The following is a 65,705-nucleotide window of genomic DNA, read 5'->3' on the forward strand; positions in this document are numbered from 1 at the left end:
TTACACAGTGGTAAGACAAAGACTAACAGAGAGCTATGTGACTTTTCATGTTAATGTTTAAAGCAGATGCTTGAAAACTGTGTGGTCAGAAAATAAAATGTCTGTGATTTCTGCTGTAGCTGTGCTCAAAGCCTCAGGGAGTTATGATTCCCCAGTGGAAATAAGGATATTCCCTGTCTTAGCATCCTTTTCATGTTGTTCTAAAGATCAGACATGGAATCTGTGCTGCTCACACTGCTCAGTAAGTTGAGTCAGGCTGATATTTCTCTGAGACCTATTTAGAGACACTGCAGTCTATAGTGCACTGAGTACCTTCCCAAAATGCTGTGAAAACCTGAGAGTGGCAGGAAAAACATCTGCAACTTTTTGGCATTCTAGTTAGGTAACATTCTGATTGATCTTTGGATTCTTCAAGCAGTGTTTGTTCCTGTTGCATTTTCTGTAGCACTGCTCCCAGAGCAGGTTTGCCTCACATTGTTTGTAGTGGAGTCAGGTGTAAATGTTTCTGTGATGTTGCAGTTTGGGGTCCTTTCGATTTTGATGGTGAGAAAATCTTCCTGGGCTCTGCTAACTCAGCCTGTCTAGTGCTGTCTCCTGGAGAGTGCTCTGGGTGTCCATGGTGTTCCCACAGTTGGTGCAGGCAGGAATGAGCAGTGTCCCATTACAGACTAATGAGGTTTGTCCAGAAGCATTTTCTTATGGAAAAGGAGAAATGTGGTGAATGGTTTGTCCTGTCTGAGGAGCTGTCCTGTGTCCTCATTCTCCCTCCCATCTAGGCAGGGTGTTACACAGAGAGGCTTGAGCTTCTCCACAAGTTCATCAGACCAGGGGTCATAAGCTTTGTGATTGTGCAGATGAGCCAAGTGCATCATCTGTCTGCAGTCTTTGCCAGTGTTTCTTTGCTTTAAGAATTTATTATTATTTTATTTTTTAATGTTTAAAAATTAATTATTTATATTTTTCTCTGTTAAATGTACTTAATTATGGAAACAATCTCAAGTACCTCATAACAAGTAACTTTTGGATAAGAGTCATCAGTTCCTTGAATTATCTGGGGCTTTTGGAAAACATATTAGTGGCAAGGCCTAAGGGGTAATTTAATTTTTTGCTCTCTACTCTTAATTTGTTTCAGATATGTTTCATGTAACTTATTTTTTTTCCATTGAAAAAGATAACTCAAAAATTGTATTCAGCATTTTGGTTGTTCATTTCACATAATCTGCTGATAAAAACTACTATTATTTCATTATTAGTTTACCTCATTTTGTATTTGATTGCAAGGGGGTTTATGCAAATCCTTGGCTCTTATTATTGCTTATAGATGCATCCACATTTTTAGTATTAACCACTGGGCCAATAAAGCTCTTTTGGGGCTTTTTTTTTGGATATTTCTTTTCAGTTTAAAATAATGATGTTGGCTTATATGGTTGATTTGGTTTCAGCCATAATTTAAGGAGATTTTATCTAGCATGCTGAAGTACTCCTTTCTCTGTTATATTCCATTTCTCTTCTAAAAATCTAATAAAATTGATTTTGTTTCTTGAATTTTTAGTTTCTCTTTTATCCCAAATGCACTGTAAAACTTTACCTGCATATGTGTGATTTCAGATTTATAGAGCAGCATGTCTCAGCCACTTCAGCATTTTATGCTTTGGCTTCTTTTTATGTCCAGTCCTACTTGCAAATAGATTTTGCCACTAATTTTGGTTTTTATCTTCCTCATACAAACTCAGCCTGCATTGTTTCTGGCTCTCTTACTCTGTTTTAAGTAATGTAGGGTGTCAATAGAGCAGTATTTATTGTACACATCCTCTTTTTACTTGTTCTTTCACAACCTTTAAGTCATTTAATTCTTTATTACTTTACTTTTCCTGGCTTTTGGAAAGGAGTGATTCCATGTGTATTTCAAACTGATGCAGTATGGATCAGTGATATCTCAACCTCTTCTCTGCCAAGCCTTATTTTAAACAGCAAAACATCTTGATCCTTTTTCCTTCTAGTCATGATCAAAGGAGAATTTTTAGATTTCTCTGAAGCTGAATCTCCCTGTTAACATTTGATGTAATGCAGCATTTTGTCAGGCTTCCTTCTGTGGTACTTTGTACTGCTCATGGATTTCTAAAATGCAAATTAGGGGCTTGTTGCTGCTCATCTGAATTTACAATATTGTATTCCTAGGTACTTTTTAAAATGTAGATTGTCTCCTCTTGATTTCTACCCTTACCTCCTCCTTCTCAGGCCATGTTGTGTATTGGGCTCTTTTCAGATCTAGCATTTAGGGACTTCTGAGGGAAGCTCATAGAAACCTTCTTGTGACACTTAAGGTAAAGTTATATTGAGAAAACTGTCAGGATTTTAAAAACCAATACAGTAATGGGATATGGGATGGGGGGTAATTGAAGAGGGAGTTCAAGGGATTTTAGGGAGCCTCATGGGATTCAGAGCATGGGTGATATCCATGATAAAACATCACCTGGTCAGGGAGGAGTTGAACAACTTTTTGTGTTTTCCTTAGTTCAAGCTGACATGAGAAGTTGGAAACACCCAACCATCAGATGCCAGGGACACAGGGTAAGCTGGCAGTGGGCTTGAGGGGAGGGATAGGGCACCCACCAAGCTTGAAATTAAACATGGAGACCATCCAGGGCAGATGTGTTTGACAGCTGGTTACAGCCCCCTGTTCTATTCTGTGAGTCCAGGGTGCTGCAAAAACAAGGGGAGCTTTAATGTTTGAGGTATCAGTCTTGAAGGACAGATATGTTAGAGCAGATCCTCACATCTTGGTGCTGTTATTCTGTAGGTCCAGATCACTTGAAGTAGGAGATGTAAATCTTCAAGGAATTGTATTTTAGTGAAGGGGGAGTCCTGTAGCATCTGGATTTTAATGGTGTCTGAACTTCTCTGCAAGTCATAGTTTCAGGCATAGAAGAGGGTTTCTCCTTTGAGGAAAGCTTCATGGGTTTTTATCTTACACTGAACTATCTTTTAAAACTACAGCGTTTTTACTTTTCAAATCCTAAATATACTAATGATTATAGACTAAAAAATAGCACTTAAGAACCTAGTCTGTTAGGAAGCTGACATTTCTTATAAGAAATTGCTTTTCATAAGGTTTGCTTGGATTTTAGCAATTACAACTCACTTCTAGTTTTGTAAGTGGGACTGTAGAGTTCAGAACATGAATTAATGTTATTGTAGAAAATAAGGATGGACTGAGAGGTGAAAAGCATTTTGACTGACTACATTGACAAGGAGCTTTGGAAAAAATAAGGAATAGTGGTGAATGGACTATGTTTTGCTTCTTCAAATACAGTAGGGAAGTCCGTTGAATTATTTTGGAAGGAATATTTTTAACTTCTTATTGATGCCACTTAAAGGGTCATGGATTCAATAGCCACATTTTTGTAAGACTGTTTTTCTTGAATAACTGTCTATGATTTCTGTAAATGTAAAAATAGAGAAAAATATTCACAAATTTATTTGAATAATCAATGGAGAGTTCATATGATGAACAAGATAAAAGAGAATTCTCTTTGAAAGAGGTTTTCAGATTGTAATAAAATTTGCTATATGCAGTCTAAGAGGTCAATATCTAAATTGCATAATCTTGCTTGGGGAATTTAGCAAGTGGTGAGAAATGAAAAATAATGTTAGATAGGAAATACTGACAAAATGTAAAATGTATTGTTTCATTACACAATCTATGTCATCATGTGTTTAGTTTTCTCAGAGTACAATAAATGGTGCTTTTGACATGTAATTAGAAAAGACTAGTTTATATATTGTAGGGATATTGTAGACAGACTGCTGTGTCTTAGAATCTGTATATAGCTGAATAATCCGTAAGTTTAAACCAAAATAATTTGCAAATCAGTGTAAATTTCAGTAAAACCTGTTGCCATGCATTTGGATGAGTTTTGTGTCCTTCCTGAATAACTGAGCAGAAGCTGTAGCTGTTTTCGGGTTAGATACAATAGAAGGAGCTGAACAGGATGTGCTGGTGTTCCAGGCTGGGGCAGGCCTTCAGTTATCTTCTGCTCCCACTTGGTGGCTGTGGAATACGTTCAGCACTTTGACTTCAAGTTTTGTGCAGTTGAGTCACTGTTATCATGAGATGGAAATGTGGTCTGATTTTTCTGTGATAATAGGTAAGAAAGATGAGTGCTGGCAAAGGCAGCATTTAGTCTCCAGTGACGATGTCCTGTCTGGATAATAAAACAATATGGCAGTATCCATCAAGTGAATGTTCCCAGTCTTCTGATTACCATCTCCTTCTGTTTGGGGGCTCATACTGATGTTTGTGGTTTGGATTTTGAGAAGAAAAGTCCCTCAGTGGGGTCTGTGCATGTTCTTTAAACAAGTCTGCTGAAGTATGCTTGTGGTTTGAGCAGGGTTTGAGCTACATATCAAAAGAAAAAAAGGAGGATGCTCCTGTGAGTAGGAAAGTTGTTAGTGACTGAATTGAGCTGGTTGTTAGATATAGTTGTCAGATACAATTTAACTAGATCTTATTGGAAGCAATCAATCTTGCAGAATTGGTCTGTGTCCTCTGTAGAGCTGTGAGTTGTGCACAGGATGGTGTGCCCAAAGGGTGGGCTCAGCTCTGTGTAGCATGGTATGTCTGTATTAAAAAATGATTTCTTATGTTCTTAATGCTCTGTAAATACTTGATATGGCATGTTGTCAGTGGGGAGGATTTCCTCTAAACTGGAGGCTGCTTTTAGCTGCAGATCTAAAAATATTCTGTAATAACATAAAATTGTAGATTTGTTTCACTGAAGGCAAAATACTTCTCAGTTTTAAAGCTTGATATTAATGTTATAACCCAATGGATGAATTTTTTTCCTAAGTCAACCAATTAATAAAGCAAGGAGAGAGGTATTTGGATACACTGGCATACTATCAAGGGCAATTTACATTGGAGTTTAAAATGCATCTTAAAATAAATTATTAGCATATTTCATAGGTGAAAACACTTCCCAGTTTCGGTGTAGTTTAAATGAATGTTATTTGCAGTGAAGGTGAAGATGTGTATCTGAGGATTCATTTTAGGTCTGAAAGTAGGAATTGTAAGAAACACTAAACCTTCTTATGTTATAAAGATGCAAAGCTGTGTGACATATAAAGAGTAATGTTTTCAGGATCTGCAGTTGCATGTTTGTCATAAATGGGAGAAAGCTGCTATTTTTATTTCTGACCAAAATTCAGAAAATGCAAGTTGTTTTTCTTGTCTGGGTTGTGGGGTTTTTTTTTTGGTTTGGTTTGAGATTTTTTCTTAGCTTGCTTTTTATAAAAATCTTATTTAATGATATTTTCTGACTTCTAAAGCAGATTTAGAAGAAAATATCAATGAACACGAATTGGAGCCTTCACCTCCCAAAGGAAAAAGGAGGGGTCGTAAGGGAAAGCCAAGAAAAACAAATTTAAAAGGGCAATCAGAAGACACTAGATCTACGTCCTCACATGGCACAGATGAAATAGAAAGCAGTTCCTATGTAAGCAGTAAATATGCTAAACTTTTTAGAAGACAGAATTGCATATTTCTTCTCTGAAATATTACTTTTATTAAAATTTGCATTTGTCTGAGCCTCCAGCTGGTGGCCACAGGCTTTTAAAATTGCAACCTTATTTGTATCCCAGCAGTATATTTTAGTAAAATGTTTTTCTTTCAGAGAGACAGGTCTCCCCACAGAAGCAGCCCCAGTGATACAAAACCTAAATGTGGATTCTGTCATGCAGGTGAAGAAGAAAATGAAGCTAGAGGAAAGCTTCATATATTTAATGCCAAAAAGGCTGCAGCACACTATAAGTGCATGGTGAGTAACAGCACTGTTAACCAGTCTATTCTCTGAATTTTGTCTGAATTGCTATTTTGGATTTTAATACAGTACCCTCACATGTAATTATGCTGAGTATTGTCTGTATGCTGATGATCTCCTTGAGCACTGAAGTGTTGCAAAGTGAGCAATTCATTTATTTTCACTGCAGGCAATATGAATAAAAGTTGGCTTCATGCTAAGAAATGGAATTAGCTCAGGGAGACTCTTTAGCTTTTTAAAAATGCTCCCTTAGCGTCTAAATGTGTATGAAGTATTTATAAAGGAAAACAGAAAACTGTTCTAACTAAAAGAATTCTTTCCAAGATAAAACAGCTTCAGAGGCATTCAGGCACAATCTGAGAAGAATCCATGAACTTTGTGAATTTTCTGACATGCTGACTGAGGCTGTGTGACTTCACAGAGTGTGGGATATGGAAGTTCTAGAGAGCTCTTGTCTTTAGATGATCACGTTTATAGACCTGTCAGCCTGAACAGGATCTAATTGCAATGAACATGAGCAGTCAGTGCCACCTTTCATAGCACTTGTTCTGTGAGTGAGGTAGGGCTTTAGTATCAAACTTTACTGCTCATGCTGTACTCAAAATTAATAAATAGTCCAGGCAATCTGTGGAGTTACTCATTGACTTTGTGTACCCAGCCTCGCTAAGCAGAGACTTGGTCTGTGCCAGCAGCTTCAAGTCTTACTCTAGCAAAGCCCTTTGTTACTTTGTCTACCTGAACTTCAGTTTTAAGGCTGTCAAAGCTGAATATACCAGGATAATGATGGAAGGAATAGTACTTCTTTCCTTCATTTTCATCCCTCAGAACTTCACAGCTATATTGACGTCATGGTTGAACCTGAATTACATATATGTCACAGGGAAGGAAATGGAATATTCCTAAAACATTGAGTAGTGTAATTGATAACATTTCCCATTTGCTACTTTGTTTTCATCCTATCACTATTTCTTTTCTACTCTTCTGTCTTTTAAAATCTATTTCTCCAAGGCAACAACAACTCCAATTAAAGCGTCCAGATGGTAATCAGAAGGAATACTTTAATTGCTCAACATAGGGTTTTTCCTAGTTTGTTGGTGAAGCACATGCTGTCTGAGATCACAAAACAGGATGTTCAGTGCTCAGTTATTCCTGTAAAGAAAAAATTTCCAATCATGTTGGTGACCTGACATGACTTCGACTTGCTTGTTTTACAGTTGTTCTCTTCTGGCACTGTCCAGCTAACAACAACTTCAAGGGCAGAATTTGGTGATTTTGATATCAAAACTGTACTTCAAGAAATCAAGAGAGGAAAAAGAATGGTATGTACCTGCAGAATGTGGTGCATGTGTTAGTGATTCTGGTAAGGTCTGTACAGCTCTGCCTCCTTCCTTTTATGGAGCAATCTTTTCCATCTCACTCTAAACACAAAATTAAAATAGATTGTTACTTGTGGGAAGGGCAGCCAGATAGGAATATTAGTGATGTTTGGGCATGTGGTATTTGGGATTCTTTATGACAATGTACATAATTGTTATCATCATAGAATCATATGATTCATATTAGCCATGCTGTAACCATAAGAGAGTAACAGCTTTGGACCTGTGTTACTAAAAACACACTGTGTGAAACTGCACATCAAATTAGAGAATATGCAGTTCTTGCAGTGAATATATTTTCTATCCTTGGAAACAAACCAGTGTTTCCAACTCTTGATGTTTTAGTAGGAAAACATATTAAGATCTCAGAGGTGGGGATGCTGGTAAAACATCACACTGTATTTTATTAAAACTCAGGAGGTTTTTAAGTGCTAAGAAATTTATGGGCAAATCAGAAGGAGAGAAAAACTAGCAATATTGTTCCTTGAAAAAAATAATTTAAGACTCTATATATTAGCATACTAACTTTAGCAGCAATAAAATGGCCTTGGAAATGCAGTAATATGTTTTGCAATCATGCAGCAATTTTCTGTGCAACAGACAGATAAATCCCAGTGTTTGTGTTTCAGTGGGTGGGTATCTTACAGTTTCTGCTTTACCATGTCTTCGTTTAACTTGTCATTAGAAGGATGATCTGCCAGAGGAATTACTCTGTTCCAAACTGTAGCCATAAATAGAAGGAACACGAAACTGAATACTAAGAGAGAAAAGTCTGAGATGCTGAATGTTGCTGTTCTCTTCTTTCCCCTGCACAGAAATGCACACTCTGCAGCCAGCCTGGTGCTACTATTGGGTGTGAAATCAAAGCCTGCATAAAAACATACCATTACCACTGTGGAGTAGAAGACAAAGCTAAATACATTGAGAATATGTCACGAGGAATTTATAAGTAAGGACCTGTGTAATTGTTGAATCTATTATGAAAGTAAAGATATTTCATGACACTTTTTCTGCTTAACTTGGCTAGTCAATATGGTCTTAAAAAGAGGATATTATTTAACTTAGAATGGTATTTGTTACTCTGCTAATTGAAAATTTCTGTAGTGTTGTAAATAGGAGAAATGAGAAAATTATTTGACTTGTGTTATATTTTCCTTCTCTAATAATCTATAATTTAGATCAGGAAAACTGATGTCATGATTCCTCCATATTGATGTGTTTGCACTTTCCTTCTGGGGCATTTTGGACCCCACGAGTTTCATCCTCCCTGAGGAGCTGTGGCTTGGCTGCAGCAGAGCTGCACACTGTGCCCACGAGAGGGCATTCACTGAGCAGTGCAGTGGCAGTTCTGCAAAACTGGGATTGCTCACAGTTCTGTTGGCTGCTCTTGGGCCTTGTTTTCCTTCTCAGTTTAACTGATGCTTGACTGAAAGCCTTGAATGACTTAAGAGTTTGCAACTGACTTGTAGCACATCTCAAAACAATTTGAGACATAAGTCATGTTTTGATGGATATTTTCAGTGTAAATCCTCACTGTTCCTTTTATTGTGCCAGACTCTATTGTAAAAACCATAGTGGAAATGATGAAAGAGATGAAGAGGATGAAGAAAGAGAAAGCAAAAGCCGTGGCAAATCAGGCACTGACCATAATGACATTCCTCAGCAGCAGCTCAATGGAAACTAGGTATGGAAGTTACTCCTGACAGATCTGTTACCAAGACTGAAACGCAATATACCATTAATGTAGTTTACTGCAGTGAAGTATTTAAATCTAGTGTATGCAGAGTACTTTTTATTGGCATACTGTAGAAGAATGGGGAGGATTTGTTGTTTTTTAAATCTGGCTGACTTTGTAACACTGTAAGAAGGGAGGTCCTGATTTCTATTGCTAAATGTAGATGTAATGTCAGAGCTCTGAAATGCTTTTCTGTATGATTTAAAATTTACTATTGTTTTCATCATTTTTTAAACAGGTTCAAGGGACAGAGTTATAGAACTGGGAATGGCTAAGACATCATAACTACTAATTCTTTTAAATTGTTTTCTAAAAATCAGAAAAGGGTTAGTAACTTTTTACTACCCAACTCTGTTAGAAATTTCATTGAACTGCCTGAAACGTTCATGTGTGTGAGCCTTCAGTAAGTGGCAGAGTTTTACATGTCAATATTATGTAGTTTGTAGTCTGCAGTGTCTGGAAAAAAATGAAACACTATATAAATGATATGTAATATGTACAGTGTCAAAAGTTAAGGCAGACATTGAAATGAAGTAAGATCTATATTTCTGGACTGAATAAAAACTTTAAGATTTGGAATGTGTAAGTTGTTTAGTGGATTCACGCAATGAGGGAAGGTCTTAGCTAGTTTAATTAACAACATGGACAAGTCCTGGTGGCAACGAGCTGGTACTTTGTGAATTTTGCATTTTCTTCCTGCACAACTTCCGGAGGCTGTCCATGGCAAAGCCGCGCTGTTTTTGCTTGGGAAGCACCCAGTAGGAAAGGACTCGGTGTACACGAAGCACGCTTGAACATTTCAGGTTGTTCCTGTTGTGATTGCTCATTCCGCCTGGCATTGTTTGCGGGAGATTTACTTGAGCAGCTGTTGGTTCTGAGCTGTGAGCTTTAGAACTCATGCCAAAGGGCTGTAGTTCATTCTTTCCCCAAAAACCCACCTCTTTCTGTGTCCTGATTTACAAAGAACACTTCACCAAGTGTGATTAAAACCCAACCATACAAATGTTTGGACTTTGCAGCCCAATCTCTTTTACTTCAGAGAGTTACAACTCTTAACTCACTATGGAATTTAGCCACCATATCTGACGTCCATACCTCAGGTGTTCTCTGTTGTGTGGAACACTTCATGTTTTGTCAAGAATGTGCATAAAGGTCCCATATTCTGTAAGAAGAATGAGGAAACAACCTTTTTTGCTAGATTGGTATTTATTTTTTAATCATATGACCACTATATGGGAAACTTCGCCTATCATCCTTTTTGTTTTAGTGATTCTTTTTCTCCTTTCTCTGTCAAGTCAACAATCACATCATGGAATTCTACTTGCTAGAATTTGATGTTCCTTGAGGGAACGATCAGATCTAGGCTATACCAAACCTAACAGAACAGTCCTCTGACTGCTTTCCAAACACCTTGTCATTTCTAATGATTCCTGGCTTCTTCAATTGGTCTGTTAAAGCACATCCTCAGACTTACTTAAATAAAACCAAAAAGCTCAATCTAGTCCACATGTTTGTCTGTTGCTACCGCATCACCTTATTGTTTGTTTAGGGTTTTGACTTGTTTCACTCTGAACTCCCAACAAAACTTCTGGATTTGAAGGAAGGAAACAAGCAAAAGACACTGATTTGACTATAAACTGCTACAGTTCTTCTGTGATTGGTATTGCAAAAACGGTTCATTTGTAACATGAGTTTCTGTAGCATTTTTTTACTTGTATTTTTAAAAGATTTCATGTGTGTCATTTGTGTTCTTATGCATTCCCTTAATGTCTTGAGGGACTCAATTACTGTATATTGGAGTTTCTAACATTTTACCTGTTAGAATTCAAACAATTCTGTTTGCTTTCCTGGAGAATAATCCCGTTTGGAAAGAAATATTGCTGTGTACAGAAAATATTCAGTTACTGCTCTAAACATGATGCCATTGATCATTTTTATTTTGTATTTGTAACTTTCAAAATTAAAAGCGTGACTTGAATTGCAATGACAGATCGATTATTGAAATTGTCTATCAAGGTGTTTTGTTTCTCCTAGAATATGAACATTTTTCAGCCACTCAGAACAGTTTTAGAATGCAAAATAGCATCCTTCAATATTTAAATTACTTCAGTTTGTGCCTGGGACATGGCCCTCCCATGGAAAATAGGCACTTTGTTTGCAGCTACTGTATTTAACTAAGTTTGCATGGGGTAGATCTGCCAGCATACTGACTGTACTTGAGACTGAGCTCTAATTCATTGTGTCAGTGGCTTAGTATAATAATATTCAGTCCAATAACTCACCTGTTATAGATAAAAGACCCCATTCCATGCCTCAAAGAACCAGAGCAGCACTTTACCTTTGGGTAGCAGAAAAGTGAGTGGCTGGTTTCCCTGTTACCCCTGTGTGCTGAAATGGGCTGGTGAAACTGTCGTCAATTCAGAATTCATGGAAGCAAAGTCAAAAGCAAAAACCTTTTCTTACAAGCCTCAAATTTGTCATAACTGACTTCAACTCATGTATGCTGGGTAAAAGTGCCTTACAATGTAAAAATTGTATTTATATGTTCCCAAGTAGCATCACCTGCTGGGGAGTAATTCTGTTGTGGTGTTAATATTTAGAAGAAATGTACCTCAGCAGTGTATTTACTGTACATCTCTTTCATCCTTAATTGTAGTTTTAAAAAGCATGACAATGTATCATAGTATACAACATTTACATCATTTTTCTAAAAGACAAAATACTGCCATTACTGTCTTTTTATGTGTATTTTAGCTTGGAATTTCAGACAGTCTGTCTGAATTTTTGGGGTTTGTTTTGGTTTGCAGGTTTGTGGATTTTTTTGGTAAAGCAATGTAATCTTTGCAAGCATATATTGAAGATTATTCCAGAGCATCTACTGCCTTCCCAGGAATGTTAGAAGTAATGAAAGTGCTCTATAGGTGAACTAGGTATGTTTAAATTAGCTAGTTAAATTAATACAGTCAATTTGTTACTGAGATTTTTTTTTTACTAGGCACCTTCTGCTTTCATCTCACAATCAGAATTCAACATCATGAATTCAACAAAACTTGTCTTAAAAAACTGGTTTCACTTTATTTTTTTTTAATTTTATTATTGTTACTTTTTGCCTTTGGGCATTTGTTTTGCTCACAAGAGGATTGTGTGCCGTTTAAGATGCCTGGAACCCTCTGAGAAGGGAGGTTTCTCCCCAGCTCCCTGCACCTCTCCATTAAGAGATCTCCCCAACTCACTGTGTCTCTGTGGTCTCACAGATCTGTGGTTGTGCTATTCCCAGAAAGGACTGTGCCAAGGAAGGACAGGCATCATCACAAGGATCCTGTTCAAATATCTTGAGGATGCAGCTGGTGCAGTGCCAGAGTCCCAAGGTCAAACTGTGTAGCAGTGGGCTGTGCTGTCCAGGGCAGGGGGAAAAGGAAAAGGCTGGTTCAGTGTCAGTGCAGCTCCTGAGCAGGAGGAGAGCAGAGCATCTGCTCCTTCAGCAGGACTTGATCCACAGGAGCTCCTGTGAAAAGGCTCTAGTAGGAGTCACACCCACACTCCACAAAGTCTCAGCTTTAGGTACAGAGAGCTTTGCTGATTTACAATGGTTTGAGTCTGCCAAATCTGGCCCTAAAATGTCGTGTAACAGAAGAGAGTTTGCCTCTTACTCCTGCTATGGGAAAAAGAACTTCATGCTGAAATGGAGTGAGAAATGAAGAGGTGATAATCTGTTTGAAATATCAGACTTATCTGGCAGGTGATAATCAGTGCATTCCAAAAATATTAATACACTGAATCAGATTGACAAGAAAATTAATCCTCATTAGATTAAATTAATCTGAAGAGAACTGAAAGTGCATGATAGCAATTAGTAACTCTTCTTCCATGTCACCAGAGTCAGATTCCACTGTATTAGTGATGGAGGTGAAAAAACAGAACACAGCCCTTGATTTATATACTTGGTGAAGCAGTTCCTATACATGCATATGTATGCACAGCCATTAGTCAGCAGTGACATCTCAGCCCTTAACAAATTCTGGAGAGCTGTTGCTTGTCAGAAAGCACTCAGGTTAGGCCAATGTTTGCAGCTTTTACTCTAGCATATATTTACATTAGGTGTAAAGACAAGGAATGTATGGAAGAGGGTAAATGCATTCCTATCTACAATGTTATGTATATTTTGTTCCTGTTATATTGGCTTTACTTCCAAAGTTGTAGTTTGCAGTATTAGTTTCTTTTTATTGGTATCCTTGCATATATATATTCAATAAATGAGTTATGAATTTCATGTTTGCATATCTGTCCTTTTTCCAAAAGTATAACTTTTGAAACTGTCATTTTAATGCATAAATGCAGTGTTTCCTATTGAGATTACAGGCCCAGGGAAACATCAGAAAAGAGGTGAGAAGGCATCCAGTGTGGCACTTGATGGTAACTGCATGTCTGTGTTCCTAACTCTGCACTGGGTAAGCTGCTTTGGATTTACCACTGCTTAATGCAAAGTGACTGACTTGCTGGACGTTCCCTCTCTCACCTTTCAAGAACTATTTTTTTCCCTAAGAATAAATTAATTTTGACTAAGAGACCAAGGGAATGCAGAGTATGTCTTGGTTTCAGGTGGAATAGAGTTCATTTTCTTCTGGAAGCTGGCACAGTGCTGTATTTTGGATTTGGTGTTAATACAGTTGATAATGCACTGATGGCTTCATTGTTGCTAAGCAGTGTTTATACTAAGTCAAGTACTTTTCAGCTTCTTATGGCTAAAGGACACCAGAAGTTGGGAAGGCACAGAGCCAGGACAGCTGGCCCAAAGGGATATTCCCTACCATATGGTGTCATAAACTGGGGGGAAAGCTGGCTGGGGCTGCTGCTCGGAAACCGGCCAAGCATCTGTCAGCAAGTGGTGAGAGTTGGATTGTGCATCACCTGATTCATATATTCTAATTTTTTTTATCATCATCATCACCACCATTATTGTTTTCATCTTTTTCTGCACCATTAAACTGTCCTTATCTCAACCCCTTTGTTTTCTCCCTTTAACTCTTCCAGTTCTCTCCCCCATCCCACCAGGAAGAGCAGTGAGTGAGCAGCTGTGTGGGGCTGAGTTACCAGCTGGGGTTCCATGACAGTGCAAGTTAAGCACACTGCACACATGCAGCTGCATCCAGCATGCACTTTGGAACCACAGAAATGTAGCATAAGAGATTAACAAAGCAAAGATCCCTTGGAAATCACTGGATTTGTCCAAATATGTAACTGCTTAGAGTAAGACAGTGATACCTGTCAGGGATTTTAAAGTATCAAGGAAATGTGCTGAGAAAACTCCATAGGAGAAAGGGCACTATTGCCCTGTTGATGAAGATTTTATTATTATGTCATCACCTTAAAACAAGCAGTTGATTTAATGGGCATAGAAGGTAATTACTGGGACCTGAGGACAATCATATCCTGTCTGTACAGACTTAGGTGTCAGGAAAAAATTGTTGGGCATCGCGTTAAATTAAGAGTTGCCAAATGATCAGGTCTTGTTGATGAAGTCATAGAATCATATGGAAGGGACCCACAAGGATCATCAAGTGCAGCTCCTGGCCCTGCACAGGACAACCCCAGAGTGTAATTATTGATGTTGTGATCCACAGCCATCTTTGTAAAGGTTTCTTGAAAAGGCTGTTCAAGACTTCTATTACCAAAGTTGATGTTGGGAGTAGTTTCATCACATGGCTTTTGATGCCATGGAAATTATTACTGGATGCATGTTTACTTTATTTGCTAGATTTTTTTTTGTGGTTTAATCTGGTCACCTGAGATGATCTTTGAGGCAAGTGCAGAATATTGTGGAATAGCCTTCTCTGTTTCATGGATGTGATTTCTCATTGGAACAGCTGGACATTTCTAGCAGTGGAGGGGGCACCCATAGGCACAGGGAGGAAAAGACTTTCATTGTGCTTGTGCTGTGTGATGTCAGGGCAGAGCAGAGAATGCTTTGAGGACTGTCAGGTCCTCACTTAGATAAGCTCTGCTTACTCTGCCCTGTGTAAGGGATTGCAGCACAGGCACAACTGTAGTTGTCCTTGTGCCTGAGTCAGACACCCCATGTGGTAAATCACTTCCCAACATTAGAGACAAAGGGGCTGCTGTAACCTCGGAAAGCTCAGCTTGTCTCTGCTTCCTTCTGCCTGCTCAGAACTCAGGGTCAATAGTTTAAACTGGAAAGTTAATGGAAAAGGGAAACTTATCAGTGAGTGTCCAAAAGAAAGATCAAATTTTGTTAATCTGCACCAAGTTAATAAGTCTCCTCCTTGAGCAGAGGAGAAGCAGTGAGCACAGCTTCATTTTAAGTGACTCTAATGACTTTACATAAGATAGCAGAGAAATGTGGTCTGACACCAATTTAAAAGTGAGGTGGTAAAAACTGTTTGGAAAACCATGAATAATTAGTAAAAATTCATACTGCAGGGATATATTGAGGGAGATTCTCTGCGGTTCTTCTCTGATTTGAGATTACTTGGTATTTTCATTAACAACTTGGATGGCATATGCTGATTAAATTGTCGCGAGCACCAGTCTTGAGCTAACTACTGACTGAGCAGAAGACAAATACAATTGAAAGTGAACTTGACAAATTCAAAAGAGTTAGCATGTGATGCAGTAAGTCCAGCAATGGATTTGACAAATGTGTGTTTGTAGACTTCAGCAGAAGCCACAATCAGCTGAACAAATAGAGGATGGGACAGGACAGGCTGCCATGGTAGCAGTTATGCAGAAGAGTTCTCCTGGGGTTGTAGCCAGTCACCAGCTGAACATGACTCAACAGCATCCTGTTCCTGAAAAAAAAAAAAAACCAACGTTGTTATGGAATGGATAAACTGGAATGTAATCTCTAAGATACATGGTGTGGTTCCTCTTCCTCACCCAGCAGCAAAAAGCCTTTCTTGGAACATGGTATCAAGCTGTGGGCACTGCACTTCCTGGAGAATGGGGATCAGCTGGAGATGAGTGGAGAAAAGCATTGAGAGACGTGACAAGATGGATGACTGAGCTGGTTTCAAGGTGATGGAAGAGGTGTTTTCAAATCAGTTAGAGATAAGTGCAAAGAAGGAAATAAATGATTTCTCACACTGCTGTGGGTAGGACAAGGAAAAGAAATTCTATTACAGCAGGAGATTCTGAGCTGAGACATCCAAATGGGCACTTGGCCTTGATAGCAGGAACAGCAAAGCTCTGGAATACCTTTCCTGGGCAGGCTGTGGAATCTCTGGAATTTGAGATTTTAAAGGAGGAGTCTGTGGGCAGGGTACAGGGCTGGCACAGAGGAGGGTTGGAGGTGCAGGGGATAAGGGCAGTGCAGAGCTCCCAGTTCATGCACTGCCCTGTGACCCTCTCCCACCCACGCCTGCAAGGGAGCCAGAGCTGCTCTGGAGCAAACACTGCACTGGCAAAGCTCTGGAGCACAGCCCTGGGGCTCACAGCCATGTGTTTTCTTTTTCATCCCTTCTTTTAAAATAGCACTTGTAATAACATCTGTGGGCACACTGGCAGTGTGGCCCACGTCTGCAGTTACTACAAACTTCCCAACACCTCCCAATGCTTCCATTGCAAACTTTTGGGAGTACTTCAGCTTTCACAGTGAATGCATCCCACACCTTAAATGTACATTTTTGTTATGCAAAAATAAGCATAGTGACAGCAGTACTTCATATGAATGTAGGATTAGTGCACACAAACCAGTTCTTAATGGTATGTACGTGCATTGGGATGATACACAGTTTGGAGAGGCTGCTCTCTTACCCAATTACTGCAGCAGGAATCTTAAACCTTTATCTGAATTTTTCCCAGAGATGGTATCTTACTTTGTTTAAACTGGGTTCTCTGTTTTTATTTTTCCTAAAACAACATTCCAGCTGAGAAGAAAGCAACCAGGGCTGGTGCTGCCCAGCTTTTCATACCCTGGGTGGACATGCAGCTTGCTTGGCACACATGCAAGACCCAATTTTACTCTGCTGGCCAAAAGAAATTCCATATTCCTGTGCAAAGACTCCCATCAGGCTCTGCCTGCAGTGAGGAGCATTTCAGAGGCTTGGGACAGGGGGAGGAAGAAACTCCCTCCCAAGCCATACACTAAAAATAGGCTGATGCTGCGCAAACAGCTTTGCAGTGAACTTCCTTCTGGCAGGCAGCCATGCAGCTGCCTGAGAGTTTTAAGCCCAAATACCTCTCCAAAACAGAAAGTCACTGAAGTTAAGCACAGTTAGAAATGCTTTTAATCTTATGATTCCCTGCTGTGTTGTCTCAATTTCAGCTTCTTCCACTGTGCAGGTAGCTTATTCAGGATCTGAGGTCTGGAGTTTTTTTAACTTGAACCATGGTTGAGACTGGTGCTGTCAATCCCTGGAGTCTGCAAAGTTCAAAGCAGGGAGGAGGCCTCTGATCTAAAACTGAAATGCTCAGGTGACACATCCAGAAAGTGCTTTCCTGCAGAGTGAGAAGTGCAGTAGCTGGGCTGTAGAAGGTTTTAAAATTCTCCAAATTGCTGTTAACTAAACATCCTTAAATCCCACTGTGGTGATATGAAATTGGAAAGTTGGTTCCTTAAATAAGACTATTTTAAAAAGAATAAACACAAGACTCTGGGCAATTGGATTGAATGACAGCAGTGATTCATTCAGGCATTGAAGCCTATGAGCTATTTGAGTTTGCCATATTTTCCAGTGGTTTTACTGCTTATTAGTGCCAACATTTTGCTCTAAAATAAATCACATCACTTTCTTCTGTACATTTTGACTGTGAAGAATGAGGGTTCACTTTCAGTATCAATCTTCCTTCATTTCAATAGTTGCTGATTGTTTAGATATAGCAAGATTCACATTTTCCTTTGTCACGATTTTATAGGAAGAACATTTTCCAAGACTAATTAAATCTCTGTGTCATTTTCAGCTATGAAAATGATCAAGAATCACTGATAACACAGTGATTTTACATAGCTGTTTTTTTCCCTCTCAATTTTGTATTATCAAATACTCAGTTTTTATTTTAATCGTCCCTATCCAATTATCTGGTGTGCGTGGCAATTAAACAGAAGATCAGTGTCATTGTGTTTTACATTCTCTTTAAACTCTCATCAAGAGCAGGACCACACTAGTCTAAGTTTGTAATTTAAGATGCATTTGGCTAGGGTTCAAAGAGACAGGAGCTCCAGTCTGTCTCACTTCCCCTTGGAAAACCTTTCTGATGCTGCCAAACAATATTTACATCAGCAGGGAACTGAGTTTTGGAAAACTTTTCCAGGCTCTGAAGAAACCAAGCAACCTGAGACTTTGATAAGCCTTGGTAAATTTAAAAACTCTTGATGCTATCACTGTAAAACTTGTATTAGCCCATCAGATATCAGAGATTTACAATTTGAGGAATGGATTTCAGTTAAGAGATAAGAACAGAGGTTTGGCAAAAAAACTGTTATTTGGAGCAAAATTCTGCTATTGTCATCTCTGTTGAGCACTTTATGGTATCTTACATTTCTGCAGTCCCAGGTACAGGTGCTCTGTTCTGCAAGCATGTGAACATACTGTTCACTAAGTTGGGTCAGTGTCTGCAGCCAGAAAGCTTTAAAAAGCATCAGGCCTATTTCTTTTTCTGGGACCTTCAGCTTTCTAGCTGTCAGGAGGGAGAGATCAGGTGAGGTCCTGTTTTCTCTGTCCCAGAAAAAAGTGCTGTGGGGTCTGGCAGTCCTTTGAGAGCAGTTCTCCCCCTTCCCACCCCTGTTTCATGGACTTTTTGAGGATAGATTTCTGAAGGTGCTTTCCAGTGGCTCAAGCAGGTTCTGGATGGGTAATAGACATGCCTGGTCGTTTAGCTTGGGACCCTAAGAATTCATTTATTTTCCCTTTTAAATATAAACTGAATTCTAAAAGCACTCTTCCACTGAACTATTGGACTCTGTCCTTGCCAAGCACCTCATCCAGTCTTGCACCCTTAACACAAATCCAGATTCAGATCAGGTTTTACTCCTAGAACAGCATTTCATATTTGAGGATCTGAATGACAGTCTTGCCAGCTCCTAGCACACAACTCAAGACTTGCAGAGGGGAGTCCTGAAGTGCAGCTCCCTCCTGGCCTGGTGTTTGTGTCTCATCTCTGCTTCCCTTGTAATCTGCCCAGAGAAGATTTCTGAGATACTTGAACAGCTGCCAGGATCTGCATGGGAGGCAGGGGCCTTGGCATGTGAGCCCTGACACCTGATGCTTAGTGTGCATTGAGGCAGTGCCAGCTGGATCCGCCAGCCCTGGCCAGCTCAGCCCTTCTGTCTCGTCAGCGAGTTACCTGATCAGGCTGCTGGCTGTGCTCTGTGCTGCTCTTCCTCTTCCTTCTCCCCTGCTCCTCAAACAGCCTTGCCACTGCCTCCTGCCTTCTCTCGAGTTTCTGTCCTCACACCTGTTGGCCCCTGTGTCCATGCTGGTGTCAACAGGCTCCAGGTTTGTTTGTTTTAAGCAATCCTCACACCTGGCTCACCTGTGTGTGGCTGTACAGACACCTCAGACACAGGACTCACAGCAAGTGTTTTACAGCTTTTTAGAAATGCTGTGGTTTGCAGGCAGCTCCTGCACTCAGGTGCCTGGTGGGAGCAGGTTAACCTGTTCACTCCTCTGAAAACAACTGAGAAAGGGGAAGAAACCCTCAACTCTCCTCCCTCAATCGCCCTTCCCTAGTGGGAGGACCTGCCCTCACCAAGCACCTGCACTTGGAATAGTCCAGCCTCCCCTCAGGCTTCAGTGGAGGTGCAAATGGGCTTCCAGTGCAGATAGCCCAGGCCGAAGTCCTGCTGCAGGGTTCTGGCTTCATGTCTCCATCTAAGGAATGACTGAAAAAACTGAGTTGTTGGCTAAAATAAGCTGCTGGACTAAGAGCAAGAGCACTTCCCATGCACAGCCCATCTCCCAGAACTGGACAGTTTACTCCTGTGTAGCCCTGGGGGTTTGCTGCACATGCATGTTGCATTGTGGACATCTGTCCTCTCCTGTGCTCCCAGAGACCATTTAATTTTGAGAAAACCACCAGGGTAATGTGCCTGCCACCAGTCACAGTAATTTTGGTAGAGTTTGCACTGAAATGTGCCACATAGAATCTTTTGGGTCACCCAGGTATCTTGTTGAGGTATGTGCTGCTGAATGAGGGGAGCAGAAAAGGTTCCCTTGGTGAAAATGTGCCTCTCATTATTCCTTGCTGTAGAGCGAAGAAGGGAATCTGTAAGTTCCATGCCCTGCTCTTTGTTCTGCTTTGTGAGGATTCGCTGGGGACCTCAGGTGATCCTCGAGGGTGGGAGGGGCAGTGCTGCAGGCAATGGAGGTGTGGGAGGAGTGGAAGGAGGTCAGCCTGGGCTTTGCCCTGTCCTCTCACAGCACCATGTGACAGTGGCTGATAAACCTGGTGTCCCCCTCGTGTGGCAGCAGGGACGGTGCTCATACTGCAAAGGGTGAAAGGCTCTGCAGCTGCTGCTGAGCTGTGGTTGCATTTAAGAACTTTCTTATTTCTGTAGTCAGCAACTCCATCAGGACACACCATCCAGTGAGTCAAGCTGAGTTTGGAAAACAGCCATTTTCCACAAGAAAAAAGAAAAACACTTTGCTGGTAGTTTCATTGCTCAGGGTTCAGCCCTTGTGTCAGGACAGGTTCAAACAAACACAATGTCCTTTGGGCAAGTCTGTGGATTTCAGGTGTGCCTTCCTCTCCATCCAAGCCACTTCTCACAGCTCTCCTGTGCCAAGGAACAAGGTCTCTGGGGAGCAGGGAGAGGAGCAAGCCCAGCCCCAGAGCTGCTGGGGGAAGGTTCACCAGACATGTGCTGAGTCACAGCCGTGGGGCTTGGGCTGCCAAAGTCTCGGGTGCCTCTGTGGGCTCAAGGCCCCACAGCACAGGGCTGTGCTTCAGGTCTGGCAGTGCTGAGCCCATGCCCTGCTTCACTGGCAGTGGAACAGTGGTGGGAGTTTGCACCACTTATTCAGTGGTTTGTCTCAGTCTCTTCTGCCTTCACCCAGAGCCAGGATTAACAAATACACGAAGGAAATGGATTTTCTCGTGTTCAGGTTTGGTTGTTTATTAAATCTTATCAAAAAGTACAGAGTGTTCAGCAGCACTTCCAGCTACCTGCTAGAAGTGAGGAAAATGGAGCAAGATCCAGCTGCTACGAGGTCTCTTAAAGCTAAACAGTCCAACAGAGAATTAACACCTAGATTATTTATCCTTTTAACCCAATAACCAAATTCCTGTGACCCTCAGTGTGACACTGACCGACCAGAAACCACCGCCCTGAAACCCATGAAGAAGGAAAAAGATGAACACCAAAAGAGACACCACCCAAAATCCTCCCCCTTGTCCCATACCTATTACTATACTGTAAAAATCTCACATTTAAAACCATTTACCATGTGAAAGCAGACACCTCTATTTAACTACACACAGTGATTTTAACTTCATCACTCAAATTTAGAAGCCTTCTCCAAGACCTCAGGTCAAAAGCAGTGCTCTCCTGGAGGGGTCAGTGCCAGACAGCACAGAAAGCTCAAAAACCCAAAGTTCCTGGGATCCAACGTGGCAGGATCTGCCTTTGGCTGTTTGGTGCCATTTTCCATAATCCTTGTTTGAGTTTGTGCGGGCCCTCAGGCGAGCTGGCCCCGGGTCCGTGCGCCGGGCAGGGCTGCGGGAGCCGGGGGGAGCCGGTGCCAAGCGCCGGCCGCTGGCTCTGTTGTGACAGAGCTGTCGCGTGTCTGCTCCTGCTGAGCCACGGCTGGGATCTTTCTGAACGGATGTTTGCAAACCAAAGCTGAGAAATGCCATAAATACCAGCCCAAGGAGCACCGTGCTCTGCAGCAATCCAGGCTGTTTCTCAGGATTGTTCACGTATTGCGGAGTGTTTTTGTACTAACTGTGTAATTTTTGTGTCACGGTCCAGTCCTTGCACTACTGAATAAAGACTAAATGTCTGTAATCCCCCCAGCCTCCATCCTGGACTGTGAAAACCTTTTTAGTGAAAAAGGGAAGTTACCTACTGCTCCAGAGAAGTACATAGTCCAGAGGTTTTGCTTATCTTAGTTTTTGTAAGTAAATTGTCACTTATTATCTCAGCAGGGAGAGAAAACTTGATAAGCTCTCACCATCCAGGATATCCCAGTCTTGAAACCAGTAATTAGATCAGCATCACTTCCCAAAATCCATGGAGACTATCACCACTGAAAACCACTGCCATGACAAATTTTCACAGGAATCAACAAGAACACGATTTTAAAAGTATTTTGCAACAAACAACATCTATTCCCTATTTCTTAGGAAGGGTGTGTCTCTTTTTAAATGATGTTTAGGTATATCTGGCTTCCTCTCCCATTTGAAACATTTGGCTAGAAAAATAATTATATGCTATTTAAACTGCTAGTCAGAGTGAAAGGATTTCTTTGCAGCCATGAAGAAGACAGGATGCTTGTGCACCAAATTCACATTGTAGTGAATGCTCTCTATGTAATTTAATCAGATACTTCTTTTTGGTTTTCCTCTTGATTAAAATGGTGGTGCTTCTCTCAGGACTGGGTTTATATCCCTGGAATTCTCCATCTTCCCCCATTCTGTCTGCACAGACAAATTTCTGGTCACAAGGGAGTCCTGCTGGTCTAGTTAATCTGCTGAAAATTGGTTGTACTCTTTGCTTTTTTTAGGAGATTTGTTTCATGAAACAAAACCAGCAGACAAATTCTGCTGATTCTCTGTGAGTCACCCAGCAGCAATGACAAAGCTGGGAGGGAAAAATGGGAGAAGAGCAGGGGATTGGTGAATGGGCACTGACCTGAAGATGTGACTCAGCACACAACATTTCAGGTGCTACCTCCAAGTACCCCACCAGTGGGGACATGTGGTTATCAAGAAAGGTTTTCAAAAGTCTGTTAACAAAATTATTTGCAACTGGTGCTCACACAGGCCATGGTTCACTGGGCCTGAGCACTGAGACACGCCTGGCTGGAAACAGAGGACAAAAAAATTATGAAATGGAGTCTACTCAGGGACAAAACACTGCACATTTATTACATTATTTTGCCTTGTTAAAATCTGTGCATACCAGAGAAATCAAAACTTTGGCTTTCTCATGGTCCTGTCATCTAGACAGAAGATGTGCAGCTCCCAGTACCTCTGAACCCCTTCCCTCACCTTCCCCACTGGGGCCCTGCAAGCCTCAGTGGCCTTGTAACCAGCAAGAGCAGAGCTGGTCATCTACTAAATCTGGTGCTGATCTCAGCTAACTAACTTCCTGTAATATCAGCAAATACTTTTGCTTTTGTAAATCTGTTTTTCCCTCCATAATGGGGTGCCAGCAGGACCAGAAATACTTTGGATTCAGGAATGTGCTGTTTGGCAAGCGGAACAAAGAAATTGCTCATCCAGAAGGGCAAAACAAGACTAATAATGGTTTTGTTTGCTGGGGAGAAATGGCATGGAAGTCAAGCCACCAACTCCTGCATGCCACCAGAAAGGTGCTGTTGGATGCTACTTTTAATGGCAGGCATTGATTTCAGTCATTAACGAGAAATGTCTTTGGTAACTAAAATACAATTGGATCCTGCAATTCTTCTGAGGTTGCAGAGCATCTCCATAGATGCTGCCCACTGTTGTCAGGCTCTCCCTGAACTTGACAGGGCAGCTGTTCTTCCTGGCCTTCTGGAAACAGTGCAGCTATGGCACGTTCCTGATATCCCTTAGCTGCAGGGCGTGTTTCATTCTGCTGCTCCAGGCAACTCGATAAAGGCTCCTTCCACCCACTCCACTTAACCCGCCCAGACTGAAACAATACAGCACTTACAGGGATCGTGCCCATTTGCTTAGTTAAAATTGGCTTAAATTGGTCGTTTCATACAAAAGAACACTTAATTTGATTTCATTGTGTTTTCTGGGCCAACAGTAGTAATGCTAGATGTATATCTATGGGCAATTGCTACAGTTCTGCATGAGCAAACTTATTCTTAAGAATCATTATCGTTTTCTTGACACCAATATTTTATCCAGCATAGAATAAAACTTGGTTTCCACCCCTAGGGAAAGAGGGGGAAAGTCTTCCACTGCCATGTAAGAAATCTCAAATTTCCATTTGCACTGTTGTGTTGTCCCTAATTATTATCCACACCTACAGGAAAGGTTGACACTTTTTTTTTTCTATCTCTCATTTGAGACCATTGGAATTAGCGATGCTTTCTTATTATTTTACCTCTGTGGAGCCCCTCGATGGATGTGCACACCTGATGGATGTGCATCCCTGTGCCTGGTTTGGAATGACAGCAGTTACTCGCCCTGTTCCCCCTGGACACAGAAGTCACAGAAGCACAGAATCAATTAGGTTGGAAAAAAACTCTGAGATCATCGAGTCCAACCCATGACCCAACACCACCTTGTCAACAGAGTGCCACATTCAGTCTTTCCTTAAACTCCAGGGACGGTGACTCCACCACCTTCCTGGGCAGCCCCTTCCAATGTCTAATCACCCTTTCTGTGAAGAAATTTCCAACCTAAACCTGTTCTTAAGGCTGTATCCCCTTGTCCTGGCGCTGGTTCCCCGGGAGAAGAGTCCGACCGCACCTGGCTCCGGCCTCCTGTGGGGAGTTTTGCAGAGCCATAAGGGCCCCCTGACCGTCCTTTCTCCAGCCAAACACCCCCAGCTCCCTCCAGAGCTCCTCTTGTGCTCCAGATGCTTCACCCACTTCTGTTGCTCTGCTCTGGACGCGTTCCAGCACCTCAATGTCCTCCCTGAGCAGAGGGGCCCAGAACTGGACACAGCATCGTCACTTTCCGTGTCATCCTTTGGGGACGGGGAGCGCACATCGTGCTGTGGGAGGGGAGGCTCAGCTCTCGATACCAGAGTGGGGACGTGGGGACAGCCCCACCGAGGGAACAGCTCCTGTGATGTGTCCCCTCTCCCCCGTCCCTCGGGCTGCTCCCCGCGCCCGGGGCCGCAGCACGGCGGGGCTGAGGGCGGCTCCGCCGCGGCCATGTTGAGGGCGGGGAGCGCGGAGGGCGCGGAGGCGGCGCCGGGGCCGCTGCGGGCGCGGCGCCTCCTGCTCCCACCGCCCGCTGCCGCCGCCGCTCCTGTGGCTCCAGCGCCCGCTCCCGCCGCTCCGAGCCGCCCTCAGCCGCCGCCGGCGGGGCCGCGCTCCATGGCGACCCCAGCAAGCCCCTGCATCGTGGTGAGTGCGGGCGCAGCCGCCCGCGGGACGGGGGATGCTGGGCGCCGGGGCCGCTGTCCCCCGCCTGCCCCTCGGAATACGGCGATCTGTGAGGGAACGCGGGGGGTGGCATGGCACGGCGTGGCGTATCGCGTGTTGAGTCGTGCGGTGTCGCGGAGCCGCCGCCCCGCGGAGTCACCTTGAGTGCAGCCCCGGCCTCGGCGCCGGGCCCGTCCCTGCCCTGCTGCCCTCCCTGCCCCCGGCCGGGCGCGTCCCTGCCCGGAGCGGCCGCGGCTCCCTCAGGGTGCGATCCGGGGGGATCCGGAGCCCCAGGGCAGCGGGCAAAGCCGGCGTTGGCGCCTCCGGAGCGAAGGTGGAAGAACTTCCCCCAGCGCGGCACAACTTCCTATTCCTGTTGCTGTTCGCGGCGTGCGGGAGGCTCTGGTCGGGAGAGCCCCACGTGTGTGAGCTGGGTCTGCTTCTGCAGGAGCAGCATCCTTTATATTTTTGCGTAATTACCGCGTCTGCTAAGGCGCTTAATGCTCGTTTTTATTTATCGTTTTAAAGCAAGTGCCGGTGCTGATGAAGTGCGTGCGGTGTCTGATGGCCGAGAGCCGTGACGGCCGCGAGGTTGCGACAGTAAATCCCTGCAGTCCATAAAAAACCTGATAAAACCTGTAAGAAGGGCCCATTGCCTGCCAGATGCAGAACAGAAGGTTTAGTAGACACGCTGGATATAAGGATGGGTCTGACCAAAGGAAAACCCCTTGAGTTTTGGAAGGATCTACCTTGTTTCTTAAAATAATTCCCTGTGGACTGCAGGGACCATGAGCTCAGGCTGTGTGTGCGTAGCTCACATAGGGTCAGTTTTGGATGGGAGGGTGAAATGAACATGAAATTCCCCAGATAAAATACTAATTAAAGATTAATCAACAAAACCCCCATGTAAACATTTGTCTGACCACTGGCCAGGTGAGTCTGTCAGCACTAACCTTCTGTTTTCCCTCTGAAGTTTTTTTCACATAGTAGTGTTCAGCTAGATAACCAGAGAGGGAGTAATTAAAAAGCACATCATTGTCAGCAGGGTTAGGGTTCAATAAAGACTCTGTTTGATGTGACAGTGTGCCCTGAGCCTCAGCAGCGTTCACTATCATTATGTACGTATGCTAATCCCTTGTCCTAATTAATATGCACTTACCAGTGTTGCAGGCTGTTTAATACAGGGAATTTGCCCATGTGGAACAGGTTGCTGAAAGCTTTAATTTCAGATTCTGAATGATCTTGAACCTCCTCGTTTTGGAAACGGTGGTCAAAGCAGAGTTGCTTCACAGCAGCATAACTTGTCATGCTCACGTAGCTCCCTTGTCTTGTGCTGCAAACTGGCTCGTGTTTTGTTGTGCTCGAGTGTTGTGGAGATTTGGAAAGTGTCCATGTCAGAACCTCTGCTTGCTTCATTGCAGACACAGGTTTTGCATTACACTGGGAAAATCAGAGGGGTTAAAAAGCTTGGATGGAATATAATATAGAGTTTCACTGAGATGTAGTAACTTCACTTTTCTGCTCTCCACTGGAGGAGAACATTGTGGGACTTTCTTTCACACATTGCATTGCGTAACAACTCACAATATTTCAAGTAACCCTTGTGAACTATTAGATTACACTTTACTCTGTGTTCAGTGTGACTTGTTTTTAGTTTTTAGAGAGGGGAAAGTAAGGTGGTTCTGATGAGCATTGTGGGTTGATCAGTTGTACTCATGGGTTTGATAGTTTTTACTAAAGAAAGCAAAGGACTTGAAGTTTCTCAGCACGGACTTTCTATAAGGCTTTGCAGAAATCTCACCTTATTTCCTTTTCAGATTGGCGATGATGAACAAGGTTACGACCTGGATCTGTTCTGCATACCTAAACATTATGCAGATGATTTGGAAAAAGTCTACATTCCTCATGGGCTCATCATGGACAGGTTTGTTTGACTTCAGACAGTACACTGGTTGCATGAAAGTGGAATAAACATCTTCCAGTGATAATTTTGCTGCTTGGAGACTGTCTAAATAGATTACATTTGAAACTTGAATGTACATTTAATCTCTCTTTTTTTTTTTTTTTGCTTCTAAGAGTTTGTACATTTGCAGTCATGCTATTATTTAAAATTGGTCATAATTCTCAAGCGAAATTTTGTAGTATGTAGCAACTTAGGACTTTCTTTCCAGTGTGTTTTTGATGTTTTACCTTCTTAAAATCTAACTACTAGATGTTCTGTTGTGTCAGTTCAGCCTGAAAATATAGTCTCTTGAATTTCCATAAGATATTAATAAAAGTAAACTATGAATCACATAATTTTAGACTCTATCATGTTGATGTGGTAGATAAATAACATCCAACTTTCTCCTGCCTTCCAAGAAAGACATTATCCTCTGCAAATATCAATCTGTCACTTCTGTGGTTGCTGAAATCTGTGACGTGCTGTGCAAGTTTTATCTTGTGTGACCAGAAATGGGTTCATAAGCCTAGAAGATATTTTTGTTTTACTTTGTATTTAGAAGTTGCTAATTTCCTTTATGAAAATGAACAACAAATTCAGTGAATTTAAACCTATTTTGAGTGGTGCTGGATGGGTCTTCCAGGGCATCTTGTGGCTAGGAATGCGTTTTGTGTGGTTCTGTTTAACTAGATACAATGAACATCTCTATTTAAAAAGTTTCTTTTTAAATATTAAAACTTTACATTGGAAGTCCATATAGAAGAAAAAATTGGACGAAGTACACGTCATTAAGGAATTGACGTAATGTTTATAATGGTTGGCTTCCTCTGAGAAACCTGCTGTCAGCTGGCACACAATAAATGCAGACCATGCTTTCTAAAATAAATGGCTAAATAAATTTAGAAACAATTACTGCAGAAAAACGGTGCAATGTTCTCTTGCTCTGCCTTGCTGGTATTGTATTCTGCTTTCAGGACAAATTTCTGGCATTCTGATTTGGCAAATAAACTCTTCAGTTTACAATTTGAGAGTTTTCTTGCTCGTCAGCTGGTGAGGGCTACTGCCTTTGGGGTTGTGTTAGCTTCCATTGCTCTTTGCATGGAAGCTGAACCTGTCTTTGGAAGGAGAGAACACACCTTCATGTCTCATATCTGACAGTGAAACAGTTTCAGGGTGTTAAGGTTTGCTTTGGCTGCCTGTGATGTAGGAAAACAAGAGCATTTGGCAGCGCTACTGTTGGATTAACCTTGAAAAGCAAAACTTTGTTGACCAGTAACATAGAAAAGTGACCGAAGTGGTGGGCAAATATTTCCAAGCAAAATGTGTTTCCAAGTTTGCTGTGTGTGTTTGCTGCTGCTAGGAGTATCAAATGCTGCTGCTGTGATGAACAAATGAAATGTTATGAAGCTCACTCTTCTCTGGTTTTGTTTAGGACGGAGAGACTGGCACGAGAAATTATGAAGGGCATGGGAGGCCACCACATTGTGGCACTGTGTGTACTCAAGGGTGGCTATAAATTTTTTGCTGATTTATTAGACTACATCAAAGCCCTGAACAGAAACAGTGACAAATCAATCCCCATGACAGTCGACTTCATTAGGCTGAAGAGTTATTGTGTAAGTATCTATGCAGTTCTGTGCAATTTTTAGCTAAGTTGACTAGAAATTATTAACACAGGTGGTTTGATATTGTTACTACCCTAATGTGCTAATATTAAACAAATAATTAAGGGAATTAAGAGCCACAAGCCAATTTACTCTTTCTCTACCTTATTATATTATGTGTTTTCTTTTAGACTTTGATATCTCCTCACCCCAGTAAAATTGTTGTGCTGAGGAAAGAGGCTCTTTATATGTCCTTTACTTGTTCAACAATTTCCCCTCTGCTCTCTACCCTATCTCTACAACTCTGGCTCTAGAGTGGTACAGAGAATTCTCCTGCAACTATTATTACAAAAATTTAATCCTGGGAGTTTTTGTATGGCCCCGACACCATTCTTAGACAGGATGACTTGAAAGCTGCAGAAATGGTTCTCTGTTTCTCTCTTTTTTTTTTTTTTTTTTTTTTGATGAACCAAACACTGAAAAAAATGGTTGCATTTGGCCATGAGGAAACACTAGATACATAAACCTAGATTTGGGATTAATAGCCTATGTATATGGCATTACCTTTTCAATACAATGCCCTGGGTTAGATTTTTAGGGAAAGAATTTCTTTTGATTCTAAACACAAGTATTCAACTTTGTTGGGAAACAGAACATTCTGTAATATGAAGTAACTTTTAGATCTTACAGAAGGAAGCACAGGATTATGTTGTGCAGGTCAGGGGAAGAAGCAGGTGTTTGTCAGCACTGCATGATTTCCAGCTTACTGACAGCCAAGTCTCGTGTCTTTGGGATTTCAGAAATTCATGATGTTTTCCCTAAGACCATCTATAAGATGGAAATAATGATTGTTTTATTTCAGTTTAAAGTGTTTCTGAATACACTATTTCACAATGGTATGCTGTTTGTTTTGCATCAACAACTTTGCATTGAAGTCAGGGTTACTTGTCACAGCTGTAGACCAGTCCCTATTCCAGCAGAAAAACATAGATAACTCCATTGAAAAAATCACTCTCATCCTTTGTTTCATTAAGCTGTGAAACCCAAGATGGAATATTTACAGACTTAGTCTGGACTGTTGCAGAACTTGATAAATCCATTATTCTTATCAAGCTCTCCATTGACGTGTCATGACGAAGCCAAGAGCTGCACAGGGTTTGCTCCAGTCCTGTTGCAGCCCTGGCTGCCTGAGGCACACACAGCTCCAGGGGTTACCTGGAGACCACACTCAGCTCTGCAGAGCACAAGGCACTAATTTAGTTATGTGCTTTAATGAGAGTGCAAGGCTGGGCAGAAGGGCTCGTGCCAGCCTTTGGTTGTATCTCCCAAGGCACTTTGTGCTTGTGCACTGTGTTAAAATCAGTGAGGGAGAGCAGTCTGAGCCTCTCATCTTCTGTGCCTCCCAAAAGGGGAGGCTCCTGCCTCCAGTCCACTTCACCCCAAGCTCCCCACATGCCCCTATATGCTGCAGAAAACTGAGTGTCACTATTACAGAATAGTGGGTTAAAGAATAGGGAATTACAACTTCCATTTGTTTTTTCTTGGAGAGGAAATTGTGTATTTTCTGCTTTCTCCACTTAGGAGCACTTCCAATAACTTACCTTGTTTAAAAAATCAATGCAAAGACTACACCCTTCATACTCTCTGCTTTCTAACTCAGAAAAAATACTGGAGAAATAGTTTGAAACACCTGAAAAAAGTCTCTGCTAAAAAGCAAGGCTGACTTTTTACTGATGTCCCAGGTGTGTTTTGGTTCATTTCTTTACTACAGCTGGTTTTGTTTATTCTCCCTCAGAACTACAGTGCCTTGATATTAATAGGGGAGTGAGCAGCAAAGTAAGTTTTATGGAGATTACAATCCTATTTTCACTACAGAAGCAGTGGATGAGGAGAAAAGCAGAGAAATGTAGACAGAGAGCTGTTGAAGCCAAACATTTTCCTGAGGTGTTGGCTTGAGGGTTTTTGGTTTTGTCAGCCAGTTCTATGAAAGAATGTTTTCTTGTTCTGGATGATTGAGGAGCTGCTGTTATGTGATGCCTCCACTACAATATTTGTGAGCATTTCTTTTCTGTAGGTGGTTATCTCTTAGGTGATTATTAATATCCAAATTTAGGTCCTTTAGATTGCATAACTTGATAGACTGGAAAAGATTATCCTATCATGGACATGTATGTAACAGCTTGGCTGGGTCTCTGTCAGTAATAGTGTCAGAGTGCTAAATCTGCTCTGTGGTTTTGATCTGTGCTTTGCTACAGGAAGGGATCTGTGTTCAGTGGTGTGAAAATCATCGCAAACTGTAATGGGCAGTTGAAAGTGGAGCTTTCAGCTCTCTTGTTGCTGTCTCTGGATGTGATTACTGGATCAGGCTGCCTGCCTTTACAGACTGGATGAAAGATGTTAAAAATATCCCAGTCACATAAATGAAACAGATGAACTTTTGTAATGGTTCTGTAATTGATATAATTGAAGTTCTATTCTTGTTTCAAACTGATCATTTAATATTTACAAGCATATGTGGGGGTTTTTTGTGTTGAAATGCAAAGTTCATACTGTACTGCACCCAAAATAATTCTCTAAGAATGCTGACCATGATCAAGCTATGATTAAACTTTACTTGTAACTCCAGTTTTCCAAGTCCTTACAGATGAATTTTAATGATCTGGCAGGCTGTTAAGAAATGGCAAGATAGTGTTTGTGATCAGATCCAGCTCTCAGTATTCTTGACAAACAGTTTATTCTGTTTGTGTTACAATAAGAATGGCTCTTCACCAGTCTCCTTTTAAGCATGGAAATGAGCAAATGTTGCTTGTACAGTCATGAAGGGCAGCCAAAAGACAGATGTGTTGCACTGACACTAGTGAAAATAGGGAGTACATGCTAAACCCTGGTTAGGCTGGTCACAGCAGTATTCTGAAAGGTCTCTGCTAACCAAACCTTACAACAGGTACTGTAAAGAACTTAAAATGCCACTTTAAAAGGTGATCTTGGAGTCACTTGAGTCAGAAGTTACAATCTTGTAAAACATTATTGTTTTCCAGCAGTGGCGACAGGGAGGCAGTAAAAACAGATCTAAACAGTAAAACTCTTATGTGTTAAACCATGAAGCATTAAAGTCTTACCAGTACTGAACTCAGAAATAAGGCTCCTGAAGATAATTAAAACACTGCTTAATGATTAAACAAAGTTCTTGCCAGTGGAAATCTGGTTACAACCAATGTCAGAAATCTTTAACTGTTTTTCCACCCTTTCATTGCTCTGGAACTTAGCACCTGCATGTGACATCTAATATGAAGTGTGAGACACTGTCAAGGTTTAAAGTCAGTTGTGTGAGTTTAATAAACTGCAAAGATTTGTGAGGCACTCCTAGCAGCTGTTTCTAACTTTACTGTATAACAGTTCATTTACATTTTTATCACAGTTTAGATTTAGTGAAGCAAAATGCCATGTAGTGATGGTGTACCTGTGTTGCTATTCAGTTGTATAAGAACTTATTTGATTTGTTACCAATATTGGCTGTAAATTAAGCATAAGCTTTTCTGGCTATTTTTGTAGCTTATTGTTCTAAACAGCAATCAGTGCCTTGTTTGCTGTCTATTCTTGTTATGATTGCATATTCTTATTCAGAGTAAGACTTTCTAAAGCAATAAAGTTTAAAATGTAAATTACCAGCTATATAACATCCTGTAGCTTGGAAACCAGAAGTGCTTTTTGTGCTGTTTCTATATCTGTAGAGAATGCCTAGTAAGTCCTTGCTTTTTAGATACATATGTGTATATAATAGTCACAGATAAGAGATGATGCCTGTGTTGGTGCAAATCTCTTGTCAAACATCTTTAATAATCTGAAACACCATCTTTGAAGTTGTAATTTCTTTGTTCATAGAGAGATGCTATTGCTACTGTTCTTCTGAAAGCTTTAACGTTTACTAGTTGTGTACTTCAGTTTAATTCTTCTCATGCTGATGTTCACCCTCCTCTTTCTTAGAATGATCAGTCAACTGGAGATATCAAAGTCATTGGGGGAGATGACCTCTCAACCTTGACTGGCAAGGTACAGCTCTCTGTGTGTCTGTGTTGGTGTTCCACTGAAGGAGTGCTAGGAGTTCACACTGTTGAGATGTGTAAGGTGCAGCCCATGTCAAAAACACACATCCCCATGATAGGCAGTGGCAAGAGGAGGAAATAGGAGAATGTAAATTGGGAATCTGCTTTTCTGCAGTGATTCTGTGGAGGTCGTTGAGCCAGGTGTCAGGGGTTAAAGCACCACTGCTCCTGCTCTGTCAGAACACATCACTTTCCCCTTCTCCTCACACACAGGGGGTTTTTAAGACATGTATGTCAATGTAAAGGATGTGGGTATGACAGAATTGTGCATGTCTCTGCAGTAGGACATTCTTCTCTAGAAGAATAGGAATTATATAGACTCTGGTTTGATCTCTTTTGCATATGTCTAGAATTTTCAAAGTCTGAACGTTCAAAGACTACTTAACTGTTGAGGAGGATCTCAGCTAATTGTTATTAGGGCATCAGAAATGTTAAACTACAAAGCAGTTGCTGTTACACCTGTAAGCAGACATAAATGGTGATACAAATATTTAACTGCACTGAAAATGATTTATGAAGATTAGTAAGAAAGTGTATGTTGTCTAGATACTAATGGATTTGTTTTTCTTTTTCTTCCTACCAGAATGTTCTGATCGTAGAAGTAAGTACTGTATTTCACTTGGAAGTTCTAATGTGTGACAGGTAAAAGAATTCTAATAGAAACTGTTCCTAAGCCAGAAAACCTGCAGTTTCTGATTTCAAGGCTTCCAGGTTCTGAATTCAGGTCGGAATTTTGCAAGCGGTCTCTGAATTTGAGCTAAGCTGTGTTTTGAATTCTCAAATTGCATTCAATTGCTATATTTAACCAGGAAAATATCCATCTAAAATGGTTTGTATTTTCTTCCAGTTTTCTGAGGTTTTGTCAATTCTGAAATGTCTAATTTTTTCCCTTTTTTTAAATTCGAAAATGTAACCTGAAAAAAAAAGTGGTACTAAGCATGTTATTGTTCTGGGTTCATCACAGCAAGCTAGGAAACTGCACTGCAGAGGTAGAAAGAGATTCCTGGTATGAGTATTGTAAAATAAGTGAAAAACAGATCTAAGCAAGCCCAGCATACCTGTGTGTAGTTTGTTTAGATAATAGTGACATAGAGAATGCTAATCTTAATTGGCATTTTGCAATTGCTCAATTCCCATTCCTCTGTCTTGCCGTGGTTCTGTGGGAGATACCAGGTTCAGTACAGCTCAGTTTGATTGCCTGGTAGGTGCTGTTACTTAATTCTTGATTTATACCTCTGTCTTGAACACTGTTGCTAATGTGCAGCCAATGTCACTTTCCTTGAGTACAACTGACAATTTCAGGATAGGGAGGCAGCAGCAGTAGACAGGAAAAGCAGATGTGCAATCTAATAATGTGTTAAGCCTCCAAATAATGGAAATGGCATGTTTGTAAGCAAAGCAACAACTATGGCAACTGATTCATCAGCCAGAGGAAAGGATGTTTCCTTTCATAAAATGGGTTTCTATGTATTATTTTTCTAATTTGAGAAGGTTATATTATTCCACAGGAAGCACATGCAGTTCCAAAACTCCTACCAAAGTAGTATGTATACAGCAGTCATTGTGTGATCAGTGGTGTCCTTTGAAGTATATTTTGCTTCTGATAGACAGATGTGTCTAATTATGTATCTGCTCCATTTCAGATGAATGTAATCCCCAGATTAGGTTAGTTTCTTATTTGTTTAATGAATCATCTGTCCAGTGACTGGTCTTACAGTCAGATATGAACACTTTCTAATCACCATTTTAACTGTCAAATGATAAAATGCACATCTATTGTAAATTTAATGTCTTGAGCACTAGGGTTTTCTTTACTGCGTCCCTTTAATGTCCAAAAAGTTCTGTACAGAATGGAAATTCATCTCCAATAAACAGCTCATCTCACAACAGAAAATCAATAATAGGTTCTGCTTTTCTCTTAGAGCATGGAAGTAGCTGTTTATTTACCAACTTTGTTTTTATCTGTAATCTGTACATCTTCAACTTCTCTGGAGTTCAGTGGTTAAAAGCATTGAGTGTTAATGGTAATGCTGACAGGTGCTCTGTTGAGTTTGTTGTTTGATTTTTATTTTAATTGGGAGTCATGGGAAAATCAGCTGAAACCAGGATATTTCTGCTTCTTTGCTGTCTGCCTCCTTCACTTCAAACAGATTTGATTTTAGGCCAGGGCAAGGACTGTCCCTCTAAAGATAGTGTGATTGAGCCCAAATGAGGTGGTTATTTCTGGTGCTTCAGTTTCAAGCCATACATTCTCTTTTTATTTTCTGTTTATATGTGCACTGAATGGGATTAAAATGCCGTGTCAAAATATATTTAGTTCAGAACTGCATTCAGACTTCCCTGTGCAATTTCTTCAGGTATTTCTTGGCTCTGTAAAGTAAATTGTATTCCTTTTCCTTTAACTGCAGTAATGGGTTGTTCTGCCTGCTTTCCCTTCTTGCTTTTCTTCCCATTGAATACTCTGTAACTGAGTTCAACAGCGAGACTAACGTTACTCTTATCATACTGGAATTAAACATTATCTCATTGCTGCAAGGAGCACAAGCTGTAAAATATCCAGAGGAGGCCAAGAAGGTCATTGCAGTAACTGCTTGCTCAGAAACTGCTTGCAAAGTCGTGGTTATCCACAGCAATTAAGCACTCTTGTTAATGTGTGTGATAACTTCACCCAGCGTGGTTGCGTAAGCCCAGCGCTGTTTTGTGCCACCTGGATTTGGTTGGGAGCATTTTTACAGGCTGTAGTTTGCCGTGTTCTTATGCTGCTGTGGCTGAGCAATTTTGGTGGTAGAAACTTGAAAGTGCTACTCTGACATGTTTAATATCCTGTCTTACATGAGTGTTTTTATTTTCAGGATATAATTGATACTGGTAAAACAATGAAAACTCTGCTGTCTCTACTTAAACAGTACAATCCAAAGATGGTGAAAGTAGCCAGGTAAATGTTTGATGATTATTTGTGCTGGTTTTCATCTTAAGAAGCTTTAAAAAAAACCCAAACCAACAAGTAAAAACAAACATAAAACACATTTTCATGGAAGAGAAACAGGAAGGAATATTTCTGAAGGAGTCCTATGTGATGTGGTCTGTTGAAGTCGCTACTTATTTAAACTCCTAAAGTACTTTTGCATGTTATAACCACATATATATGTTAAGGATTTTGGAAACACTGTTCTTTCCAGTCTTACTGCTGGAAGAATTCTTCACAAGGGCATAACTTGTGCATGCCTGGAACACCTCTTGCCTATCATAATATTGTAAGGTGGCCTTTTACCACTGAAGTCAAAGTTCAGAAGTATCTAGGAGAATTTAAATCTTTCAGTCTTCAAAGAAATACCCTCTCAAGTTAACAGAGGTATTTACAACACAAATTCAGTTCATAAATGTAGACTTTAACTAGAAGGGGGAATAAAAAATATTAGTCACTTACCTGTGTGTAGTGTCTCTCCAAAGATGTTTATTTCTGCTGGCACTATCTGCAACTTCACTATACTGCCGTGGTGTATCTGTGCAGTGGAGATATTTTTTCCTATTTTTCCTTCTTTAATTGTGTAATTTTATTATTTTACACACTAACATCAGTCAGTGTATGGTGTGCATAGTGCAGCTGAGCTTTAGAGGTCATTCTGTGAGAGTCATCCAGCCATATGCTCTTCCAGGCTTTTCTACTTAGTTACACCTTTAATCAATTTGTTTCAAAACATTTCAAAATTAACTGACTTGCAACTAACAGGAAATGTTGAGGATGATATTGTATTATTAACCAATATCAACATTCCTCCTACTTCTTTTTAAATTACATCTGTGGCACTGCTATGCTGTAGTTGTGTATTTTTTAATAAAAGCATAATGATTGCTGGGGATTAGAGATAAAGCAGAGCTGGGTGTAATATCTAATCACTTATGTTGCCATAACAATGTCAGAGCAGTTGTTAGACTTACCAGAACAGCTCTTCTTGCTGACAGTCTGGAGGTGACCTGCTGAAGGTGAGGCCCTTGTGGATTTCTCCCTGGCCAGTTTTTAAATATGTGTCACTGAAAAGTGTTGTAACACTACAGTGTAAATCTACAGTACAGTACAACATAATATATCTGTGGAAAGACCAATTTCCTGCATTTTAAACCTGTTGCAGTAATTTGGGTTTGCCCAGGGAAAGACTTGACCAGGGAAACATCATTCTAGATAGTCTTACATTCTTCATTGCTTCACTTCTCTTTTCTATTTCTTTTCTTCTTTATTAATTTTGGTTGCTTTGTTGTTGCGATTGCTGTTCGGTTTTTGAGTTTGGTTTGGTTTGGGGTTTTTTTTAGTTTTCTATTTATTTTCCTCCAGACAATTAAGTAGTTGTAGTAGGGAGATGTGAACCAATGGTAGTACTATTCTGGGTTGGTTTTTTGTAATCAAACCCTACACCAATTCCCAAAAATTAAGTCTCCCAATTAGAAGTTTCAGAAACTAAAATCAAAACCATGATTGTAGTAAATGAAGCCACATCTTTAGGGGTGATCAGGGAGGGGAGGGGGTCTCTGCTTAGTGTGCAGAGTTAGGCTGGTCCTGTTTGCATTCAGCCATAACCACCTTTTCTTCCCCTCCCTAAGTCTCTGTTTCCCAGACAGACAAATGTCAGGCCTGTGGGATTGTCTTATAAAGTGCAAGTGAATAATGAGCAAATCAAACTAAGCTGGCAGGGCATTTCTCTGCACCACAGTACCCCCAGCTCTGTATCTCCATGCTTTTTACCCCTCTGATCATTAATTCTAGTATCCCTTGGTCATCATAGTCAATTACATTTTCTTTATGGGGGTAATTAGTACTGCCAGTGAAAGCCAGTTAAGGACAAGTTGTGCAAGTGGAATTGAGGTTACATTCAAGCAGCTGAACTTTTGCTTCATAAAACTTAGGTTTTTGTTGGGCTTTTTTCTTGGGCCACATCCCAGATTGTTGCCTCTTACCTACAAGGTAAATTGCACCTGAAGTTCCTAACATATAAAATCCCAATAAGTGAATTTTCAGAGTGGAAGTCCATCCAGATCTGTGTCTCCCAGCCTTTTCCTTGCAGATCTGTTAGTTAGCCTTTAGGCTGGGAGCCATTCATGATTCTGGGAAGTTTTGATTTTGTCATTAAGATCTTTTGTACCTGCAAGTAAAGCAGTGGTTTAAAATATGTGTAATTATGCAGTCAGTTATGCACACTAAAGCCTAGCTCATCTTCTCTGTCATCAGAACAGTGATATATTTGTACATGGTGCTTTTCCATGTTTCAGTTGTACATTAATTTTATTTTTAGTTTGTTGGTGAAAAGAACTCCCCGAAGTGTGGGATATCGGCCGGACTGTAAGTGACTTCTGAGAACCATTTTTCAGTATTAAAAGTATGTCTGTGTATTGTGTACCTTTTGCTCAAAGTCCAAGGATGTTCCAAATAGGTTTTCACTAATTATTCTTGATAAAGTTTGCTCTTATCTAAATAATTGAAATATTTGTAATATATCTTGAAACAATCAGGATTTGTAACATTTGCAATATTTTTCATTATATTTGATATTTTGGTCTAGGTTACACCTTTGTCATGTGCAAATTCTCTCAGCCTGCATGTAGTCAAATGCTTCAGTCAGTGGAATGTGTTGGATTCACCTTTTGACACTTTGGGAGTGATTTGTGTGCCTTAGCCTGGCCATGTCCTGCCATTTGGCTGTCCCCAAGAATGTGGGAGAACCACATGGGGTAGCAGGTCTGATAAAAGTTTACAGTGACAAAATGCCTGAATTGGCACTGGTTATGTCTGGGTATCTGAATTACTCCCTTCTTGTCCTGTCCTGTCTGTCCCAAGACTGTTAGTGAAGGAACAGCATCCACAGCAGGCAGTGGTAAGAGAGTGACAGCTCCCCCTGCCTTGGGCAGGGCTGTGTGTGTTACCATGGTCCAGAGGCTAAATTCCTGTTCCTTTCATTATGGAAGTGAAGTGAATTGAGCAGCAGAATCACATCCTGTTCCTCCTCCTTCCCAAGGTTATACAAAGCTCTGCAAGTGAGGCTTTTGATACCTCAAGGCTTCATTAGGGGCTCCCCTCATTCAAGGACACCCCTCATTCCTGGGATCTCATTATAGGCTTAGCTGGGCTAATGGTGCCTGTGGAGCATCTTGCAGCAGATGACTTGTTTTGCCATCTGTCCCCAGAGACAGCCTGGCCAGAGCAGGATATGTGAGCTCTGAAGGAGACAACAAGGCAGCAGTGGCTGGGCCTCTTATCCCTGTCTTGTGAGGCCCAGAAAGTGCTAAACATCACCTCAGTTTTTCCAAAAGTGCCCACAACCTTTTATTTGAATTGCACAGTTTAGCTCCCTGTTTTCCTCATTGTAGCCAGGAAGGAAAAAAAGACACAGCTTTCCTGCTCAGGAGTCTTTTATTTTAGCACAAGGGGCAAAAGCCCTTTGGAAAATTTATATTTAGGTAATTTAATTTTTTTTTGGTCATTTTATAGTGTGTGTAGACAGGGTGGAGTTACTGCCTGACAAAGTATCCTGCTAGAGCTGTTCAGACAATTTGGAATGGTGGATGCCTTTTTTTTTTTTTTAGGCAGATTTTTTGGAAGATAAAAATCGTGACCAAACACAAAAAACACCAACAAAGCAAAACCAAAAGCAAACCCAAAGAAGCCAACCCACACCTGTTTCTGAAACCTGCAGATGACCCTTCCTGCAGCCCTGTCTGGAGTGCAGGTCCAGCTCCCAGAGGTGCTGCCTCTGCAATCATTTCTGTGAGGGAAACTTGTGCTCATGTCCCCTGCTGCTGCACTGCATGTCAGGCTTCTAGGAAGTGCCAGGAAGGACTGGCACTTTTGTATGTATTTGCAAAGTCAGAGGACATTTTCAAGGGATTTTACATTCTTGTTATAATATCCTGTCAGTAAATTTAAGAGCTTCCATTCATTTCTTGTGGACTAGCACCAGGCAGCTGTGTGGGAACCAATAAATACATCTATTTAATTTCCTCTAGTTGATAATAAAGTAAGTTAAAATTGTAAAATAGCTGAAATATTAATCTGAGGGTACTTGAGTGGAAGAAATAAAATGAGTTACAATCTATATCTATAAAATTCCATATTGTTTCTGTAAAAAGGTCTAGTGAACTCTAGGAAGTTCTTTTTCTAACACACTGGTGACTTATGTTCTTTTTCAGTTGTTGGATTTGAAGTGCCAGACAAATTTGTTGTGGGATACGCCCTAGATTACAATGAATACTTTAGAGATTTGAACGTAAGTAATTTTTCCCGTATGTTTTTCTCCATTTAAAACTGGGGAGGAGGAAGGAAGGGAAATCTCCTTACATCATTCTCCCTGCTCTGTAAATCATGCCTCATGTTCCAGTGATGTGAACAAGCCTGAGAGCAGCAGGGCAGTGTTTGGAGCTCTAATGAAACTAAAAAATTTTATTTTGCTGCATGCAGAGTGGAGGCTGCACAACTGTCAACTTTGAAATAATGTGAAGTTTGTGTGAAGTTTCTTGTCTCACCAGATGTCTGCAACAAATAAGTGCATTTGCTTCGTTATGTCAAAGAAGAGAGACCTGGGAAGAAGTTAAGAAGGGCTCACACTTTATTATTTTTATCATTAACTCTTCATCTGGGTCTCACCAGACTCAGCAGACACTGGGTGGAACAATTAGGAGAGGAGAAAAGAAGGCAATGTGGAGGTTTTTGGATCAAAACAAGGCCTAAGTTTTTCTGCATAAACAGTGTTTGACGATTCTTCCTCCTGAAGTGTGTGCAGCACACTTGTGTTGCTTTCAGAAGCTTGTTTTTGATGTCAAACCTTGGTCTCTTAGGTTACTCTCCTAACAGGAGCTTTTTATTTTATTTTGTTTCAGCATATCTGTGTGATCAGCGAGACGGGGAAGCAGAAGTACAAAGCATGAAAGCAGAGTTCAAGTGACAACAGAGCTTTGAAATGTTTTGTTTACTGAGTCCAACCTTTCACAGGCTTCAGCTCTGGTACACCAGCTTCACTTGTAGAATGCCCCAGCCCCATTGCCATATGCTTACTGTAATTTATTGCATGTACAATATAAGAGCTCGTCTTGTTCATTTATATTTTAGAAATGTAAACAATTAGTGCAGTTCTGCACTCCTTATTTTGATTTGCACTATGACTCTACCAACTATTGCTGCCCCTGGTTGGGTTGTGCTGTTTGTGAGCTCCAGAGTCTAACTCTTGCAGTGGTAAATTGCTTAAACCTCATCAACCCAGAACTGAAATAGTTCAAGTACTGTAAATGTAAAACATTTTATGATAGGGAAGTCTATTAGTAATATTTTTAAAATCTGTAATTTAAGTTTTATATTTTAATGCACAGATGTGATTGTGATTAATGGATAGTTGCACCTTTGGGTGTTATAAAGCATGAGGAGCAGCCAGTTACAGTATCTGTAATCTCCAAGGGGCTTATCCAAATCTCCTGGAGTTGCCTTATTGCTGTAAAGGAAGTCTGGGTGAAAAGTGTGTTTTTTCTTTTTTCTTTTTTTTTAAAGATGGAATGACAAAACAGAATGTTTAAGATCTAGTTTTAGTTGAGCTGCCTATTTCTGTTAGGTATTTTTCTTTAAAAAAATCCATCAGTCTGTGGAATTGCCTTTTAAATTTAAACAATTTTAATATATTTGTGGGAAAAAGAAGTATTGTAATGTTTACTTTATAAGATCTACAAAGCAAAGTACTTTAAATAAAGGCTGTCTCTTTAAAATAAGCACCACACATCTATCCCACTCATTCTGTATTTTAAAGTGCTCTTGAAATTTTCTTCTCAATTATATTTTTCATAAGTGCTTGTGACAGTGAAGGCAGACTCTACATTTGTTACCTTTGTAGAGCTTTAGGTTAATGTAATCCTGTCTGAGAGAGATGGTAAAAGTGCTGTGGGAAGATATTGAAACAATTGCATATTCTCCAACCAAACCAGATTCCAGAGAGAACAGTTGAAGCAACAGTCCTTTGTTCTGTCTTGGCAGAAATGAAGAGTGGAGGTTCTATGTCCATTAAACATATCTGTGTGGTAAAAAAACACAAAAAACCACAGCTATTTTGTAAATAATCATTTTGGTTTGTTTCATTAGCACTTGTGTTCAGCTCTGAACATGGCAGCCCAGCTCACACCTGTGTTTGTGCTGTGCTTTTTGGTTCTTGTACTTCTGCATGTGCATTCTCCCACCACATCCTTGGATTTAATGCTGCTCAGTGCCTAATGCACAATGGAGTTTTGGAAAGATTCTGTTTTGAAAGATTTTTCCATGGTTTTTAAGTCTCAGTCTGTACTTTCCCAAGAACTGCACACTACTGCCCATCCATGGCTGCTCAGTTACAGCTGACCTAACATCAATGATATTAACAGCAGACCTAAAATGTGGATTCACACAATGTAATTCACATCAAATCACCACATTTCTGGAAGATCTATTTGTAAATAGGAATTCTCTTCAACAAATATTAGAACACTGATCATAATTACACTGTAGGTTATTCTTTCAAAGAGCTTTTCTTCCAATGCACTACAAAGTCTGATTGCATTTCTGGATTTGTGCTTTATCACCTTTGTGTATCTGCCTGTTCAAAAACGTGCAGTCCACCTCCAAGAAGAGAAAACACTCCATCTCCTGAAAGGTTTTCCAGTCATGGTGAACACAGTTACTCACATGATGTGATTTGGGAAAGAGAGGAGTTGAGTTAGTCATAACAAGAGGTTTATCTTTCAAACTGTATCTGGAGCAGGGAATTCCTGCTCTGTTGGGGGCAGGGGTTGGAATTGCAGGGACTGTGTGGCCACAGGAGGGTTTGGGATGATGCTGGTGAGGAGTGATGCTGCAGCAGAGCTGGTCTGACTCCTACCACACCACCTGTGTCTGATGGAAAAGGTCTGTACTTAAAATCTTACTGAATCTTCCACATTTCAGGTGCTGTGGAACAGACACGAGGGCTTTTTCACTTCACATAGGTGCTTATCAGATCACACAGAGAGATTCCCTATTCAAAAGCTTTTGTTGGTCTGAAAATTGTTTAGATAAAAAGTTACCCCCTCCCTTGCCCTTGCTAGAATAGTTCTATCTACTGCAGCCTTTCACAGCTGAGTGTGCACAACAGGAAGATAAACCCTCACTTGAAAAACATCAAAACTGCAATTGTTACTTTTTATTTGGTAATTTAGGTTAAAAGACTGAGGGTTTAGTCACACCTTTGCAAGTCAAACAGCAGCTTTATGTGACCCAGACATAAATTGTTAAAGCATTATGAAAGCACAGAGGAATAGCTTGTATTGGAACATTTATGTGGCATTTGAAGTTCATTAAAGTTCCACATTTTATGAATCACAAATGTATGCTGGAAAAATAATTTCGAATATTTATAGGCTTTGCTACACTGTCTCTCCCTGTGACATCTGGCATTTCTGTACATTTTGGTAGCCGAGACAGAAATGTGATGAAAAGTCTCTCTGTGAACTGAGCTGGCACTTCACTTGGGGCTTTTTTTTTTTCAATCCTGCTTTGAAAATTGAGGCAAATAAGGATCTTTGAGCTGGTTTGTAACTGTACACCCTGACTGATTAAATGGTGGTGTTTCATTGTCTATTATGCTGTGACAATCCTGTCTAGCACGCACTAATCCAGCAGCGAGGAGCTGACAGTGCTTCCAGGGAGCTGGTTACAAGTGAGTCATTAAAGGACTGCCCTGCCCAACTGCCTTTAATTCCTGTGCAGGCTGCACCTTGCAAGATCAGATCTCCACTCTTGGCAAGCACCTTTATAAGCTGGGACTGTGGTCTGGTTTTGGTGGGTTTTTTTGTTGTTTTGTTTTTGTTTGTTTGTTTTTTTGGTTTTTGGTGGGTTTTTTGGGGGTGATTTTTTGCTTTTTTGTTTAGTTTTTTGTTTGTTGTTTCTTTTTTTTTTTTTTTTAATTGTTAGAGTATTTAATTACCCAAGCAGATGTAGTTTGATGAATATTCTGATGGGGAAAACACTTCCCAGCTCTGTAAAGATGAAGAGGGTCGGGCTAGAAAAGCACAAAGACTCAGCACAGTGTAAGAACTGGCTGCGAGGATTTTCATCCCTGGAGCAGCTGAGAGGGATCGTGCTGGTGGTGAGAGGCTGGTGCAGGGTGTCTATTGGGGACACATTTGAGTGGCTGCAAATGTTTGTGTGCTCTGCTGCAGTAAAACACCAGGTGATGATTTGAAACTTCATCTTGGAAGGTGGAAATCCTTGTTGAACCAGGTAGGAGAGACAGGCCAGTGATGGTGAATAAATCAAGGTGCAGGTGGATTAACCTGCTCCAGGAAGGGGCTGGTGTTTATCTAACCATCATTATTAGTGGCATCTTTATTTTGTCCCCACTGTAACCAGAAAAGGAACCAACCCTCGTGTGTCTCCTGCGTATTTCCAGGTGAACTGCAGCAAATCGCGGAACCTGCAAGGTGCAGCTTTGGGCATTAGGGGGGTGTGGGATTCCCAGACACTCTGTGCCTCTCACAGATTGATTCCCCACCCCAGCCCGTCACAATCAGGAAAGTACCCCAGTAGATACTGTCTGTATAAATAAGGAATCAGCTGTTTCCAGCCCCAGCTCTCTGAGGTGGCTTCTTGGGACGCTCGTCCTGCCCCATTTACAGTCCTGAAATCTCGGCACCGGGAATGCCAGGGGATTATTTTTCGGCAAAACGTACTTCTCCCACGATATTCTGCTCCTCGTGGTAGTGAAATAACCCTGATTAGTTCCCCTGTTCCAGCCCTGCCACGGAAAGCTCCTGTCTCCATGGATCCTTCCCGAGGGGAAGGGGTGTGGATGCGTGGGGCTGGGTTTGCCCCCGGAGCCCCCTGCAATTCCCGCAGGGAATTCCGCCTGAATTCGGCCAGAAGCACAAGGGGCTGGCTTGGCTGTCCCGCAGGTTGGAGCGGGATAAAATCCTTCTCCCGGAACGGAACGGAACGGAACGCGCTGCCTTTCCTGCGCAGCCGGGAAGCGCCGGAGCAGCGATGCTGATGCTTCACTTGCGTTTCCCATCCGAGGAACTGGGACGTGACTCGGGCAGCCCAAGGCGGGGAGGAGCAGGGTAATGGGATGTGTGTGTGTGTGTGTGCGAGCTTCTCAGTGTTCATTGATGTGCCTTCATCAGATCTTTCCTCCCGTTTCTTTTCATGACAAATCTTTTCTCCAGATTTTTTCTCCTCCATTCACAAAATGCAAAATACCCGTGGCAATCAGAGAATACAAAATACGGGGTGGAAATATCTTCTGTGCTGTTTTAACTTGAAATTAGAAAAGCACCCTGTGCTTTCTAGTACAGCATTATCACAACTCCCTTCTTGCATCTTCCACACCTCCAGTCCCCTCCCCGCCATCACACCCTACCTGGCAGTCAAGCACACTCAAATAATTTCTTTTCAGTATGAGAGGGAAGTTATTTTCTCTCACGGACTATATGGTATGAGAACTCACCCCGGACAGTTTATAAATGAATATATGCTCTGCTTGAATCACAGTTTGAGTAACCTGTTATCCTGTTATTGAACAGCCACAAGGATGGGTTTACATGAGAATTTCAGAGAACAACGTCTTACACTTTGCTTCAGAAAATAAAATACTTGAATTTGTGGTTTTCTTCCATTTGGTGAGTTTGTTGCCAGGATCCACTGTGTCACCAGGGTGTCAGAGCCATCATTTGCACTGGTCATCACTGTCACTTCAGCAAACCCCCACGGGAGACGTGAGCTGGCTCCTGCTTTGCCATGTGGCTGATACCTGCCACACCTCATCTAACCCAAGATTTTTTTCTTTATTCAGCTTTATGCTGGGGCAGCTGCACAGCTGGGTACCCAGCCAGGGTCTCCTACCCCGCAGAGAGACACACACATGAAAGCTCTCTGCAGTGCAAAGAGCAAGACCCGAAGTCATTAACATCAGGCACAGGGAGCTGCTGTTGTGCCAGGCACTGCACAAACACCTGCCAGAGCCAGTCCTGGCTCCCAACACGCTGGATGGGAGCTCAGGAAAAGCAGATGAGGTGGGTGGGCAAGACGTGCAAGAAAAGCAAGATAGTGCTGGATACCACAATGAGCTGCCAACCTTTGCCAAAATTCCTTCTGCATCAAAGGAGGTGAACAGAAAAACGCTGAAGGTAGATAAGGTGGCGTTTTGGGTTGCTTTTCCAGCGTTTACAGGAATCTGCAACACCTCGTTTGACTCCCACACCACCTCTAATGGAGGTACCTGGTACTGTGAGCAGAGCAACATAACCTCAGTTTCAGTACGTGGGAGAATTTTTTTAAAAATTAAGAATGGTGTAGAAACGTGTGAATTAGAGACTTAATGACAATCTTCCAAGCCCAGCAGCCACGCAGTGGTGTGATGATGTGCTGCACGTATTTACCTACCACAGGGAACTTCTGCCTTCCAGCTTGTTTATAAAACCACAGCAAAAACTTCTGAGGGAACTGAAAGACCTTTCCTCTACAGTAGTCACACGCATTCCTGATGCAGCAAATTTCACATTTAAACAAAAAATACCCCACATCTTTTTATCCTACACAAACAGAGTTTATCCAGGCTGCTGCCCCTCTGCAGGTGCCTCAAAGAGCTGCAATGTGGGTCTGGGTTAGCCCAGGGATGCTCTGCAAAGGCATTTAGTGCTTTATTTTTTTCAAGTGATTTGTGCTCAAATGCAGAAGGGAAGTCAACTTGCACTTGTGTCAAAGGGAAACTTCTACATGTCAGAAAAAAAATGACAGGAGCTTCCCTACCTTCTCAGAGAGAAAAGCACAGCTGGATGTCAGCGCCCTGGACTTTCTGTATTAAAAATTGGAAATATCCTGAAGTAGCTGGAGCAGTGTGGGGACACCCAAGGTGCTGGGAGCCCCATCCTGCAGCTTATGGCACATCTAGCACTGCCAGAGCCTGTGCTGCTGCCACCCTGCACAGCCACCTCCAGGGTGGTATTTCTCTGTCCCCTGTGACCCCAGGGCCTTGATTTAGCCTCTATATTTTATATATTATTAAATATATTATATTTTATAAGCTCTGCAAACTCTGCAGTGCTTTTACTCTCCCATTACTCCCATTTTGATCGTGCAGGAGACTGACAGCTGAAAGTTTTAGCAGGAATCTTCAGTTTGTGAACATGGTGAAAATGTTTTTTCTAGCTGAGTAAAATCAAAACACACCAGAAACGGCACAAAAAAGCCAAAGAAATTTTAAACCTTACACTCCACCTATAAATACCAGTAGAAACCTTTCTAAAAAAAAAAAGAAAAAAATTAATATAAATGTACAATTACCAACATTATTGACCAATTTCCGTTAACCAAGTCACTTACCAAGTTATTTTCCTGAGGGAAAGCAGTATGGCACGAGGCAATTAACGGCTTGAGTGAGAATGAACCATTTTACAGACACAAGCAGAATACCAGTGTCTGGTTCAGAATGCATCAGTTGTGTGCCCAAACACTGAGTTTGCCCCTTTGAGGGCAGAGCTGTTCATAAACTGCTCCTCCCCACTCACAGCCCCCTTTCACCTTTCCATGCCAGAGCCATTTGTGCTCCAGGGGTGCCTCATGCCCTCACTCCCTGCACAGAGCTGGAGCAGGGATTGAAGCTGTAAATCAGCAAGAGGATTCCCCCTGCCCAAAACTCTTGGTTGTCATTTAGTAATTCCTGAAAATAGCTGAAAAACAAATGTTCTGGAATTCACAACCACGAGGAGGCTGCTGGATTGAGGCTGTTAACAATGCATCACTGGCAGGACTGACAAGCTCATTCACCTTGACCAGGGAGGCACCACCCAGCCCTGCCCAGGAGCATCCCTGACTCTGTGGTGCCCTTGTGCCTATTCCAGCTGGGTTTGGAAGCTTCAAGAGGTGCAATGCTAAGGAAAACCCTTCCACCATGGGGCTCTGGAGGACCTCACTGCTGTAGTGCTGGGTCTGCAGGCAATTCCTCAGGTGGTCCAAGCTGTGTCCAAGTGGTGCTAGATGCTGCTGGCCACGAGCAGCCCCTGCCAGCTGTACCTGAGCTGGGGTACCCTGCAGCAATTTGGGGAAAGATGCCTCCTGCAGCAGGGCTGCCCCAGGAGCACCCCAGGCACAATGAGTGTGCCTCCCCCTCAGCCAGCTGAAGTTCTGGTCCCCACCAGCCCTTGCAGCCCCCCAGTATCCCCCAGTAGGGTGCACCCAGCACTGGCCCCATGCAGCCCCAGGTCCTCCCTCCCCCCAGAGCCCAGGGAGGGCTCAGCACCAGCTCCTGGCCAGTGCTCCCTGTCCCCTCTCCTCCTGGGCTTGGGCTGCAGCCCCCACCCCTTCCCCAATGACGACACCAAGCCCTGGTTGGTTGCTGCCTCCGCAGTGGTTTATTGGGGTGGGAGCCAGGAGCCCCCAGCAGTGGGGGAAGCACCGTGGGGGTGCCACGGAGGGACCCCAAGAGTCAGAGCCCCGGCTCCTGCGGCAGGGACCGATTTCCAGCCTCACTAAAGCAGCAATGCAATACTGGAGAGCAACAGGCAATCCCAAACTCCAGTATTTACGTGCTGCTAGAGCACTGCTGACAGCTCTGCACGGCCTCCAGCCCCCCCTCCCCACCCCAAACACAGGCAAGGGTCCCTTGGCCCATCCTTTGGCAGGAAGAGGCCCGAGGAGCAATAGCTGAGGGGTAGATATAGAATAGGATGTGGTCATGGCCATGTTGGAGAACAAAAAGGAGCTACAAGTCCTTCCTGCCTGCAGGGCCAGGCACACGAGCTCACAGGGGATGTATCTGTAGCTGCAAAGGATGTGCACAGTACAAGCACCAAGAGAACGTGTCTACACATACCTGAACTAACGAGATACATGGGAATGTGTTAGCTTCCACATCTATGATAACCAGAAGCTCACTTTCTTGTCTTATCCTTGAGGTAATGAGGCAGCCCAGAATGGTCTGTATCTCCTTGTCCCTACAAACCATGATGTGCTGCTACATCTCCTCAAAGCCCACTGAATGTTGACATTCCAAATGGTATTTTGAATATATATATGTAATTTTTTTTAAACTATGATATAAAGAGCTGAAGAACACTTTTAACATGCATGCATTACCACCACAGGACAGGGTTTTTTTTCTTCACAGGTGCTATCAGACAGTCTGTAACTATAAGAGAACAAGCAGTTATACAGTGCAAACAAACCAGTTTCAGAAACAAGGTCAGAAATTAACTGCTCCCCCCAGCCCCAAACCACACTTAGTATTGGGTCCCAGCAAATAACACATTTTGGGTCCAGCAGATCTGTTGCTTTTGCTACTGTAAAGAGACTGAAGAACTTCCCATTCCTTCCAACTGGTCTATGAGGAAATACTACCTTGTACTTTTCTTTTAGGGGATGCTGAACATCAAGGATTTTCCAGAAGTCATAATGTTAAACTTTCAGATAAATAAATCCAGATTCCAATAGTTGAAAACTGTTAATTTTCCTTAAAATACTTTTATTCAGCTCAATTTGACTTCTCAGATATGAAAAAAATTTCCTTTTTTAAAAAAAGAACATTAAATTATACTTACTTACCATGTGAATGGACAAACCTTATACGACCAGAAATTAAAGACCTTTGGAACTTCACCACATTCCCTGGCTGTACCAGTGCAGAAAGCACCAGAGCAGGGCAGGGAGGGGCTGCAGCCCTGCAGAAGGCAGCTGCCAGTGGCTCTTACACACCAGCCTGCCTGGGCTGCACAGGAGCTGTGCAAACAGACTGATATTTTTTGTATTTCCTTTCAACCAACCCTCCCCCCCCCAGTTATGTGACAACTTCCTTCAATTCATTTTCTTAAAAAGCAGCATCACAAAAAAACCTGAACAATGTCAGAAATGACGCCTTGGGTTTGAATTCTTGTGCCATCCCCTTGTACCCAACACACCACCGAGTCCCTGCCTCTTTAGCAAACTTAAAAATAGGAATTTCAAAAGCTCTTGTGACTCTTGTGACCCATGCCAAGTGATTTCAAATTTGAAATCAAATATTTGCCAACAAAAAAGCAGTATATTTTCACCACTTCAGTGTCCTCAACACTGACAGCACCAGGGCCAACTCCCTAATGAGCAGCTGCTACTTGCTGCAAAGCAAACACGTAGCCAGTGCTGAAACTGTACGAGCTAAATCACAACCCCACATAATATTACCATTAATTACTTCTGAAACAATGTTTTACTTGACTCTACCTGTGCAATCTTATTTCTTTCATCTCTTCAAATGAATAAAAAGCAAACAGGTTCAGCTTTAGAATCCATTTTGATGGTGTTTGAGGTTCACATTTTAATTAATGTTTTTATATTTATATAAACCAGACTTTTGCTTAGTTCAACAACAAGGGCAAGAGCTCTCTTCAGTAAGGAGGACTTTTCAAAGCAAGGGTTCAATACACCCCCACCAGCCTCTAGCACAGAGGGGAAAATCAACAGTCACACCAAGTATTGGGCAACTGGAAATTTGGGCTAGGCAGTGGAATACGTATCTCAGAAAATATGCACGTTCATGACAGCATCAATATTTTACACAATAAAAAGTTCCATGTTTGAATTATCCATCTGCCACTTCAGCTTCTTTCAAACTTAGTTTGTGCTTTGGAAATAATATTTAAATCAGAAATTGGCAGGTGAACAGGGTGATTTGAGCTCACCTGAATGTCCCCAGGGTATTACCTGCAGTACTCAGGGAGGGATATGCTTGTCAGAGGGACCTGCATTTACCCAGAGGGATGCAGAGGTGCAGGTATTTTGGAGCAGGTGGGACATGAGCTTACCTTCCCAACTCACCTCTGAACACAGGCACAGCAGCTCCTGCATGGACTCTCTGGACTCAATCAGATCACTGCTTCAGAGGGAGCTGCAAGCAACAACAGAAAGGGATTGAGAGGTGCTGGCAGAGAGGGGTAACTCCAGGAAGGGGGACCAGAGGACTTGGGCAGGTCCCCTTCCAAGGCACACAGAGAGGTGCAAGTATTTTTAAAATTAGAGAAGAAAAAAAAATTAAAAATCAAGTTTTCAGCTCCAGACAGGGCAGACTATGCAGCAGAGTAACTACATCTCTCCTCTCTCCATCCTCCCCACGCCTGCAGCTGGGGCCATGGGCAGCACTGGCTCAGTGTGACTCTGGGCAGTGGCACCCAAGGCACACTGGTAACCCCTAATCATAACCCAGGTGCTGTACAGCAAGGAGGGATGAGCCAGAAAAACCAGGGGCAGCTCTGGGCACGTGGAAAAGCCACTGAGCACAACCATGGCCAGCACCTTCCTCCTTGAAACAGTAGAAGGAAAAACTCCACTGGTCCTGGCAAACTAGAAGCAAATGAAACATCTTAATTATGCTGGTTTAGATATAAACCAGCCCTAGGACAGGAGGTAAGATGCAGAGAGGCTGTTTGGGGGTTGATGCTTTTGTGGTGGCACAATTGCCTTCTCTGTCAGGTAGAGGCAGCACCCCAGGAGCACCTTCAACTTCCAAGCAGCACCCCACCAGAGCCAGGAACAGGAGTGTCCTGCTTAGTGGTAACCCCAAACACGAGCAGAACTGTCCCAAAAGCTCCACCTCGATGCAAAAGCACTGCAACAGCCATTGTGCTGCCAAGAGCTCCACGCCCAGTGTGTGCACCAGCTCTTTCTAGAAATAGAAACTTCTACCTGTCATCTACGTAAGCCAGCCACCTACAGAGGTTTAATTAAATCCCCCAAATAACTGGGGAATATGAACATGCAGAAAACCATTAATGCAATTCACAAAACAATGCAACTTCAGCTTGCCAAAGTATATCGGGCAATTAAGTAAAAAACAAGCCCCCTCTCCACTCCAATCCCTAACACACACACAAAACCAAAACAAATTCTCTCTGAAATACTGGATTCCCTTAAAATACAACATCATCCCTCCTCACTGATACTAAGCAGAAAAACAAAAAGAAGAGGGAAAAAATGTGAGAAGGAGCACCATGGGAGAGGAAAGGAAATAAATACAGGAGCCCATGACAGGACAGATTTGCATACAGAGCCTTCACTGACCCACACACTCAGGGCTAGGTGAACTCAAAGACAAGTAAATATTAAGCATTTCCTATACATATAGAAAAGAAAGGAACAAAAACCCCAGCTCTGCTATCCAACAGTTTTCTAGGAGACATGCACAAACAAATCCTGAAGTCATTGTTCTCATTTGAAACAACTGCGGGAAAAAAGGGCATTTCTTATTTTACAAAAAGACTAAATAAAGTAAATCATCTCATTAGAGCTGAAGGTCCCAGGCACTCATTAGGGTGACAAAACGAAAATAAGGGTGTGAGTAACACCACCAGAACACCTCATATCTGCCCGGCTCTGAAAAAATCCCAACACTTTCGTTGCTGCCTCCTTTTGAACAATGAGGTTTAAACAAAAGTCACGTCGGAATATTTACAGATGTGGCCAATGGCTGGGATCAGAGCCGGTGCTTGATCGACAGCCACCACATGGCTCCACTGTGCCGCTCCCGGCAGGAATCGCCTCGCAGGGCTGCGGGAGGAGAAGTGGCTGCGAAGGAGCCCGAGCAGTGGGAACTTTCATTAGCACAGCACCCACAGTGCATCTCCCATCACCCAAAACCGCCGCTCTGCCCAGCCAGGACTCACTCCTCAGGGACACAAAATAAACGCAGAAAATATTTCCTCCCTGTTCCTGGCGAAGCCGTGTGAGAGCGGGTCGTTCCTCACGCGATTCATCAAAAATAATTTTTTTTTTCCTCACTGATTTGCCCATAAAAGGGTCAGGGAGGCAGCACACAGCTCATATAAACCCCAGCACGTTTTCCTTCCAGCACGGCGCACCTTCCCCGCGCTAAACCTCAACCACACGGCATCGACACGCTCTTAGGTGGGGCCGAACACCCGAAACCAAGCTGCAGCTACAAAGGGCACATTCAAATAACGCAAAAAATGAATTCGTTAACTTGGCTCGGTGTGAAACTCGAGCCCAACATTGTTACCAGCAGGATCAGCTGTGTTTACCGAGGCAGGGGTGTTAGTGGGACCGGGAGCTACCGGTGCTCGAAAAGGCCTGCGGGACAAGACTTCAACTTACAGCACTGCAGAAAACCAGTAAAATCCACAGTAAAATTCCAGGATCCACAGTTTTTTCTCAACACTGCTGAGAAGAAGAAAAGTATGATGCTTTTTGTTACTTCCAAGTTTTAGCATTGTCATCTCATCCACTTTTAAACAACAAGGGTCAGATCTGGATGCCCGATTCTTATAAAGTTTATTTGTTAAGAACAGGAAAAAAATCAAACAAAAAAACTATTTCTTTTTTTGGTCAGATAAACAATAATTCAAAATATTACAAGCACAGTTTTTTTTTCCCCCCTTTCTTATATTTGGGTCAGTTTGCCTGAAGCATTACTTAAAGCTTCCCCCTTATACTTAATAAACGTTTACTGCATTAGCAGCTCAGTTTTACTCTATTTCCCACCAAAGTCGATTAACCAAATTCAGACTTTTGCAGTTGCCGGTGAGTTCTTTGGATTTCTTCAGAACAGAAGATGATGAAACTTGGCAGATGGTCCCTCACCTACACTTAACACGCATACGACACACAAGCAGAATTTCTGGTTTTGGGGGGAGCAATTAATGATTTAACCTTGGAAAACTCACTCTCTAAACGCAAAAAAATTGTCTTCATATACCTGATGCACATACGTGAAAAACATTGCATGTAGGATCAATTAGAGGGAAAAGTCCCTGCGCTGTGCCTGTTGCTCCATCACTGCCGCTCCCAAAGCGCTGCGAGGCTGCCCTGGGAAGCTTGGCCCTTGCCAGGATATTCAAATTTCCTGTACAAAGCGAGCAACCAGCGAGGGGAAAAGGGAAAAAAAAAAAAAAAAAAAAGCTGGCTGCCAGTTGGACTTTAATATTTTAAAATATTTCGGCGAATTATTCTTTGGCTACACTAGCATTTTTTTTTTTTACTTTAAATATATCAAACTATTTTCTACGTGCGGGGGCGCGCAGACTCCGCGCCGAGCCGGCACAGCCCGCGGGTTCCCCGCGTTCGCTTTAAAAAAAGAGGGAAACGGGGAGAAAAAAAAAATTAAAAAAAACCCATCAACCCCGAGCCCCACCTGCGGGGGGCGGGCGCGGCTCAAAAGAAAAAAAAAAAATTAAAAAAATTATTAATAGTGGAAAAAAAAAAACCAAAAGAGCGGTGAGGAGAAGGCAGCCGGGGTTCGGCGGGGCGCCCCGCACCCACGTGGGAACCGGCCCCGCGCTGCGCTCCCGCTCCGCCGGCCCGGGGGGGCCCCGCCCGCCGCCCCCCGGTCCCCGCCGCTGTCACCGCCCGCTGCGTCACGGCCCCGAGCCCCGGGGCCGCTTTGTGCGCCGCGGGGCGGCTCCCGCGGGGGGGCTGCCGGTGCCGCCGCGCTCCCCACCCCCCCGCCCCGAAAAAGTTTTTTTAATAGTTTTAAGGGGGGGGATTGTTTGGGAAGGTTTTTTTTTTTTTTTTAAAGTTCTTTGCTCTCCTCCCCCACCCCGGAAAGTTTCGGCCGGGCCCGTGTCCGGCCGTGCCCCGCGGGGAGCGGCGCGACCCCGCCCACGGGGCAGCGGCGGAGGGGGTCCCGCCGAGCCCCCCCAGCGCCCCGCGCCGCCCGAGCCCCCCGCGGGGCCGGGCCGGGCCGGGCCGTGCCGCCCGCAGCGGCCGCGGGGCACAGGGGGTGCCGGCCGCCCCCCGCCGCGCCCCGGCCCCGCCGCCCTGCCCGCCCTCCCTCCTCACCTCCGAGTCCACTCGAAAATGGCGCCGAAACCGAAAAAACTTCGCAAATTTCATTGTAGGCGGCTGCAAAGGCTGCTGGGAGCGGGGGCGGCCGCAGCGCCGCCCGGCGGGGCGGGCCGGGCCGGGCTGGGCGCGGCGCGGGGCGGGGCGGGCGAGCGGGGCTGCGGGAGCGCGGCCCGGGGCGCGGCACGGAGCGGCACGGCGCGGAACGGCCCGGGCTGGGCTGCGGAGGGAGCCGGGGAGCATTCACCTGTCCCCGCTCCGGCGCCGTGAGCCGGGACCGCCGCGCCCCCGCAGCCGCCGAAAGCCGCGTAGTAGAAACCTCAATGAGGCGAGAAGTAAACAGATGTACGTAAAACATGAGAGCTGCACGGGAGCGGTGGGGACGCTTCGTGCGAACCGGTTCGTTCCGCTGCCTCTTCCGTCGGGCGTATATGGCCTCGTATAACCCAGACGGAAAAGGGATGATGCTTTCCCAGCCCTGCTCGGGTAAAAGTTGATGTCTTGTTGCTCAATATGTGGCTCTGTCCATGCACTCACACGACATCAGAGTGAGACTTTAAACCATTCTCTTTTTTCCCCATTCTGTGATACTAAGTTTTCCATAAACACTAATTCTCAGTCTGCGTTTCTCCGACCTGCAGACTTTCCCAAGGCCTGCCCGGAGTCACAGCGGAGCAATGGGAGCAGGATTTCGGAGCTGGCAGTGCCCATCCTGGGTGTGCGATAGCACTGCGACTCGCTGGCAGGGAGGATGGGCTGTTCGGAGACACGGGTTTCCAGAAACTTTAAAATGTGAAGAGTCAGAACTTGAGGGAATGGTGATTCATGCCGGTGGGGAGCCTGGTGAACTTAGGCCTGGGAAAAGTGATGCTGAGGCAAAATGTTCTCTTCCAAAAGGAGAACCCAGATCTGGTGGTTAGAAACTTGCAGGTTTGTCACATTCATCATTGGAAGTGGTTGAAGATGCCAAGTCTCCTGTTGGCCTGGTGGGTTTGAGTTCTTCCTGCAGTTTTTATTTCTACCCTCACCCCAAACAGCAAAAAACCCCCCAAACCCTCTTGCTAAATAATTGCTCTGTTCTCACAGGTGAGCAGCGAAGCTCAATTAATTCTGCTTTGTGAAGTGCTTCTGATCCTCTGATGGAAACATGTAGGGGCAAAACACTTTTATTTTGCAACTTGCAAAGGCTGATAAGAGCGATGAAAACGGAAAAGCCTCACCACTGAGGGGGATTACAGCCCCACGCTTTTTCCACTCAAGATCTTAGAGATGAGCTGATGGCTGCTGCTTTTCATTTAGAAGGGTTTTTCCCCCTCTTTTGAAAGAAATGCAATCACTACCAAGTATTCTAGAGGGACTTCATCTTTAAACAAATAATGTTTTTCTTGTTGGGTGTGCACTATTATTTTCTTAATTATTCCTGGATTTCTGCCTGTTCCACCAAGAGTTTTCTCAGATGGCAGAAACAATTGGTCCTTTTTTTATTACGCTAATAGCAAAATGTATCCCTAATAAAAAGACTCTGTACATCCCATAAACTCAAATGGGACACTTTTTGCCAACAATCACACCTCTTCATTGAAGCATCTTATATGCTGCTTTTTTTTTTTTTTAAACTTTCTTTCCACATTACTATTGTTTACTACTCAGACTCACTGGCTGGCTAAGTCTTGGTGCCAAAACGAAACGAATCAAGTCATTTATTTAGCACCAGAGTCCTCCCACTCACCCTTAGCATGAATGTTGAGATTTCAGCAGATGTGGTAGGGAATGAATGGGCAAAGGGATTCACCTACATTCACCTACATAGAAACCCATCTACTTGTGGGTGGCCTCTAATTAATTTGGCTTCGAGGCTCCGCTGCAAGGTAGATGGGTTAGGAAGTCTGGCCAGAAGTCATCTGGTTGAATCATACCTATTCTATGGAGAACTTCATTGTGTAGCTGTGTCTGACTCCCACCCTTGTGAGAACTAATTAAAAATAAGAAAAAAAGCGCCCCACACTTATTGGAAGTCAAATATAAATGTCAGCGTTTCGGATGAAATGGTATCTTGGGAGGCTCCTGCACATTTAATCAGCTGGTTGCGCCATGTATATCATGGCCTCAAAAGCTGCACTGAGAACCACGAAAGGCACTGGCTTAACATCAGCAAAAGTGTTTGCCAAGCTTGGATTATGTCACTGCTTTATGATCTTGCTTTGTAAAGGGAGAATACTCTTGGGGAGAAAGGACTCGGCATGCCGGATCTACAGCGAGAGCAAGGAATGAATGCTGCTCACAGAGTCTGGGGGGAGGGTGAGGGTTTCTGTTTGCTGGTGTATTTTTGCAGATGGATGCTGGACGGTTGCTGCCACCAAGCAGAGATGCACTCCATGGATCACTGGGGCTAAAAGCAAAAAGCCCAAAAAACCCCAACAGAGCTGTTTGCTGCTTGCCCTCCCACTGGTACAGCTGTGGGGGCCCTGCCCTGGTCCTGTTTGTCACTGTCCCCTGGCTCTCAGGGCATCGTTGTCGCACTCCAGGGAATGTGGAGACGTTCTCAGGCACCCTGGCTTTCCCTTTGCTTTGGGATACAGACACCCAGCCAGGATGAGGCTTGTCAGACACACAGAATTTGATGCTCTTGCAGAGGTGGCAGCCATGGAACTGGTTAAAAAACATCCCGCACCACACATCTGAAATGTGGCCTGCTGAGATGCTTCTGGTCCCTGTCACAGGGGTGAGCTGTGGCCACTCCTTCCGTTCTGCAGGCTGGTGGTAAAGGCAGGAAACTCTTTGAGGAGACCAATTCTGTTTGCCCAACACCAGCCCAGATGCTGGGCTTGCATCTACTTCTGCAAGTGCAAGGAGAAAAAAGAGAAAAGCTTGGAGGTTACATGCCCCTTGAGGAGGGCTGTTGGTGGGACAAGTGATATTGGAGGGGACAAACAACTGAAGAGAAACACCTCTACAAAAGCAGCCCCTGGGGTCTGAGAGCTGTGCTGCCCATGCTGTTCTTGCTTTTCTGTTGCATCAAGAGCTCTGTGCAGCGCCCGTTCCCTCCCGCCTCACTGCTGGAGCATCCTGCCCTGCCCTACCCAGCCTGGAAACTTTCCACTGCTACTGGGCTAATAAATTGTGCTGCTTCTGGAGGAGCGTCTGGCCAGTACCTAACTGCATCCTAAGACTGGGCTTAGCATGGGAAAGGGGGTCTCTGTGTCTGCAGAGGCACAGGGAGTGCAGGTGGGCAGCCTGGAGTGCCTGGGACAGTGGAAAGGGCCAGGTGTGGGCACACATGGCTATAGCACCTTATGCTTCCCAATGAACAGAATGGGGTTCCTGGTGTGCAGAGTGGGGTCCAGAGTCTTTTATTTACTGCATTACCCCTTCAGCACAGTAAACTGCCCATCCTGAGCTCTGACTTCTGCTCCAAACCTTCCTCCAGCCTTTCAGTCGCTTGTGACCAGACTGAACGGTGGGTTAGTGCTTGCTTTCTTTCCATGTCTCCTTCATCTGCCCCTGTGCACCAGCACTGGTGTTCCGCAATTCCCCCAGCTCTGGATGTGGTGTGACAGTCCCAGCCTTGGCTTCTTGGGCACCCTCAGTGCTTGCAGCCACCTCGGCCACTCTGCAGTGTGCAAAATGGGTGTGGTGACAATGCCGATGGGTTTTTGGCAGCAGCTCCTGCCTTCCCTTGGCTCAAAGAGTGCCCGAAGCATAGCACTGTCTGGACAGGGATTTCACTGCCCGCCATCCAGCCTGCCAGCGCAGCCTTGTCATTGCAATTTGTCACACGTATCTGGTGTGTGTTGAGGATCTTGCCGAGGGCCTGTTTGCCGAGCTGTTCATGGAATTGCTTCTTGTCGACTGCGAGAAGCAGCTGGGCTGTGCCGGGCCCATACGCGGATGTGCCAGGCCGTGCCAGGCCCACACCTGGTGTACCAGGCCTTGCCAGGTCCACACCTGGCTGTGCCGGGCCTTGCCAGGTCCACACCTGGTGTGCCAGGCCTTGCCAGGTCCACACATGGCTATGCCGGGCCTTGCCATGTCCACATGTGGCTGTACTGGGCCTTGCCATGCCGACACCTGGCTGTGCCGGGCCTTGCCAGGTCCACACATGGCTGAGCTGGGTCTTGCCAGGCCAACACCTGGCTGTGCTGGGCTTTGCCAGGCCCACGCCTGCCTGTGCCGGGCCTTGCCATGTCCACACATGGCAGTACCGGGCCTTGCCATGCCGACACCTGGCTGTGCTGGACCTTACTGGGCCCACACCTGCCTGTGCCAGGCCTTGCCAGGCCCACACATGACTGTGCTGGGCGTTGCCGAGCCCAAGTGCAGCTGTGCCAGGGCCTGTGCTCTGCTTTCGAGGTGTGAACCAGCAGCATGACATTCCCTACCATCAACCTCCTTTCTTTCACTACAGGGGGGTTACTTTTGTAGAAAAACCTGGTTTTTATTGAAACACTAATTTTAAAGGATCTTTTTGTTGTTTGGAGATGGAAACCTTCAGCAGAGGCACCAGCTCCCCACTCCTCCCCTCCTTGCCTTTGCAGTTATTTGCTGTAGTTATTTACTGCAAAATTTGCTGTATTGCCTGACATTTTTTGGTTATCAAAATATTTTGATTATGTGCAGAGGAGGGGGCGGGTTGATAGCATGGCCGACATCTCGATAGAAAACTGCCTGTAAAACATTCTAACTAAATTCAGGGCGGGGAAGAGTGAGATACTCCAGCCTGTCCCAGGCAAGCCCTTGGCACTGCTGCTGTGACCTGGCTGTTCAGGGCCTGAGGTCAGCTCAGACACATTTCCCTGTATATTTCTGGCCCTTTTGTGAGCTCTCCCCATGGATTCATCAACTACAGCAAGCACAGAAAGGAGGGCAAGGGAGAAGATTGTGCTGCAGGATCACATCCCAAAATCACTGCCCAGGTTTTCCCATGGAGTCTGAGAGGGGACAGAGGCAGGGTACAAAAAGCAGAGCTCAAAGGGATGGGAGGGAAGTTACACATCAAGATCAGTCCAGAAAGAGCTGAAGCACTTCCCATTTTTTTCTCTCTGTCAGAAGTGATGTCTTTGTGAGATGACCACCAGCCCGTTGGCTGTGGAGATGTCTGTTGACTCTGTCCTTGAGCTAATGCCATCAGCAGATGTCCCAACTCATGAACTGCTCACATCTTGAAAGGAATTTTTGCATTTTGATTTGAAATAGCATTGAGAATTTATCTGTTACAGCAGTTCTCCAGTTTCTGCATGCGAAAGTGTTTAGAATTTTGAAGATCAATATTTATCAGCACACAATAATTTTGTCTGTTCATGCAATTGTTCTGTATCTAAACAAACTCCTCTGACTTCCCCAAAGCTAGCATGCTTAGAAGTTTTTATGACTTGTGTTACCAAACCTGCAATTTGTCATTGATACAGTATTCTGTCAGAAGTGCAGTGTTGTGGGCATGTACATATAAATATTGTGCTCTCTTGGCAAAGCCAAATGTCATGATAGGATAATGTGTTATTTAATACAGAGCTGTAGATTAGACAAGGACATTTGCAATACAAACCAGTCCCAACATCAGACAGTTGCAAAAGTTATTGTTACGCTGATACTGTAGGAAAACTGATATTTCTAGCTGAACATTTTATGTATTGTGCTCCGTGACCATCCCATGGACCTCTGCCATATGACACATAGTCTTAAATTATACTGTCCAAGAGCCATTTGGTACAATTCAAGGCAGTAACCCCAGGAGGAACCCCTTAGACATGCAAGGAGTCTGAAATGGTAGGTTAGTGGCTGTCTGTAGATGACCTTGGCCCTCCTCCTAGGAAAGAAGGTCTGGCTCCTGGCTTTTTACCTGGAAGAGGTATTCATTCCTAAGGACTAGCTCCTAGAATAGTCCAAAGAAAACCCAAGCAGTGAAGCTGTGCATTTCAGAGAGATGGACTGGGCTTGTTCAGGACAGGAACAAGATTCCAAATGCTGGAGAGAGCCCAGCACACCAGTCCCAGGCTTGCTGACTGCTGGCATTTCTCTGATTTCCCACCCTGTGATGGAATGGAAAGACTTTGGGAAGTGTCATGTAGCGCTGTGGCTCTCCAGCTCTCCACCACTTGCTTTGGTTTATCTCAGGAGGCTTTTGAGGGATCCAGCTCCCAGAGATTTTGCTTGCTTTTGAAAATCCTGGGGTTTGTTGAAGACACTCCTGGAAACTGACATTTTTCTGAAGATAAGTGTTGCTTTCTAATAAGGCATTTTTGAGCTGGGATAACCATTTTGTGCTGATCCCAGCTGCTTGTGGTGTGTTCCAGCGGGGGAAGGAAATCATGGCACAGGGTGTGCAGGTTGGCTGTGCTCCAGTCATCCTATTAGCAGAGTTTTAACAGGAAGACAAGCATTGCTCCTGGGGATATACATTAATTAAGTTTCTATATGGCCAGGGCACAATATACCTTTACACAAGCTTTTTACCCTAAATTGCTCAGGTTTTTTTAATTACTCAATTACCTTGAGTTGCACCTGCTGTACAACAGAGTGTTTTTCACTCTGAGGAGCAGGATGAAGAACTGTTGCTCTTACCCTGCCATCAGTGCTGGCAGAGCTCACAGGGAGGCACTTTGTTCACATCTTCCTTTCTTTTAAGTGCTTTTTATCTCACGGTACCTCCAACTAGCATGGGGATTTCGGGGATGAATCTGAAATTCAAAGCCATGCAGGAACTGACTTTCTGTGTAAAACTGCAGGTTTGCACCAGGAATTAATTCAGCAACTGGTAGTGCAGAAGCAACATCAAAACAGACTTCAAATTGTATTTCTCATATTGTCCTGGGTGCAAAGAGATGTTGCATGAACAGGAGGCCAGCACCTGCATGGAGAGTGACTGCACCGCACACTGCTTTGCAAATTCACATACAGTTGTGTATTTTGGAACAGAATATTGGGGCTCTTAGCTGCCACATCTAGCTGCCACATCTAGCCAAATTCCAGTGAAACTTGTTAAGAGCTTTATCTTTGCCATTGAAATTGCAAACTGCAGCATTATTCATAGAGAAAGAAGTAGTGCTTATATTTATATGTGTCTGTGTGTCTGTGTGTTTCACATTGGACATTGTCACTTGAAAGCTGCAGTCATTCATGGGGCTCCCCATGCCTTGGTGGGTCTGTAGCTGTGACCTGCCCAGGCTTTTGTGACAGTGTGGGTGCCCCAAGCGCTGTGTGCTGGGGAAGGATGCAACAGCTTGGGGGGGTGAAGGAAAGTCCTGCCCTTCACCCAGTCAAGGGGCAGCCAGCAGTGCCTCGTGACCCCCAGACACCAGGGCCCAACACCACAGAAATCCCCTGCAGGCATGGCTGCAGCTGCTGGGAAAGGTGAGAGAGGAGAAAAAGTGTGAGAAAGGGAAGCAGCAGCAAAACCAGTCAAGCCCAAAAGGCAGAACACCAAAATGAGACCACCCAGAATACGTCTAATTAGTATTTTTCCTAAATTAGTGCTTCTCTCTTTCATTAATTTTTCTCCTTCATGAAATGTCAAGTCTAGTGGGTGTGATAAAGCTCTCATGGGGAGCAGGGGAGGATGTGCAGGCAGTGAGTGCACAGTGCCTCCAGGCTGCCCTTGGGATGGGGAGCAGGATCAGGCCCCATGCCAGCCCCAAAGCCTGCCCTGCTGGGAGTGGTGCTGGTGAGGGGAACTCAACCAGGTGTGAAGGGACAGAGCAGAGCTCCCTGCAGAAATGCACATGTGCATCCAAACACTGTGCACAGCAGGACCCCCATCCACCCTGAGGTCTGCACAGCTTGAAAAGTGTGTGCAAAAATGTTTGCCTGACATTATTTATTTCAGTGGGTGCTGAAAACTGTGAAAAATTAATCAGTGTCTTTTGATGGAGGGGGCATGGAGAGTGTCTTTGTGGGTCAAATCCTGTTGCTGTGCCCTGACTGCAGCCCAGGAGAGCAGTGGGAGACCCGCAGCTGCATGGCAGTCATCAGCTTCCAGGTTCAGCTCAGCCCTTCCCAGAAAGCCCATCACCCTGGCAGACACATGCAGTGCCTAGTCCTGAGTGTCCCAGCTTCATGGGAGCACACCGAGGGGGCAGGAGACACAGAAACCCAGCAGAGAAGGGCTGTGTAACTCACAGGGGGAAGCCGAAGAGGAAAGGAAGGTGACCTCTCTTTTGTTTTGCAGACTGATTTGTGATTTGAGAGAGTCAGTGGTGAGACAGGCTGTTAAAGCTGCTGCCTTTTAGTTTAGTATTTTGCACTGACTACATCTAACAAAGTATTCTAATAAAAAATATAATTATTTCTCGATTTTTCTTCTGGGAAAAAAAATCTACATTTCTGTACTCCTTGTAGGAAAGAAATCCAATTTCATTTGCAAGAAAGAGAAATTTCATCCTCTTGGTGAAAATACTTAACTATAAAGAGACAGAAGAAAAAGCCCAAATTAGTTTCATGATGTCAGTAAATGATACCATGAATTGGGAATCCATGAGTTTCACTGAAACCAGTCACGGTTTCCATCTCCCTCTGCCTCCCATCTGCTTCAAAACACTTAGTTCAGTCTTCAGCCTGGAGGAGTGCAAAGGTAGCTAAATATTTCCACATCTGTTTTGGGGAAGATTTGGAAAAATAATTTTGCTACAGAATTAACAAGAATAATGGACCTTATGTGTGTGTCTCAGCATATGGCAATATATTGTAGAGTTTCTCCTCGAGCATATTTGTGCCAGACTGCCTCACTGGGTGTTACCTACTTACCTATTCCTCAGAGAGGAAAGTTTGCTGCCTCTCTGAGAGATAACAGGGCTATTCTCAACCATATGAAAACTTTTACTCTTTCATTTTAGCAGTCTCTGGTTGGGAAGTTTTCACCATCTGAGCTCTGATTCTTCTATGCTTTCACTTTCTTTGCCTTTGTGGTTTCATGCACTGAAAGGATATCAGCTGTCCATGATACCAAGGAGAATTGACATGGGAGACAGCTACATGTGTTTAACTGTTTGTTTGCACCCAGAAAAACGTTCCCAGGAAGCAGAAGAATCAGTTTTGAAAGATGAGGGATTTTTCTACGGAAAATATTAGCCTAAAAGTCTGTACAAAGTGAAAGGATCAATGATGATGCTTCACCTGGAGAATGCCCCGTGCTGTAGAACAGCAGTTGTGCCTGTCTGCTCCTCTCTGACTCCGCAGCAGTCAGTCAGATGTGGAGTTTCACCTCCTCTCAGGCAAGGACCAACCTGCAAAATGCAGAAGCAGCTGGTTCCTGTTAGCAGCACTGCTCGGGGTCACGGTGGGTGCCTGCACTGATGGCTGTTCCCTGCCAGCGGTGCCAGTGCAGAGCAGGACACCCTAAAGGGACTTGGGGTGTGAGGTGGTGATTAGATGGGAGTAGCCCTGTGATGTGCAGAAACTGTGATCTCTGCACAAGGAGAAATGTCTGCAGGGCATCACCCAGCACTTGCAGCTGGTGCTGGCAGAAGCGCCAGCAGCTCCCCCTAAAAGGGCTTCAACAGAGTGCCCCGTGTGCATTCAAGTGCCTTGGGGCTGGGGAAAAACAGCAGCTCACAGTGCTGGTCACTCCTGGGAACCAGCTGTGTCAGTGAAAGGCACTGAGACCTACTGAAACTTCTGTACAGGTTTTGTTTTCTCCAGCAGTCGCAGTTTACAAACTGGAGCCAGCACTCACCTCCTCTCTGCCGCCTCTGCTGTCCCCCCGGGAGGGCGGTGGGCAGCGAGCCACCACGCTCAGGAAGAGCCTTTGTTGCAGGGCTCAGCCATTGAATTCAGTGACTTTCAGAGAACCCCACACTTATTTTAAAGATTTATTGTTTGCTCTGGAAAGCAGCTCTCAAATACTGAGTCTGCACCCCCTGAACAGCAACATGCACTGTTGGGAGCTGCTGGGCTGCCTGTTGCCCGCAGAGAAGGCTGAACCTGGACACTGCATCAAGTTGCCTGGATTTTGGGGTGGTGGTGGCAGAGGCCAGAGTGAAGCACGTGCCCAGCACAGCCTCCTCAGTCAGTGATGCACGGTGGGTCACTGTGGCTACCAGAATGCAGTGGCAGTGCTGGGCAGAGGGACAAAGCTGTGTGAGAAGGATAACATCATTCTTTTTGTTGTTGTTCAATTTACATTCTCTTCCTTCCCCCTTGCTTTGGAGTTCCCTTTCATGCTGGGCTACTCCTGAGGCACAGTGAGTTTTAGCTTGCTTGGGGCAGGTATTTCCTTCTTTGCTAAGCAGTAACTCCTGTCTGAGTCCCAAGAACATCAGGAACATGACCACACCATGGCAGTGAGTGGGGCATCTGGACATCACTGCCTGGACAGAGATGGGGACACAGCACTGTGAGCTGGGAGGGCTGGCTGTGCGGCAGCCTCCCGTGCTGGGTCACTCTCTGCGATGTCTGGCTGAGAGGAGGCAGCCTGAGCCATAACCGAGTTATTATGGGGCCTTGGAGAAGGTGTCTTGGCAGCTGCCATTTGCGCTGTGCAGAGAGTAGCTCCCCCACCTCTGTCCCTCGTTGGCAATAACCGCTAGAAAGCAGCCTTAAAACAACAACCAGCTTTCTAATAAAGCTGGCAAGTAATGCTGAGGCAGAAAGCGCAGGAGAGCCCCATGCAGTCCTGGAGCACAGCCTGCAAACCAGACCTTGCAGCACGATTCGGTGTGTTCTTGTCCCCTTCAGCAGGCTGGGGTCTGGCTGCCGCTGTGCCGAGCTGCAGCCTTTGCTCCGTGCTGGTTCCTCCCTCTCTCCTGGTGGCAGGGTGGTGGCCAGCTGTACCTGGGCAATGTCAGAGCGGGGCACGTCACCTCCGACAGCGGTGGCACCAACAGTGCAAGCTGTGGAGGTGTTGGTGCAAAAAGCTACCCAGTGTGTTTGTACAGAGCTGGGCTGATAAATCGAGTCCTCTCTGTGTAACTTTAATTTAATTCCGCGATCACTGCAGCCCCAGTGCTGTCTTTGCCGTCTTCTTCATAGCCGTGTCTTGCAGTATCGCTGCCGAGAGAATGTTTTAAAGTTTTTATTTGGGACGAGCGGATCCCGTCTGGATGCTGGTATGCCCTGCTTGGAGCGGTCCCAGCAGCGCCGTCTGTCCGGCTGGAACGGGACCTCTCCTTGCTGCCGGCTGGCTCGGACACAGCTTAGG

At 43.6% G+C, this 65,705-nt stretch overlaps 2 protein-coding genes and 1 long non-coding RNA gene across 4 annotated transcripts in view; 2 read left to right on the forward strand and 1 right to left on the reverse strand.

The window, feature by feature from the left end:
• The window catches only part of PHF6 (PHD finger protein 6), a 25,666-nt gene extending 12,466 nt beyond the window's left edge, over window positions 1-13,200 (forward strand). Inside the window, exons 6-11 of one of the 2 annotated variants that reach the window (XM_033072365.1) lie at window positions 5,329-5,495; window positions 5,673-5,816; window positions 7,034-7,138; window positions 8,011-8,144; window positions 8,750-8,879; window positions 9,169-13,200. In XM_033072365.1, the coding sequence (XP_032928256.1) occupies window positions 5,329-5,495; window positions 5,673-5,816; window positions 7,034-7,138; window positions 8,011-8,144; window positions 8,750-8,879 (680 nt within the window). In that variant the 3' untranslated portion in view covers window positions 9,169-13,200. The remainder of the gene's footprint in view (window positions 1-5,328; window positions 5,496-5,672; window positions 5,817-7,033; window positions 7,139-8,010; window positions 8,145-8,749; window positions 8,880-9,168) is intronic. The other variant, XM_033072366.2, reaches the window with a different exon arrangement.
• An 11,821-nt stretch (window positions 13,201-25,021) lies between these two features.
• HPRT1 (hypoxanthine phosphoribosyltransferase 1) lies at window positions 25,022-41,526 on the forward strand. The gene is made up of 9 exons (XM_033072372.2): window positions 25,022-25,120; window positions 26,956-27,062; window positions 28,513-28,696; window positions 32,669-32,734; window positions 33,371-33,388; window positions 35,640-35,722; window positions 38,073-38,119; window positions 39,964-40,040; window positions 40,651-41,526. Exons 1-9 carry the CDS (start codon window positions 25,091-25,093, stop codon window positions 40,696-40,698), a joined length of 660 nt encoding a protein of 219 aa, XP_032928263.1. The 5' UTR covers window positions 25,022-25,090; the 3' UTR covers window positions 40,699-41,526.
• A 7,787-nt stretch (window positions 41,527-49,313) lies between these two features.
• On the reverse strand, window positions 49,314-54,638 carry LOC117002917. Its single transcript, XR_004419437.1, has 3 exons — window positions 54,575-54,638; window positions 52,892-52,954; window positions 49,314-50,672 (listed from the first exon to the last, which is right to left on the reverse strand). It is a non-coding gene; the product is annotated as an uncharacterized LOC117002917 (long non-coding RNA).
• Between the last annotated feature and the right edge of the window lie 11,067 nt (window positions 54,639-65,705).

This window comes from Catharus ustulatus, chromosome 14 (genome assembly GCF_009819885.2).
Source record: "Catharus ustulatus isolate bCatUst1 chromosome 14, bCatUst1.pri.v2, whole genome shotgun sequence".
NCBI classification, from domain to species: domain Eukaryota; kingdom Metazoa; phylum Chordata; class Aves; order Passeriformes; family Turdidae; genus Catharus; species Catharus ustulatus.

Coding starts and splice junctions, on each gene's coding strand:
- HPRT1 (XM_033072372.2), top strand. CDS start 25,091: ATGGCGACCCCAGCAAGCCCCTGCATCGTG. Junction 25,121..26,955: donor CAGCAAGCCCCTGCATCGTG/GTGAGTGCGGGC, acceptor TTTCCTTTTCAG/ATTGGCGATGATGAACAAGG. Junction 35,723..38,072: donor AAGATGGTGAAAGTAGCCAG/GTAAATGTTTGA, acceptor TTTTATTTTTAG/TTTGTTGGTGAAAAGAACTC.